Below are 72,089 nucleotides of genomic sequence, written 5' to 3' on the forward strand. Positions count from 1 at the left end.
CCCTTTAAATCGCCCCCGAGCCCCGGGGCTCCCAGCCGCCTCTGCAGCTGGTAGCTCGGGGGTGATTTAAAGGGCCCCAGGCTTCCAGCCGCCACTACTGCAGCTGGATCCCTGGGCCCTTTAAATCAAGGCATGTAGGAATGATATCAGGAGGGCCAAATCGCACCTGGAGCTGCAGCTAGCCAGAGATGTCAAGAGTAACAAGAAGGGTTTCTTCAGGTATGTTGGCAACAAGAAAAAAGCCAAGGAATGTGTGGGCCCCTTACTGAATGAGGGAGGCAACCTAGTGACAGAGGATGTGGAAAAAGCTAATGTACTCAATGCTTTCTTTGCCTCTGTTTTCACTAACAAGGTCAGCTCCCAGACTGCTGCGCTGGGCATCACAAAATGGGGAAGACATGGCCAGCCCTCTGTGGAGATAGAGGTGGTTAGGGACTATTTAGAAAAGCTGGACGTGCACAAGTCCATGGGGCCGGACGAGTTGCATCCGAGAGTGCTGAAGGAATTGGCGGCTGTGATTGCAGAGCCATTGGCCATTATCTTTGAAAACTCGTGGCAAACCGGGGAAGTCCCGGATGACTGGAAAAAGGCTAATGTAGTGCCAATCTTTAAAAAAGGGAAGAAGGAGGATCCTGGGAACTACAGGCCAGTCAGCCTCACCTCAATCCCGGAAAAATCATGGAGCAGGTCCTCAAAGAATCAATCCTGAAGCACTTGCATGAGAGGAAAGTGATCAGGAACAGCCAGCATGGATTCACCAAGAGAAGGTCATGCCTGACTAATCTAATCGCCTTTTATGATGAGATTACTGGTTCTGTGGATGAAGGGAAAGCAGTGGATGTATTGTTTCTTGACTTTAGCAAAGCTTTTGACACGGTCTCCCACAGTATTCTTGTCAGCAAGTTAAGGAAGTATGGGCTGGATGAATGCACTATAAGGTGGGTAGAAAGCTGGCTAGATTGTCAGGCTCAACGGGTAGTGATCAATGGCTCCATGTCTAGTTGGCAGCCGGTATCAAGTGGAGTGCCCCAAGGGTCGGTCCTGGGGCCGGTTTTGTTCAATATCTTCATAAATGATCTGGCGGATGGTGTGGATTGCACTCTCAGCAAATTTGCGGATGATACTAAACTGGGAGGAGTGGTAGATACACTGGAGGGGAGGGATAGGATACAGAAGGACCTAGACAAATTGGAGGATTGGGCCAAAAGAAATCTGATGAGGTTCAATAAGGATAAGTGCAGGGTCCTGCACTTAGGACGGAAGAACCCAATGCACAGCTACAGACTAGGGACCGAATGGCTAGGCAGCAGTTCTGCGGAAAAGGACCTAGGGGTGACAGTGGACGAGAAGCTGGATATGAGTCAGCAGTGTGCCCTTGTTGCCAAAAAGGCCAATGGCATTTTGGGATGTATAAGTAGGGGCATAGCGAGCAGATCGAGGGACGTGATCGTTCCCCTCTATTCGACATTGGTGAGGCCTCATCTGGAGTACTGTGTCCAGTTTTGGGCCCCACACTTCAAGAAGGATGTGGATAAATTGGAGAGAGTCCAGCGAAGGGCAACAAAAATGATTAGGGGTCTGGAACACATGACTTATGAGGAGAGGCTGAGGGAGCTGGGATTGTTTAGCCTGCAGAAGAGAAGAATGAGGGGGGATTTGATAGCTGCTTTCAACTACCTGAAAGGGGGTTCCAAAGAGGATGGCTCTAGACTGTTCTCAATGGTAGCAGATGACAGAACGAGGAGTAATGGTCTCAAGTTGCAGTGGGGGAGGTTTAGATTGGATATTAGGAAAAACTTTTTCACTAAGAGGGTGGTGAAACACTGGAATGCGTTACCTAGGGAGGTGGTAGAATCTCCTTCCTTAGAGGTTTTTAAGGTCAGGCTTGACAAAGCCCTGGCTGGGTTGATTTAACTGGGAATTGGTCCTGCTTCGAGCAGGGGGTTGGACTAGATGACCTTCAGGGGTCCCTTCCAACCCTGATATTCTATGATTCTAAGATTTCAAGGGCCCGGGGATTTAAGGCCCAGCCTCTTCTGGTTAGGGCTATGCCTCCTCCGGTTTAGGCCATGCTCCCTGCTCAGGACTCCGGTGTACCGTTAAGTCCTCTAACTTACTTTCACCCCTGCCTAAGAGCTTATGGCTCTGATTCCAGGTATAGAGCCTTGCTGTTGACCAGATGAGAGGCAACACAACATGTGTAACAGAGGCCAGGTCATCTTTCACCAAGATGGGACAGTCTCTTAGCAAAGAGGAGATGATAGAAAATATTATTCACAGATACTGCTGTATGAGAGGATAGTGTAAGTGAGGAATCCAAGAGCCCTGTTAAACAACAGACTGAATTGGCCAGTTCTGGGTGTGTATGGGTTGAAACTCTGAATTTCCATTCTATAGGAAATTCCAACATTTCAGGTTTCCATTCTGATTGGAACAAAAACTAAAAAAAATTGAAATTTCCTGTGGAATGGAAATTCCAAAAGGTTTTCATTTCAGAAAAAATGACCATTTTGTTTAGATATTTCAGAAATGAAGTGGAGCAGTTACCGCCCTGAACTCTGGGGGACTCAGTCCGGGGCTTCCAGGATCTCCCCTACAGACCTCTGTGGCAGAGAGCCTGGAAGGCCTGGAATCCCTGCCTCTGACCCAGCCCATGTGGTGGGGCTACCCCAAAGCAATGGACTCTGGAAGCTCTGGGGGCTTCCGCAGCCTCCCAGGCACGCTTACAGAAAACCAAGCAGATTTCCGTTGGAACCCTCCCTGTGTTTCCAGGGAAGTTAATTGAAACCAAAGCCAAAACATTTAGATGAATTAGCATTTTCAGATGGAAAGAACAATCCCGACAAGCGCTAGTGTTGTACCTTGAAGCAAAGAAGACTGCACTGTGGCTATAAACTTTTCAAAATGCATTCTTCTGCCCACCAGTGTAACCTTGGTCCCACTTAAATTCAGCTTCAGTGATCTGTTCTTCATCCATAAACTGATCCTGTCCAAGCACTGGACTATCTTGATGGTGTGGAATGGTCATATGTAGTGAAGGGTAAATAGAGCTGTGTGTTATTTGCATACTACTGGCAAATTGGGTCTGTGCTATCAGTTTCCTTAATGGCTGCATGTAGAAAATAAACCTATAGAGAATTGATCTTTGTGGGACACCAAAGCAAAGGGTCTAGTGGTGGATGCACAGTTTACAATTACTACTCCATGGGGGTATCCCTGCAGGAAGGACTTAAACAAGGAATGTGCAAAAGAAAGGGGAAACTATAGCTTATCAACATGCTGCAGATTCTACTCAGTATCATTTTTGATACAACTGGATTCTTTGGAATGGAAAAGTCATCTTTCTTTACCACCCCTACTGTTCTATTGCTGAAAGTGAAGAAGTGCTAAAAATAATTACTTTAGCCTTTAGTTCTGAGCACAGGTTTTTTTTTTCCTCCGGGTTTTAAATGAGCCAAGCAAACAGCAACATAGTAGCTTATGACAGGTTTCAGAGTAGCAGCCGTGTTAGTCTGTATTCGCAAAAAGAAAAGGAGGACTAGTGGCACCTTAGAGACTAACAAATTTATTTGAGCATAAGCTTTTGTGAGCTACAGCTCACTTCATCGGATGCTCAAATAAATTTGTTAGTCTCTAAGGTGCCACAAGTACTCCTTTTCTATAGTAGCTTATGTAAAACTAGACCGAGCCATCTGAAAAGAAGAAAAGAAATTCAATAGAGATAGACATCTTTATTTCTGCCCTGAAATAAAAAAAATATATATATTTGATCCATCTGTGCTAAGATTTTCTTTTCTATTCTTGAAAAATATATTGAAAAAAACCCACCTCTAATCAAAGTTCTTCAGTAGAACTTGATGCTGTTATCCTTCCTTTTTTATTTTGGTTTTTGTTTTCTAACAAAAATTGATACAAAATGTAAGTCTGTGTATTGTTAAAGGCAGAACAACAGACTTCCTATACACCTCATTTTACAGTTTGCCTTGACACAAAGCAAGAAATAACTGTGCACAACCTTTACTACGATAATTGGATTTTTGCCATCAGGTGAAGCTTGTTACAATTGTATCCTCTGAGAAAAAAATACACCTTTTAGGTTTAGTTTTATAGAATCCATTTTCTGTAACCCTAAAGGTCTTAAATTCCATTGAGAAATGTGTTCTATACAGTGGGGTAGATCCTTAGCTGGTACAAATCAATACAGCTCCATTGAAGTCAATAGAGGTATTCCAGTTTACACCAGCGGAGGATTTAGCCCAGTATTTTCAGTCTTATTTATGTCATGGTAGAAAAGTAGCCTAATTTTAAGAATAGTTTTGTCTTCACCTTGTTTTCTTCATTGCTTCAACTCTTGCTGAATGTCAAAGGATTTTGATTCTGCATATAGCTTTCCTGAAGTGAAACTCAACTAAGCTATAAATTATATAAATCAGAGATAAAATTTAGCCTCTAAGACCCAAATGTTTAAAGGTATTGAGGTGCCTAAAGATGCAGATAGATGCCTAGTGTGATTTTCAAATGTGCCTAGATGTCTAATTCCCATTTATGAGCTTTGTTGTCATTCCAGATACTGTGGAAAATCCCACCAAATTCCTAGCTGCATCTTTAGACCTTTAAATACCTTTACAACCTAGCCCTAAAGCCCCAATCCAAAAATGTATTTAAAGCACATGCATAACTTTAAGCATGCAAGGAGATTTGTTGACTTCAGTGGGGTCATGAAATAAACATCTTCAATAAAACTTTAATGCTATTACTCATCATCATAATAGGGCTCTATGATGCTGTTGTAGTTCTCTATTTCATACTTTTTTATTGTTTTACTAAAATTAACACTCTGAAGCTTGATTTATCTTTTTAATTATTATTTAGTTCAAGTTCTAATGATGTTCTGATTTTGATAACCTGACGGTATTGTAAACTTACACTCACCAGTCACACAATAAAGTATCAACACTGGTTCAAGCAAGGGGTTTGATCCTATAAGCCTTACTCACAAGAGTTGGCCTAACTTACACAAATATTCCTATTGAATTTTTGCTGTACCATATTGCAAAAGAACTAAAAGCAGAAGAAGAATAAAGTTATTATGGAGGGAAACAGTTTTTGCCATTATGCATCCCTATATCTCCTATTCAAATCACTGCTCCTCACAAGCTTCCTGGTTGACCTTGGGCAAGCCACTTAAATGATTTCTCTCTCCATTTCCCACCTGTAAAATGGGCATAATATTTCCTTTCTCTGATCATTTGTCTATCTTGTCATCGGATAGAGATTATATTTTACTATGAATACATACACTGAATAGCATAATAGGGCTCCAATTTTGGTTAGGACCTCAAGGTCCTCCAAGTATTTCTCCATCATAAATATCGCTTCTGATCTACATGTGAACAGACTATATTTTCCATCATTTTAGCTATCCTTACATTTTAGAAGGGAACATATAATTGCGATGTTGGTGTCTTTTGGGATTTCAATAACTTACTCAGATCTTAACATACAGATTCCTGCTACATACACCAAATCCTTGAGCTCAAAAACTGTAATTCTGGGGTAAAAGATATTATTTAAAATGTCCTTTTCATTTGAGAGATGGATTTTTAAACATGAGATTCTGGAGGCTTGTGTGGTAGAACATGGGTTATTATTTTTAAATGTAAATCACTAATAACTTCACTTAGAAATACAGCTACTCCATGCAAGGAGTTAACAGAACTAGTGAGCATATGTGAACTGGGGAACAAAAACATCTAACTGCACAGTATCCGTTAACACAATGGGCTATAGTAACGTATGAAAGTGGAGAATGTGAGTGCCTCATTCATTTCCATTATGATCATCATTTCTTTGAGGAAACCATTTTGATCTCAGTGTGATTCCTTCTATTAAGATGTTGACTCCACAGCAGTCCAGGCAATCTCAAAGGGTCTTAAATCATTCTAATAAAACATTGCAGGGTGTAAAGCACCAGTATGATTTCAAATGTACTTCTGGCCACATCACAATGGTACTAGAGAAGAAATATCAACAAATTGTTGAAAGAAGACAAATGTTAGTGTCAAACTCCACCCTCTCCCCCCCCCCCTGCCGCCTTTTATGTTCTCAATAACATTACAAAAGGGAATTAGAACACAAGGAAAAACGGGCATGTCTACCCTGCAATTGGAGGTGTGATTGCAACACATGTAGATACAGCCAAACTAGCTTTAATCTAGCTAGCTCAAGTACCTATAGCAGTGAGTAGCATGGACCTCAACATGGGCTAGCTGCCAAGTAAGAACCTAGGGACTCAAGCAGGCTTCCCAGTGCTGCCTCAGCTTCCCTGCTATAGGTGCTCAAGCTATCTAGACTAGCTTGGATATGTTCACTCATGCTGCAGTCACACCATCCAAATGCAGTAGAGACATACCCAGCTTTAAGTTATTTTGACATTAAGGATTTAACCTCTATCTATAATAAATAAACAGGAAGGCATTCCTTTACACAGAGCTGCTTTGGGCGCTAATCTTGCAAGTAGTTATGCACTCAGTTGGACTGACTATTCACATGTGCAAAGTTACTTACATGTATAAGTCTATGGTGTGCCTAGGTCTAGGTAGTGTCAGACATCTATTGTAGGGCATATTTATATTTACTTGGGACATATTTATATCCCCCAAATTAAAAAGACCCTATTCCTAGAGCTGAACAAATACAGTTCTCTCCCAATTGAACTAATGGAAGATCTCTAGCTATAAAAAGAACCTTTGAATTCTTTCTAAGTTGTAACTGACCATGTAGTGTAGAACCATTGGGATCAGTGGGAGTGGACAGGGCCCAGAACTATCCACAGCAAAAATAATTACAACCTAGGTATTTGATTCTAGCCAATGTGTAAGATGAGAAGTCTGAAGCGGTACTAATGTTCTATATTTGGTGACAGAGAGACAAACAATAGACAAAAATAAAAATTTTGTATCAGGGTAATTTTTTGTAAAGCTTTGTTAACTCAAAATCACTTTGAATTTCCTTCAGACTTTGGAGAAACATTCTCTTGAAGTCTGTCCTAGTGCTGTGATGGACTCTGGAAGACAAATCAAAAACATCCAACATAAGATTATGGATTCCTTAAGCCTCTTCAATAGCAACCCATAACCACTGTGTAAGTTACAGAGTGAATGAGTGAGAGCTTTAAATTTCAATTTCCTTCATTTTATCACCTTAATACCTGTTAAGAATTACATTTTTATGTGGTGAAACATATGTTACAACCCATATTGTTTTGCTATTATTTTACTTTTCACACAATATAGTATGTGTTAAACAAGTAGACACTCATAATGACTATTTCTCACAGATCTACCAATTCTGCTCTTGTACCTTATTAAACATTTTCCTTTTAGTTATACTAGTTTAAAGGGCAGAAAAATCTAAAGTTGTGATTTGGAAGAGTACTTTGTTTAGGGTTAGTCTGGGCATTTAACAATTTCCATATCAGTATGGGGATAGTACTGTCTCCAAAAACAATTCATCCGGGAGGTAGATGGCACATTACATTGGTAACAATGTGGGTATGTTTCCTAGAACTAACATGGCTTTCTGACTCGATACCAACCACAACTTCTCCCAATATATGTTTGAACTACCCACAATTGTGTATTTGGATGCTAACATGGCAACTGGTATTATATCATTTATTTATTTTTCAAATATGAGCCCAAATTTGCCCTCACTTGCACCTGTGTAACTGAGGTAACAATTGGGCATTATCCTTAAATATTGCTTACATTTGTGATATTTCTTGTATGAAGGACAGAGCTGTATTGCAACTTTTGCTGAAACCACTCTTACACCTCACTAAGATAGAGAAAAACTGAGACTTCTTTATAATGATTGTGCACTATGAAACAAATTGCTTCAGATTATGATTCCCTCCACTTTAAATTGTTCCTTTGTTTAGACTGGAGTTTGTTCATTTATCTTCCCTGTGCTAACACTGTTGTGAACATGTTCAAGGCATTAGCCTTGTTCAGATTTGTCAACCTTGACCTTCTCCCACATTAGCTCATGGCAAACCTGACACTCTTCATTTCTCAGCCCTACATTTTTCCCCCAGAGTTCTCTGAGCAAGATGAGGTACTTCTGTTTGTATGAGAGAGATATGAACCGGTATCAAAAGCTGATATACAGTGTTGTATTCCTTACAATGGGATCCCTTATTCAATAACCTGTCCTTTAACTGGACTGCTCATAACATCTTGATTAACCAATATTTTGCTTTTCTTGTGTACATTACATTGTGTACTTTCCATAGCAGGAAAGTGTACCATCATTTATACCAGTTAATCACACTAATGACATTTGATTGCCATCTTAGCAGTAATTTATTTTCTAGGCCTCTGTGCAATTTTTATTATTTATTATTTGGTGGTGCTTATACAATATAACAGCCTATCCTTGGATATGTCCTATTGTAATTAATAATAACTTGATGGCAATTGCTGATTAACTATCAGAACGAGGCTACATTGTATAGCATACTGGTTGTTTTTCTTGAAAAATGGGCTGAAAAGTCATTGTTCAGCTCTATATCCAGACTTAATTTCAGCTGAGATTTAATTTGACAGTGTCAAAATCTCATGAGCTAGTTTCACAAGATTGCAACCAATTACAGTAAAAATGGAGGTTAGCTTGCCTCTAGAAATTGAAAGATTAAGCATTGGATCTCTGATTTTAATCCCAACCAGAACCAAAATCATAGAGGTGACTTCAGCTCAGGAAACTCAAGTATAACACATACCCCCCTTGAAATGTAACCAGTTTCTTGATTCAAGGTTTACATTCTCACTCATCTCTACTTTTCTCATATAACAGGAAAATCCACACTGAAGACATTAGTTTATAACTTTCTAGAGAAAAACCAAAATAAGAGAGAAATTCTTGCATTCCTCTTAGATATCTAGTGTACTGCCTCTAGATGTATAACAGACTGATGTTTAAGTAAGTATGTCAGATATAATCTTATGCTGATGAGAATATCTCATCTTCATTTTTTAGAAAATAAATCTTAAAGGTTGGGGTTTTTCCTGGTTTGGTTGCAAGTAAATCTTTGTGGGTGAACTGGTATGATCTCTGTGGATTTCAAATAGTATTCAGTAATAATTTAAAGTGAAAGTATTTGTTCCTTAAATGAGCAAAAGTCCTATTGAAGTCAATCTGAATTTAGTGTGATTTAAATACCACAGAATGTGGCCCTAAATTAATTAAATTGGGAACATGCTGGAAACTTAAAAATTGTCCCTGAAGGAGTATTTTTCAAGTGGTCAGCACTATGCTCGATATAGTGATGGACATCCAAAATGAAAATCAGGGTAATCTCCTTTAACTTGAACTGCGTTTTCATAAATCATTTCCCTTTATGGTGCATTATTTCTTAGCGTATGCTGATCTGACAAAAGGTAACAAGACATAGCGATAACTTATCTTCACTGACAAAAGCATACAAAGTAGCAAAATCAGCTTTTAATTAACTACTTAAATTTTGATTCACGTGACAGCTCTCTTAACCCACGCCATCTTGCAGATGTTAGTTTTTTCTGAAAGTAAACTTCAAAAGAGGAAAAAACCTTTTTAATGAAGGCTGGTATTGCACAGCCTTGTGTATGTCACCAATATCGGTGCTGCATTCTTTGGGAGGTGGTGATTATTGTTGGGTTTTCTCTTAATTTTGTTTGCAGGGTGTGAAACAGGTGAAAATATATAGGTTGACAATGAGTGAAATTTAAAAGAGTGAGTATGAATAAATATGAAGTTGGCAGGAATACTCAGAAGGGAGCTTGAACATTGTGCTTGACAGCTGATTCTACATTGGGTCAAATATCTGTGAGCTGAAAGTTGTCACTTTCAGGGTATTCTGTCTATAACTGTTATTCTCAGCAATTGCTAAATGCTTAAAACTCATTGCTAAAACCTAGAACTTTAAGTAAAGCAGGGACCACGTCTTTTATCTTCCTAACACAGAATTCACAGTTTCCAAATAATAAAGTAATATTTTCCCAGGAGCATTTGCCAGGAAGGATTTGAAGTTTTGAGTGGAAATCAGAAAAGCGGAAGTTTATTCAAACCCTGAACTCAGACTGAAATTCAGATGGCACAAACTCAATGCAAACCAAAAGCAAGGAATTTCACACATCTCTACAAAAGCCATACAGCTACAAGTTCTCCATGATACTCACCTAAGTTACACAGGGCATCTCCTCCCCCTGTGCAGTCAGATCCCTTCCTCAACACCTATTCTGCTGGAACAGCAACCGTGCAGCTCCATGCATAAGAGGCAGAACTTTCTCAGAAGCTAGCCCACAACTGTGGAACTCTGGAAGAGATTGGAACCACCTCAAATCTAATGGCTTTCTAGTTGAAATTTAAAATCTACTTCCTTCATTTGACTTCCCTCCTTACTAAAAAATAAAAAAAGTCTTTTTTAAAATAAAACAACAGAAGCATGTTGGAGAGAAAAATACAAAGATTCAAGAGGCTGGATTTTCAAGAGGGTTGAGCTACCATCTTGACGCTTAAGGCCAATTTTTTTCTAGTGTACCCAGATGAACTCTTTTGGAAATCTGGCTCTACTATTTAATATCTTTAGAATTCTTAAGATGTTCAGAATGCCTACCTAGACAGACATGCATTCATCACATTTATGAATTCACTTTTGTGTTTTGCTCTTGCTGTCTTTGCCGTTTCCGAGAATTATGTTTTTTTTAAGAGAAAACTATTTTCAAATCTTTTCTTGTTGTTTTATGAGAATATAGAACAGGGGTGGCCAACCTGAGCCTGAGAAGGAGCCAGAATTTTTCAATGTGCATTGCCAAAGAGCCACAGTAATACGTCAGCAGCCCCCATCAGACCCCCACAGCCCTGCTCCCAGCGCCTCCTGCCCACCAGCAGACCTGCAGATCAGCGCCTCCCCCTTTCTTCCCGCACATCCCGATCAGCTGTTTCATGGCATGCAGGAGGCTCAGCGGGAGGGGGAGAAGTGAGGGCATGGCAGGCCCAGGGGAGGGGGCGGGAAGGGGTGGAGTGGGGGCAGAGCCTGCAGCCGAGCCAGGGGTTGAGCAGTGAGCACCCCTTGGCACATTGGAAAGTTGGTGCCTGGAGCTGCAGCCCCAGAGTCGGTGCCTAGGCAAGGAACAGAATATTAACTTCTGAAGAGCCGCACATGGCTCCGGAGCCACAGGTGGGCCATCCCGATATAGAAGGTAATACTGAATTATGTGAAGCCCCATGTGTGGCCCACTTTAATGGCTGCTGGCTTGCCTTTTTACAGTGTGTGACTGTGAGGAGGAGGACTTTTGAAAGCTGCATTACAGAGGAGAATCTTACAAGGAGAGTGAGCTGGAAGCAGAATGTGGTAGAGACCCTCTCCGGAGCTGAACGTAGGGCTCAACATTCCTTTAAACTTCAGAGATTGAAATCAGGACCTCATTGAGGTCAGTAGCAAAACTCCTATTGATTTCAGTGGGGACAGGATTTCACCGTTAGTGCCTCCTGTCAAGTTCTGAGCAACCCTCAATTCCTCATTATATGATGCACATAGTTTTTATTCAGAAACAGCACTGGTAACAGTTCTATTACCACCAGATCATTGCACGCCTACAAAAATTCTGGGAAGGATGAGGACTGCATTAGGGGAACCGCCATGATAATAATTCTGCTACCACCACATCAACTGCAGGGATTCTGGATTGGAAGAGAACAGTATCCTGCATTTTTACTTGGGCAATGTTAACTATTTTTGAGTCGATGTGATTTTGATTCTGACACTGTATCTAATTCCATTTCCTGCAGCAAAACCCAAAATTTAGTGGACGTTATATATTTCACAAACATGGAAAGAACAGCAGTGTTTGTGGCACCTTAGAGACTAACAAATTTATTTGAGTGAAGGGTTAATGTCTAGCTATTCCACCTGGAAGCAGGCGGGGCACACCCTGACTGTTTCCTAGGAGCAATGCACACATTGCTCTATCCAAGGACAAGGGCTAGATATGAACCCTGAGAACTTGATTGTTTGGACAGCAACTGTGGGAGGTTTCTTTAGCCTGGGCTCAAGGCCTGAGAACCAGGATTGTAGTAGATAGAGGATGGTAACTAAGCATATGAATCAACGTCATACATTCCTTTGTGTAGCAGTGTGTAATGCTTAGGGGGAGAAATATAATAAAAGGAGAAGGTGGAAGGCAGGGGGGGCAGAACAGCCCATCTCCGCTGACCAGCCTGTTTGCTTGCATAAAGCTGTGTTCTGTCTCATCACTGAACCGCAACAACTGGCGCCCAAACGTGGGGCCCTCAGCACTCACCTCGCCCGGCAAGGGTTTCAGACGCGTCACTCATCCACTTCGTGGATCCCGGTGAGTATTTTTCATTGTGGTAAGTATGGGAAGCTCCCTCTCTGCTTTGCAAGTGCAACACCGTAATGAGCTGCAGTATTTGCTGCGTAAGGCTCAGCATGACTGCCCGGCTCGAGAACTCACTCTCCTGCTACAGGAGGTGCGTGCCAAGTGCCCGTGGTATCCTGAAGCTGGAAGCCTTAAGCTAGCGGACTGGGAGCGATTGGGCCAGACATTGCACAAAGAGCCTCGGGCACCCGTGCAGGCTTTACATGCCTGGCACCTCTGCCGCGACGTGGTACAGCGTGTCGCCTCGGACAGACCCTCCCTCGCGAGGCTGGTGCTCTCGCCGCCCCCGTCCGCCCCTGCAGCCATCCCCCCTCCTGGCGATGCGACACAGCGTGTCGCCTCGGAAAGGCCCTCTTCAGCACCAACAGAGGAGCTGCCGATCCTGCCACCCCCGTCTGCTCCTGCAGCCATCCCTCCCCCTGCTTCGCCCCCAGTGCCTCTATTACCACCGCCTCCCTGGCCTTCCCCACTGGAGCCGGTGTGTGATCACCCTCCCCCTGTGGGGCCCCCCGGAGGGTCATCTGCATCTGCTCAGAAGCTTTCGCTGGTGCAACAAATGGTTCACGCAGCGAAAGCTCGATCAGATCTTACAGCAGAGGAGCTGGCTGATCTGGTCTCCGTTTGCCCGGTGACCTGGCAGAATGATGACCAGGGCAACCCCGTGGGCACCTGGACCACTCTGCCATACTCGGTGGTTAGAGAGGTAAAGAAAGCAATTCGTGAATTTGGCCTGACTAGCACCTTTGTGCGTGGTCTCATTGAAGGGATGGGTGCTGGGTACTCCCTAATCCCTGAGGATTGGAAAACGCTGCTGCGCATGATGTTGTCACCCAGTCAGTATGTTATTTGGCTTAGTGAGTATCGGCAGATGGCAGAACGCCAAGCCCAGGTATATAGAGAGCAAGGTATCATTTATGAGCATTTGGCAGGGGAGGGCCAGTTTGCTACTATTGAGATGCAGTCTCAACTCCCTCAGGCCGTCTTCCCCATTATTTCCACCTGTGCCCAGCATGCTTTCAAGAAGGTCCCGGATTCAGGCAAGCCTACCAAAAGCTTTGTCAGTATCCGTCAGGGTGCCTTAGAGTCCTTTTTGGATTTTACCAACAGATTGCAGGAGGACACTGACTTTCAGCTGCCAGGGGAGGTCTGTGCCATACCTACACAGGTGATGGGACCTCTCCCTGCCGGCTTTGTAGGTCTTGTTCTCCCTTGCTCACATGCTGGGAAACAGGGCTTTTTTGTCATTCCAGGGGTCATTGATGCTGATTACACTGGCATTATTAAGGTTCAGGTGTGGACTCATCTTCCACAGTCGCTCCCGCGTGGACGGTCAATTGCACAATTGATTTTAGTCCCCTATCAGGTGCCAGCTGCCGAGGATCGAACTCGGGGCAGAAGAGGCTTTGGATCGACGTTGTCTCACTCGCCGTCTCACAGCGCGTCTTCTCCACTTGTTGCTCTGACAATGTCAGTCTGCCCCTCGAAACCTCAGTTAACACTTCTCTTAAATGATGTTCCTTTTACAGGGCTGGTGGACACTGGAGCTGACGTTACAGTGATTCGTGATCTGGAGTGGCCGGTTAGTTGGCCTACGGTTCCTTCTAAAGAGTTGTGGGGGATTGGGGGTAGCAAACCCGGGCGCCAAAGTTTGTCTTGGGTCACGGTCTCTAAACCAGGAGGCCGTGCCCTTGCTACAATCCGCCCTTTTGTGCTCCCTGTCCACCTCAATATTTGGGGCCGTGATTTACTTACAAAGTTAGACACCACCCTCGATATTAACATCTGATGGCTCTCCCCACCGAGGTGTAGTCACTTATCAGTTGGGTGACCCCCCTCGTTGGCATTCTCGTTTTACACTGCCTCAGCGTTCGGCACAGCGTTCAGAATTAGCTGCTGTTATTTTGGCCTTTGTCAAGGTTCCTCCCCCACTCTGAACTCTAGGGTACAGATGTGGGGACCTGCATGAAAAACCTCCTAAGCTTATCTTTACCAGCTTAGGTCAAAACTTCCCCAAGGTACAAAATATTACCCCTTGGACAGGCCGCTACCACCACCAAACTAATACTGGTTACTGGGGAAGAGCTGTTTGGACGCGTCCTTCCCCCCAAAATACTTCCCAAAACCCTGCACCCCACTTCCTGGACAAGGTTTGGTAAAAAGCCTCACCAATTTGCCTAGGTGACTACAGACCCAGACCCTTGGATCTTAAGAACAATGAACAATCCTCCCAACACTTGTACCCCCCCTTTCCTGGGAAATGTTGGATAAAAAGCCTCACCAATTTGCATAGGTGACCACAAACCCAAACCCTTGGATCTGAGAACAATGAAAAAGCATTCAGTGTTTTACAAGAAGACTTTTAATAAAAAATAGAAGTAAATAGAAATAAAGAAATCCCCCCTGTAAAATCAGGATGGTATATATCTTACAGGGTAATTAGATTCAAAAACATAGAGAACCCCTCTAGGCAAAACCTTAAGTTACAAAAAAGATACACAGACAGAAATAGTTATTCTATTCAGCACAATTCTTTTCTCAGCCATTTAAAGAAATCATAATCTAACACATACCTAGCTAGATTACTTACTAAAAGTTCTAAGACTCCATTCCTGTTCTGTCCCCGGCCAAGACGACTACAGACAGACACACAAACCCTTTGTTTCTCTCCCTCCTCCCAGCTTTTGAAAGTATCTTGTCTCCTCATTGGTCATTTTGGTCAGGTGCCAGCGAGGTTACCTTTAGCTTCTTAACCCTTTACAGGTGAGAGGAGCTTCCCCTGGCCAGGAGGGATTTCAAAGGGGTTTACCCTTCCCTTTATATTTATGACAGCCTTTCAATCTTTTGCTGATTGTCCCTTTAATTTAATTGTGGATACCCATTATGTTTATCAGGTAATTGATCATTTACCCCTTGCCCTCATTACCCCTCAGGTTGATGCAGACCTCCTTCACCTGTTTTTGTCTTTACAGCATCTTCTTGCCACTCGTCATTTCCCTTACTTTGTTGCTCATATTCGCAGTCAGACCCCTCTGCCTGGGCCACTCACTGAGGGCAATGCACGCGCCGATCGCGCATTGCGTGGTCAGGTAAATTCCCTTTTTTCTGACCCCATTGAAAGCCATGCCTTTTTTCATCAGTCTGCCTCTGTTTTGGCCCGGCAGTTTCACATTCCTGCTGATCATGCACGTTCCATTGTTCGTTCCTGCTCCCACTGTGCTACTGCTGCTCCTACTTTTTCTTATGCCGTTAACCCCCGAGGTACCGCAGCAAATCAGCTGTGGCAAATGGATGTTACTCATGTACCACAATTCCGCCCCTATTCATTTTTACATGTTTCCGTTGATACTTATTCAGGCTTCCTTTGGGCAACCCCACAACGTGGGGAAGCCACTAACAAAGTTATTCACCATTTGCTGGCCTGCTTTTCTGTTATGGGTCGCCCTTGCCAAATTAAAACAGATAATGCCCCAGCCTACTGCTCTGCAGCCCTCTCCACCTTTTGTGCCCGCTGGGACGTCCGTCTTAAACACGGAATCCCTTATAATTCCACGGGCCAAGCCATTGTTGAACGTGCCAATTGCACACTCAAAACCTTGCTAGATAAACAATTAAAACAAGGGGAGCTGCATCTCCGAACCTTAGGAGACATTCAACAACAGATGTATATTCTCTTGTTTACTTTAAATAATTTAACACTGAATGCAGATCAGCAGACCCCTGCGGATCGGCATTTTCACAAATCTGAGGTACTGGAAAGACCGCGTGTCTTTTACCGTCAGCTGCCCGATCCACAGTGGCTGGGCCCAGCACCTCTAATCACTTGGGGTCGGGGATATGCTGCTGTGTCTCTCCCTGCAGGACCGTTGTGGGTTCCAGCCCGGTGCGTGCGACCAGCACTTAAACAACATGGCATGGCACCAGGGGCTGTCGAATCCCATACCAGAGTTTCAGCTGACCTTGGAGGAGACCGCGTTGCCCCCCGAGTCGACAACGGCGGGACGGAAACGGAGGAGGCGTAACGTCCCAAGCCAGCCCGTGACAGGGGGAGCAGTAAAAGCATTGGTCGCCACGGCTCAACGAAAACTGGCAGCAGATCAGCAGCCAGAAACTCCTAAGACTTTGTTTGTGGCGATTCTCGCCCAAATCACTGCTAATTCTGTGATGATTGTGTGCCTTTTGTGCCTGCTATTTCCTGTAGGGGTTGGCTCGGAAGCGCCTCCCCCGTTACAAGCCCGAAGGAGAATAAGATACTGCTCTTTGCTTATGCTAATCTTTTCTCCCAGTACTTTAGCATGGCTAATTGGGGCCCGGCCAACTATACTTTGCCTCGCACGGCTATATTCCTTCACACACCGTACCCGGCCGGGGCTCACAATGTCACCTGTGCGCGTGTAGTTAACTGCACTAGTACAAAGGTGCCATTGGGCTGTCAAAAAATTTCTCAATCCCTTTTAAATTGTTCCCATGCTGTTAATGTTTCATATAATTATGGCCATATCATCCTACCATCAGGATGGGTTTTTACTTGTGGTTCATGCACCTTTAATTATATTCCTGCAAATTTAAGTGATGGCACCCTTTGCTGTCTTAGTAGAATGATACTTATATTGCCTTTTGCTGGTTACAATTGTAGTAAAAGAAGTGTACCCCTTTTAGATGATTATATTGCAGATGTTAAGCTTTTGGTTATTTTGTGTTTGTAATCATTGGGCTTATTTTTTGTTGTTGCTGTGTACAATGTATTCCTTCCTTGTTAAGACTTTGTGAAATTTTGCCCTGGAAAGCTCCCCAGGTTATGTCCTTGTCTGTCTGGGAGTTAAATAGCATGACAAAACAAATTGGCGGCTACCATGAGATGGCCAACTATCAATAAACAAAAAAGGGGAGATGAAGGGTTAATGTCTAGCTATTCCACCTGGAAGCAGGCGGGGCACACCCTGACTGTTTCCTAGGAGCAATGCACACATTGCTCTATCCAAGGACAAGGGCTAGATATGAACCCTGAGAACTTGATTGTTTGGACAGCAACTGTGGGAGGCTTTTTTAGCCTGGGCTCAAGGCCTGAGAACCAGGATTGTAGTAGATAGAGGATGGTAACTAAGCATATGAATCAACGTCATACATTCCTTTGTGTAGCAGTGTGTAATGCTTAGGGGGAGAAATATAATAAAAGGAGAAGGTGGAAGGCAGGGGGGGCAGAACAGCCCATCTCCGCTGACCAGCCTGTTTGCTTGCATAAAGCTGTGTTCTGTCTCATCACTGAACCGCAACATTTGAGCATAAGCTTTTGTGGGCTCCAGCCCACTACATCGGATGCATAGAATGGAACATATAGTAAGAAGATACATACACGCACACACAGAGAGAACATGAAAAGGTGGAGTAAAAGGCTAATTAATTAAGATGACCTATTATCAACAGGAGAAAAAACTTTTGCAATGATAATCAAGATGGCCCCTTTAGACAGTTGACAAGAAGGTGTGAGGATACTTAACATGGGGAAATAGATTCAATATGTGTAATGACCCAGCCACTCCCAGTCTCTAGTCAAACCTAAGTTAATGGTATCTACTTTGCATATTAATTCAAGCTCAGCCATTTCTCCTTGGAGTCTGTTTTTGAAGCTTTTCTGTTGCAAAATTCCACCTTTAAATCTGTTACTGACTGGCTAAAAATATGGTGTTTATGTTAGTGCTATTCAGTGTTAACAACAATTTATCCGGCTTGATGTTTGAGTCTTGCTGGTACTGGCCACTTATACCATTGTTTTTTTTAGTGATTTTATCTACCTGCGAGTGAGTTGTGGGACTGGTATGCACTCACCAGATTCCACCTATGTACCTCCTCCTGTCATCAGTAAGCGTGAATAACATTCCAATTGTTTATCCCTATGTTATTTCAACTCATACATAGGAAGAAATCACATGACATTAAAACCTCTCATCTACCAAAATGAAAGTTGTTGAGAGTTGTAAATTGCTGGACCACAGGAAATAAAACCCAGTGATAACCCCTTTTTCTAGCACTCTTCATCAGCAGATCTCAAAGGGATTTACAAAGCAAATCAGTATCATTATCCTCATTAGCCAACTGCTCCTTAAATACGTTGTATGAAAGCTAATAACTATAATAAATGCTCATGGTAATGTCAGTTCAGTCTAAAATGATAGCTCATTGGGTTGTCATACATTACATGTGTAGGTGTTCAAATATGTCTAAAATTCATAAAAGATGCTGAACTGTGTGGAAATACCAAGAAGAGGTATTAGTAAGTTGAGTTTTATAAAACAAAAGCAAACAAAGTATTTTTGTACAGCAAGCTCCATAACCACTTTTTCTGATTGCTTAACTCGGAGACGATTGAAATGTCATTACTCTTTTTTCCCCTCAGTATGGAATCAAATTCTAGTACATCACTAGTGGAAACCCTAAAAAAAAAGTTTACTTGATAAAAACCTATTTAAATGGGTGGCATTAAACTGAACTGTTCCAACCAAAATGTATACACCAGGGAAAAGCAAGATCTTGAAAATTCACATTACAGCTCATTGAAAAGGCAATGGGCTATGCAACAAGATTGACAACAAAGGGAAAAATTATGAGGAAAATTGCCTTACTTATCTGCAGGAATGCTCTTGACTGCCAACTGTAATTTTATGGTTCATTATATATATATATATATAAAAATACCATTAATGTTAGTACTTGTGTATCATAATCATACAAAAAAGAAAAAAGTTAGTTGAAATGTGTTCCATTTTTAATCAAGACACTATAATTGTGTGTTTTTCAGGCATCATCAATTTCCATCAATTTTACTGCTGCAAAAGTAACGTGCCGCAATAGTTCTTGTAAAGATCAATTTCTATATGACATGCATCAACTGTAGGAATGTAAACTGTAAATACATAGTGACACGATTTATCATCTACGTTATCTCTTGATGCACCGTGAGCTTTCAGTGAGGAAAATGGAATCACTGTTTTAAAATTCCCATTGTGTCGAATAACTTAAAAATAACAGTAACTTCTGTTATGTGAAATGTGATGACCAATAGTAGCATTATGGTGGAGAAAGGCCTATGTTTATTTCTCAACCTGCCTGTAATATTTTTGTGGTTTCAAAATTCACTAGTCAAAGTGGATAAAATCTACTTAAGTAAAAGGAGGATATCTGTAATAATACTTTGCATGTCAGCTTGACTAAACCATCTGCTGATCTCAAAGCATTTTCATACCTGAATGAATTATGGTTTACAACAACAGATGAGGTAGGGAAGTATCATTATCCCAATTTTTCAGCTGTGGCAGGGAGCTGCTTAGTAATTTGCCTGCAGTCGTATAGGAAGTCTTTGATAGAGCCAGGGTTAGACTAAGATCTCTCAACTTCCACTCCTTTGTGGTACACACAGTGCTGTACGTCCCCGAATAGAAATACGTAATCCTTGGATGATGTATACCTGATGGTTGGATGCTTACATCTTTTTATTTGGTGACTCTACAAAAGGAACTGACTTTAAGGGGTAGTTACACTGGATTACCAGGAGTGCTCCAGCTGCTGAGTCCAGGTGCTCTATGTGCCTTGCCAGTGTGGACGTGTAAGCGCATGGGACTCACCCCTATGGTGCCTACTGCTGGTGTCCTGGGAATTAGCTCTACTTCCAGCCTTGGAGCACCCTCTGCAGGCCGGTGTCCCACTTACACTAGGCCCCTGTGTCCCTTCCAGACCCAGTGCCTCTTGTCCTCTGGGGTGCTGCCCTCTGGCAGTAACCCCTCACTTGCAGGGTCTCCCCACCCAGGGGAACCCCCTATCCCCACCTCACCTCAGTCTTTGGCTACTGCCCAGTCACTAACTAGCCCCCGTTCACTGTGGCTGACTGCAGTATATAAGCCACTCATCACAGGCAAGGGGGGTTTGGACCTGCTGCCTCTGCCTACCCATGGGCTGCCCCCTGCAACCGCAGTACCTAACTGGCCTTCAACTAGGCCACAGCCGGGGTGGGGGGGGGGTTGGTTCCAGGCTGGAGCTCCTCAGTTCCCTTGGCCTTCCCCCAGCCCTGCTCCACTCTGGGCACTTGGTTTAGGCTTCCCAGCAGCCAGGCCCTTCTCTCTCTACAGCCAGAGAGAGTCTGTTTGGACTCCTGGCTCACAGCCTCTTATAGGGTCCAGCTGGGCCTGATTGGGGTGTGGCCCCAGCTGTTGCTGCCTTCCCCAATCAGCCCAGGCTTCTTGTCCCCATCCATAGCCCTCTCTGGGGCTGTTCTAAGCCCCTTAGGGCAGGAGCGGTTGTCTACCCTGCTACAGGACACATTGGGAGTTAGGATGCCTAGAGCTGCTTTCATGAGCTCTAACTTCAAGTGTAGCCAAAGCCTAAGAAACTATTACCATCTTCTGTTGGGAATGTACTCTGAGTTTTCAAGGCATTTTGTTGTCTGAATTTTAAATTGTTTAAGCATGACAATTGACCATACATAGCCTTGTTTTAGTCATTTGATATCTATCCTCCTTCTGTTGGTTTGGAATGCTTAGATATAAGTAATGAATATTATGTGCCTAAAATTCTCACTCAGTCTAATTCCACTGTATTTGGTCCCCTCCCTTTTTAAAGAGGTTTCCCATTCTAAGAACTGGTATGCCCCTTTCTTTTCCTGTCCATTGCTGTAACCTCAGACCAAATTTCTGACAGACACTGGTCTGTGTTTAAATTCCAGGAACTGAGAGTTTAGTTGTTTTGCTGTTACTCTCTACCCACAGCTTAGATGCAGACTTTCAACTGTGGCCACACAGAATATACCAAAGGCAGCAAACCTTGGAACAGGGAGGTATGGAGATAGGATAGTCTGATGAGAATGGCTGATGGTTCCATCATTAGGTGGATCACAAATCAGTTCTCCACTCAGGGATGCAATAGTGGCCTGTAAGGATTCTGCCCTTCTACTGAATCCACCCAAGGATCCCTCCTGCATCAAGCTCAGCTACTTTAGTTCAGGCATCAAGGGAAGGCTCATCAAAGGGAAGACAATTGTCCTCTTCTGAAGCAGTGTATCTTGAGTGGGAGATGGTGAGAAGGGGACTTATTTATTCCTCCTCAAAACAAGGAAGGTGAGGGCTTTGACTAGCCTCAAAATATTTGACTACCCTGCTCTGATAGAACTTAGCAAACTCCCTACCAGTTACAGTATAAACATATTTTCTCTCCTAGGCTTGTCCTAAAAGGATCCACAATATAAATTTCTTTTAAATAAACCTTGAAAGGCACATGCCATGAGAAAGAGTTTCTACTAGCTAGCTCATATTAGTGCAGATATATCAACAAACTGATGTTACTCTGATGATCTATTAGTGCAACAATACTTCATCTCTACTAGTGTAATATACCATCAGACCTGAGTTGCTTTGATGATGTCTTATTTGGTAAAATAAGGGCAGCTGTCAAAAACCCATTCTAATGACTGAGGCTCTGAAAGTTTTGTTGGGGGAGAGGGGAAGAGTCCCTTCTATTCCTAAAGAATACATTTTTCAATATAGCGAAGGGAAGGATGAGACTGATGCTGACAAAGCATACAGGGTCTGGCAAGTCATTTAAAAAACTCATTATAGCCAAAATGGCAGTGCCCAGGGCAGTGGAAGTTAAGTCCAATATTAGCTGTAAGCTGAAATTTCCACTGATGTCAGGCATTAGGCCTTATATAACTAAAATATGTGCAGTATTTATGCCACGTTAAGGTAAATATCACAGTGGCCATGATCCTTTCAAATTAGGACCATCCAGAAAAAAATCCATTGGGTAGGAGATACAGGACACTGCCAAGTTTTTCCACTTAGCATGAATAAACATCTGGAATGATGCTTTGAAAAATCTCATTGTAGAACATGATGAGTCATAGAGTATGATTATTCATCTATGCATCCCTTTTTATAGATCTGTAACAAATGTTACAGTGTAGAATGTGATAATATATTCTAAAGTGATCTTTAACACTGATATTTAAAAATCTGTTCCTAAATACGCAGAGTTGAAATTCCATGTCTGCATGCATCAGACATATTTTTCTGATTTTCAGCATCACACAATATAGATAAAACTGTTTCCCATGTTTTTCTTTAATTTTATTTTTATTGATTATGTGAATCTAAACACTACTTTGGTCAGCGAAGGATAAAATAAAATAGTTCTAAAGCAATATGTGCTAACGCTCTTTTTTTTTTTTTTGTTTTTGGTAAATCCCAACACAAATATTTAGATGAATACATTCTTATTTGTTTTCCACTCAGTACTTTAAGTGACATTTTAGTAAGCAGTCATAATAAAAAAGGATTAGTGAAGGAGCGAATGAAATTATTTCTCAGTTAGACAGCAGCCTGCTGTTATCTCTAATCTAAGACACACTGGATAGAGGTCATCTTTTGATCAATGAGGTGAATTTCATTTTATGATGCTGAAAACAGAGAATGGCACAATGGAGTGCTTTCAAACAGAAAACAAAAGCAGTTGGAAAGTGATGGAGAAGCCGTAACAAAAATAAACAGATGTATTGCTATGTATAGGATGTTTTACAAGGACTTCGGTGCAGAAATAGGATGTTATCCCCAGATATACAGAATAATGCTAAATTTTATTATCGTTTTATCTTCATAGGACAATTTTCTAGGCACAGGATTAACATGGTGCATTGTTACAATCAAAGGTTTTCTCTCATATAAAGGATAAGCAATTTGGTTTGCAAGTTCAAGACCTCTACTTGTTTGCGATATGGGATGATTTACAGATCTCCCCATGTAGAAGAGGTGTGCTGTGCACTTCTGCATGACTGTCAAAATAATCTGATAACATTTGTATTTCACTACTTTCAGAAGTTCTGTCCCAATCATGTTTCGCTGACGTTGATTGGCTCGGTTGTGTAGCCTCTGTGACTGACCTGCGCTGACTCTACCATGTGTTAATACATACCACTCACAAATATGTCTCCTGGAACACCGTCAAAATACATCCCACCTAGTTTCTACCATTTTATTTTAAATAAAGATTTTGAAGAGAGATTCAGAAGAGAACAAGGTATAAGCAGGGTATCACAAAAGTGGTTGGGAAAGTTTTCTGGCACTCCCTCCCGGACACACATAAACATATTACTTATTTTTTTCATTGTATCCTAACAATTATTTTGCCTTCTATCTGACCGAAAAGGATTAACAGCATGTGCCATAGCAATAGGTTAAAAATATTGCAAACAGATGACTTGATTCTAGAGGAGGTGTGTGCATTCGGGTGTGCCATTCTAAGACTTTTCTGTGTAACATTCTTTGTATTCCCGTGGCTTTGGGATAGCAGAGGTGTTGCATGTCAGAAGGCACAGATTTTCTTAAGGTTTGCTTGTGTGTGTTCTGGTTGCTTTACCTTCGCTGGCAGTTAGAGGGGAAAAATGAAGTTTGTAGTAAAGTTACTTTCCACAGAAAAATGTCATAAAATACAAATCTGACTAATTCTACTCAAATGGGTCTGCCATCCAGGTGTGGAATAGTGTAATGAGTCTAAATCAGAGGAAGTCAGGGTGGAAAACCAGACTGAGAAGGCTAAGTGGATGGAACACAATGAAGAAGAGGAAGGATTCGTGAAATGGAGAAGAGGAAGAGATATTATACTTGATTGTCCATAGATATACACACCAGTAAATAAGCAACTATTTATCTGTCACAATGCGTCAGGAAAGCATACATTTATACATGCCTGACCTGCCATCTGTAAAACAAGTGCTGACAAGTAATATTACTTGGCTGAGGTTCTCAGAGCAGCATCAAAACCATACTTCCATCTCATGCAAATGTGTATTACTGGAAGGGTGTTCTCTCAGCCAAAGTGCTGCAAGCCGTACTGTTGTACACCCTTCTTTGTGCTCAGATCCTATGTGCAGACGCAGTATGTCTGTAAAAAGTATCCTGGTATACCAGAAAATCAGATCACCGAGGAGTTTAAGAAAACAGCTTTTCTGCAGTTACACCCTCAAGAGGATGCACACACAAAAAGAATAATTATTTTTTTTCCTTTTCTATTTCTTATCAAATTCTGGGTTAGCTTGAGGCATTTGTCATCAGGGCAGAGTGGGACATCACTGTTCAGCCAAATTGGATAGATATTAGCGGAATAGTGCCTACTTTATAAAAGTACAATAGACGTCAACAAAGAACATTAAAGGTCAGATCCTATTCCTATTGACTACAGTACACTTTACTCTTATTACATTTAGTGCCTGATCCAAAGCTTATTGAACTCAATGGAAGAAGTCAAATGTGGCCTGTGTACTTGAATGTGTTCTCCATGCTACTTCTGGGGGTATAGTGGCAGATCAAAGAACACTGCATTGAGTAGCCAGTATGGAGTGCCTTTGTTTCTTAATATGATTTTCACTTAAACTGAACACATTCCAATAAGGGTTGCAGGTTTAGGTTCATAAACTGTAACATAAAAGAAAAAAAATGGGCTCAGTGCTATCTAAACAAATCAGAGTATGCACAAACAAAAAGGAGCAAGGTCAGGTTAAACAATATTGAAATGTTTATTTAATATGATATTGATGCAAATCACAATCAACTTTCAAATAATTTCCCCAGGATTACTTGAATGTATTTATTAAACACATCGATCAGCTTTGCACTCAGAAGGTCACCCATCAGGAATTGTTCCCATTCTTCTGGATTCTGCATAAATATAAAACAAAAGACATTCCATGACATTCAAGACACAGCTAATATCATGAACTTTCTTCATCATAACATGTAGAAGAGCAAACTTTGTTTTAGAGGGCAAAGCCAAGTTAATTCCAAAAGCAAAATCTGAAGAGCACAATCAATGGGATTCTAAGACCGACCTACCTGTCAGTGTGGATTAACCTGGATACTCTCTGCATCTTTCAGATCTTTGTGTATCAAAACATCAGATGTTCCTGTAATGACTCCAAACATTCAGGAATTCAGCAAATTGCAAGGTCAAATGGACTAACATGTCTCCAACTTACGACTTGCAAACTTCAAAAAGTGTAATTTTGTTGAATGTCTTTGATCTCAGTAGTGTTATTTTATTGGCTCTGATGTCAAATGCCTGAGGTTACTTCAATGATACCTTAAAGTGTCAGACTTCCTATTAATTCCATATATCCATTTTTAAGGTTTGTCATATTACCTACTGACCATTAACTGTTACATGTTATGTGTCGATCGGCAGATATCTTTGTTAGGTACTAACAAACACTAACACAGTAACCCATTACAAACTACTGATTTAGTAGTTTTCAGAAGTACTCTAGTAAATGTTGGTTGATCTGTCAGTGGTTATTAGTTTTATAGGAAAGCAATCATTTTATAATGGTTGAGGATGAGTTTATTCTTTACTTCATTTTTCATTACTATGAATTAGCAAAGCTAATTTATGATAAAATGATATTATATCTGGAGTATAGGAAGAAGACCCTCCTGAAGGGCAAAATGTAAAAAAAAAAAAAAAGTGGAGGATGGAAAAAAAGGTTCTTCGGTAGGGTGTTGGGAATCTGCGGTCTTTGTGATTTATGGAAGGAATCCCTTAGAATGGAGATTTCAAATTTGATTGGGAGTGAGCTTCTCTTTTCTTTTTCTCCCAGCAGGATGTGAAAACCTTGGGAAGGATCTTGTCTGTTTGCCTTATAAGTTAGTTTGAGTACTGCACTTGAAGAAGACTATCCTCAGGAGTGGTGTGTGTGTCCTAGTGAATGGAGTGAGAGGGATAATCTTGAAGCTTGGCAACAGTTGATTAAATAGACTGTTGTGGGGAGTGTCAGTTGGTCTCAACTCATACATTATTAGAATATGGATTGGGAGGAGGGTTGGTCAAATTAGTTAAAAAAATTAGTTCTCACAAAATATTTATCCAAAAGAGGTATGTTTTTTTTGGTGTTGCAGATCATAAGGCAGGTACATAGATAATACTATAGTCCGGAGAAGATTTATGTGGCACACAGGTTAAAAGGATTATGATGTAATGTAAGTGTCATGAACCATGTCCACTACCATAAAATAACAATTAGTTGATGGGAAAACTTACGTTCTCAATGGGAAATCTTTAGCTTTCTAGGTCAAACAAGGTCAGCATTGAGACCATGTAATGGTCAAGTCATTTTACCTGCAACCCAGGGAAGGGGTTGGAATGGGGCAGGGAAGGGGTGGGAAAGGGTGGGGAAGGGGTGGGGCCTCATGGAAGGGGTGGTGTGGGGGCGGGGCCAGGGCAGCAGGGGGGTGGTCAGTGGTGCGGCCCTCGGGTCAATGTACTAGTCCTCATGTGGTCATTTGAGTTTGAGACCCCTGTATCAGAGAGTATATGTGGTGGCCCAAATGGCACTAATGCAAAGTGGTTGCAACTTCATGTACAGGGAACACAAGTGGGCTGCAAAGCCCTATCTTCAGCGGCCTCCCTCAGGAGGTCCTGGTAGCAGAGTACCTGTAGAGGTGAAGCTGCACTCCCTTCCCTCCTCCCCTTGAGGGAACCCAGCGATGAACAGAAATGCAACCTGCTCTTCCCAAGCGGGAATCCTCACTGGGTGCAAAGGGTTTACTCCTCTCCGAGCCTCTTGTATTTCTTCCAGTCTACAACAATCACATGGAAATATTCTCTTGAAATCTTGGAACAAGCATTTTCAGACTGATGATAGTTTAGGGTGTTGATTTAGCCTCCTTTGAATATACTGATGTTTTCTTCTCCTCAAACTGTGAACATGTGGGCAATTATTAAGCGTATAATGCTACTGTAGCCAGCCATGTTTGAGTTATCCCCTTTGTGTCTCTAAATCACAGGTCACATAGAATATTCAGTAGCTATGTGATCCACCGATGGCACCTTTCTGTTGTATCAGCACTCTGAAGTCTAAGGCAAATGGAGAATAGAGAAGAGTTGCTTTCATTATAAAGGGGACTATTTCTGAATATTTACAACCAAGATATAAATCATGCTTAACACATCATTCAGTGCAATGGGTTCCTGTAATTAAATGAGAGCTTTATTGAATAAATTACCAGTGTGGTAATTATATGTGTAATACTATTGCTATATCTATGGCAATTCCTGTGACCTTATTGCAGATAAAACAATGCCCTTGTCTATTTTCATAATGCTTGATCATTTGAAAAGGCTGAAGAAATTTTAATTATGCACTGCCTGTGAAGTCTTTACAAATACTGGTAGTATTAGTATTGATACAGTATGGTGACAATATAATTGTGGGTGTTTTCGGTATTCAGTATCATTGATATCCTATTAGATTCTGATGCTCAAACATCCCAGTGTGATCACTGGAGTTCTGTGTGTGCAAGGAATGCAGGATAAACCTATTAGTGCGTAGAATGATGGCTTGCTGTGCGATGTCGTATTGATTTTTTAGAAAACAGGCTGGAGATTAAAAATCATCAGCAACCAGTCAAAGAGCGACTCCAGAATTTTTTTTGAGGCATTAGAAAAGCTGTGTGTACTTTGATTGGTTATTGGTAACTTGCCTATAACTGATATTTATTTATATTAATCATTACTTACTAAATTCATAGTTTCTCCCTTCCTTTGGCAGCATTTGTTTTTTTACAGCTCTGTCACATATATACACAAACACGCCCCTCAGATGTTTGTGTTAAACTCTTGCTGGGCCTGAAGTTGTTTGTTTTAACTGTTTTCTCCAAATACATACATGTGTCAAATCTTTACAGGTACTGTGCTGATCCCTGTAGGATCACATTCTGTTTAGTGAGAGAAAGTGGTGATTAATAGTCCTCAGTCACTGCAGGAAGACAGACAAGACACCAGGAATATAGTTTAACTAGGTTGCAACTTTATTCTTTTCCCAGATGTAATAAGTTATCTGGAAATGACTTGTCCAGTGCAAGTCATCCCTTCTTCCTTGACCTGTACCACCTCAGGTGGGATGCCTTCAGCCCCACCCTTTCCAATCTTTTCCATATGTCCTAGCCCTGTTGCTAGGACCCCAACACCCTCCCCAACACCCTCTTCTAGAAGGTTTGAGAGTATAGGGAAAAGGGGTTGGCCTCTCACTGTACCAGACATTAGAATCCCCAGCATGGTTCCCACCTTCTTTAAGTGATGTTTTCCCCTAATCCTGATTGCAATTCCATTTTTCAAGGAACCAGTCTCCCTGTTAAACAAGAATGTGCACTGGGCACCTGACTAGCATCACTCCTACCTAGATCCCCAGTCTGTTAATTCCTCTCATAACATAAGACAGAATCCTCCGGTCCACAGACAGGTGTATATCCCATCTCCCTGAATAACTTAGGTATTCATAGAATATCAAGAATATTAAGGTTGGAAGGGACCTCAGGAGGTCATCTAGTCCAACCTGCAGAAAGAAAAGGAGTACTTGTGGCACCTTAGAGACTAAGTGAGCCGTAGCTCACGAAAGCTTATGCTCAAATAAATTGGTTAGTATCTAAGGTGCCACAAGTACTCCTTTTCTTTTTGCGAATACAGACTAACATGGCTGTTACTCTGAAACTAGTCCAACCTGCTGCTCAAAGCAGGACCAATCCCCAATTTTTGCATATTAAATATGCAGTTTCAATATGGGCAATCATCAAGCTTTCCCACTCACATAATTTAGCCACCAACCAATTTACACATCTCCTGAGCAGGTTGGTCCACCTGTGAAGACCTGGAAACTTTCCAGCAAGACCCATCAATGTGGCATTTGAGGGCAGGGAAAAGGACCTGGATTCACCCCTAATCTCTTTCCCCTAATCATGAACTCAACCCTTTTATAAAGTTCCCAAATTGTTTCCGTCCAGGTGCACAGTGATTAATTCAGATGGTCCTTCCCTGGCCAAAAAATGTAAGAGAGGCATCTGCTGACCCCAAAGTGTGCCCTTCCTTACATACCATCTCAGAACTCCCTCATTGCTGAGACCCAGCTATGAACTCCCAGGGGGAACTGTCTACCTGCTAGGGGGCCTAATGCACGGTACTGTTCCCATGCTTCCAAATACAAACTATTATGGCCCATTCTCATGATCCTGAAAGAAGGCATAACAGCAAGAGTTCAGCACATTTATACCATTGAATTATTATCCTTAACATACAGCCTCATACAGACTATGAATTTGAATGCCCCCTCTAATAGCCTATACCCCTTTCGCCCCTGTTCCCAGCTGTGCTGTGGATGTAGTCACCCCAATCCTAATGAAAGGGAACCAAATTTACCTTAACAATGAGCTGAAATTTTGTGAAGCAACTCCCTTCCTAATGAAGAAAAAAGCTGCCTGTCATCAGCAGGTGTCTGCACTAGGCAAGCCTAATATTTTGATTGGGAAAATCCTTGCCTTAGCCTCCCCTTGCCTTAGCCACTTGTAGTTCTCTGACTCACCTCGCCATCCCCTAATCAATTTTTGACATTTAGTCAGGGTGTCTAATCCCCTTTGCAGATTCCTAAACTCCAAAGCCCTAACTCACCACTCCCTTGCTTATCATCTAATAGCCTTCTACTAGCCACATCTCTAAGAGTGTTCTAATTAAACCAGATTCCTCTGTAGGGGTTGCTTTGCCTACCCCCTAATCTCTGGGCAGTAGGAACCAGGGAATCCACCATCCCATCCTGGTCTGGTAGCACAGTTATAGGAGTGCTGGCACCTGAAATCAACACTCCCAGCTGCTAATAGCTCCTGAAGAACCTAGGGGGGAAAGGAAACCCCTCCAGCACCCAATCTTTGTGTGGAGGAGCCTCTAAACCCCTGCCCAAAGAAAACCTTATGGACACCATGCATTTAGGTTTCCCCTTCCCTCCAAAGTTCCTGTGAAAGGACCGTCTGGCCTTCACAGTCAGTGATTTCAGCCCATGGGAAAGTCCCTGAGTCTTCTCCCACTGATCTTCTGAGTTCCAAACCCTGGTCCAGTGAAATTATAGGGGGGAAAGAGTTGAGCCAAGGCATTCAACTGCCCTTAGCCAAGAAGGAGGGAGGGGAGAAAGGAGAGCCACACTTATTACTGTCTTCCTGCTTCTCCCTGTGGCAAGCAGGTTTTGGATCATCCACTTCCAGGAAATAAAGCTCTGGGTTCTGCAGTGGATAAGGAGCCTATCCACTGCGATTTTCATCCTTCTGCACATGCTCTCTGCTGTTGCCTCTGCTGGGACCCTCTGGATGATTTCTAGCCAGTCCTTCCTGGGACTCCCACTGGTCATCTTGATGTTACTGGGATCTCCTAACTCCAAAGGGGTGGCCACAGCTGCAACTGGAACTATGGTATGCTCCTCCTCTGCTGCCTTGCTTCCTTGAAGCCGCTGTTGCCCCAGGGGACAGAATGGCCCTCTACACAAGGCAAAGGGCACATAAACTAGAGCAGGGTGGAGAACAAACTGGTGAATAGTTTATTCTCCAAACAAATGCTGTTTCAGTTTGACCAAAACTGTTCATGAATTCGGGTGCAATTTGGTGAATAATTTTGGCCAAAACGAAAGGGAGAAACATTTCCCAAGAAGTCAAAACATTTCATGGTGACATTTTCTAAATGAAACATTTTTCTTTTTATTTTGAAATAATTTTTGTTTTGAAATCTAGCTAGATTTAACTTGAAAAAGGTAAACCCAAAGCAAATGATTGGTTTTGTAGAGATAAAGCTGAAACGTTTTACATCTGAGTTGACCCAGAGCTATTCTGGTTTTTTTTGTTTATTTTTCAGTTCAGCCTCTGAACCAGAAAAAGTCAATTATTCACTGTGCTGTATTATAAATGCTCCTCTTGAATCTGCAAGAGACAATGGGCTTCCACTACATTTTTCTATACACACAACCAGTCTAAGAACCCCCCTCCTCCCATCTCAAAACCCACTGGAGGCTGAACACGCATAATGAGGAGTGTAAAAATAAGGGAATTAAAGGAGCCAAAGAGTTTTCTCCCCTTGCTGGCCCAGACAAAGCCTCCCTACATCTAAGGTTGTGAGGGAATTTCATGGAATAAGAAGAAAGGTACTGCTGTGGCTAAGGCTTTGGAGAAATAGGAGATTTCTGAATAGATTCTGATCTTAGATATGCTGGTGTAAATCCACTGACATAATGTATTTACTCCAGACTTACACCAATGTTACTGACATCAGAATCTGGCCTAGAGAGACATGTTAAGAGTTTGAAAAACATCTTCAGTGATTACATTTCAGTCTATTAAAAATAAAATATGCAAATGTCTCCAATTAATAGCATATCATTTTTAAAATTAATTTGGAGTCCTTACTCATTATGGCATATGAGAGGATTACTGAGATTTTTGACTTTGTGCTTTGAAAAGTCATAGCAATCATCACTTCAGTAAAAAGAAGAACATAATAATAGCTTTCTTATAGAAATTCGCACTATCTCTCAATGTTCAATGGAACATGAAAATACATGAGCTTTGTATGAATATAGGAATGAAGAAAATTTATCTAGCAAACATACTGGTAGTTCTTCAAGAATTTGTATTGCTTTGGAAATATTATTATTTTTCAGAGATAGCTGTAGTGATCTGTTGGCTGAGGGATAGATGAAAGAATACAAATAACATTATGTTTCTTCTTTTTATGATTAAAAAAAGAGAGAAGAAAGGAAAGAGCAAACATTCCTAAACATTAAGGCATCAACATGTGTTTTATCTGCTTCAATCCTGATAGGTATGGACTAAGTGCAGAATTTTTCACCCACTATGCCAATTGTCGCTTTGCTTTTTTCCCCTTGCTAGGGTTTACTACATTTTCACCCAGTGAAATAAATATTTCGGTGTGTTAATTCCCACAGGTGAGCAAAGCATATGAACTCTGTCAAAAGAATGATACATTATACAGTAACCAATATAAACTGAAATGAACCCCTAAGTATATCAAGTGTGTAGTGGACTCTGGCCCAGATTTTTAAAGGTATTTAGGCACCTAAAGATGTAGATAGGCACCTATTGGGATTTTTAAAAGTTCCCAGGTGCTTAAGTACCACTGAAATTGATCATCTCCTCCAAACTTTGTTGTTGTTGATGTGGCCTACCCATGATATTTTAAGAGTTCTTCTATAATACCATATTTTGAAGGATTGTAGGTTTTTTATCCATTGTTTAAACATCATCCATGTTCCACAGCCACTTTAATGCAGTCCAAATGTAAGTTTTTAAGAATTGGAATTTTGTCTTGATATTTGTCTCTCTTCTCAGCAGTTGTTTATTTTTCCAGAATGTCTCTTTGGCTACTCTTGTCGGCGTGCTGGTCCCAGGATACTGGAGAGACAAGTGGGTCAGGCAATATTTTACTGGACCAGCTCCCGTTGGTGAGAGACAAGTTTTCAGGACCTGAGGAAGGGCTCTGTGTAAGCTCAAAAGTGTCTCTCAACAACAGAAGTAGGTTCAATACAAAGATATTGCCTCACCTACCTTGTCTCTCTTTGCTTCTTGCTATTCTGATACTAACTTCAGTATCTGATCTTCCATCTTCTGTAATTATGCTTCCTAAGTAGTAGTAATTTTTTCACTTGCTGTACGGCTGCAACATTTGCTGGAATCTGGATGAATGTTTTCCCAGGGTCCTTGCATACCCCCATAGTTTTTGTCTTGTCTACATTCTACTCTAGACTACATTCTTTGCCGTACTCACATATAATCTCCACTAACTTCAACAGACCTTCTAAATGAGTCAATATCACTTTCATCTGCATGCTAAAGGTTATTTACCCATTTTTCCAATCATCTTAATACCTTTTTTTTGTTTCTTCAGTTAATTTAATCAAATAATCCTCTATCAATGTTGAATAAAGTTAGTGGCATTATACAACCTTGTTTCATTCTTCTCTTGATCATTAAATAAATAAAATCTGCTTCTTAGGCAACTACATACCATTAAAATTGGGCCCTAGGTTTCTACTGGCATACAAAGTGAAAATTTTGAAATCACTTCAAAGTATGTGCCTTAGACACATATCTGAGAAGGTGTAGATGTCGTGGTCACAGTTAAGGGCAACTGTACCTATATTACCTCTCTGTGATTGAGCAAGGGCACCCACTGTTAGGCTTCAGGATCCATGGTTGTCACCTCTCTTGGGAACAAGACATGTGTCTCTCTCCTTGCTGACCAGAGTATTTCTAGGCTGCCCTGATTACAGTGTGAATTCTCCAGCAAGTTGAACTGCCTCAGCACTCTGGCTTTGCTTTCCCTCCTCAGGGGTTATAAACAGCAAAATCACACATAGTTAAGCTGTCACATAGCCCTTTCTAAACAAGCATATTTATTCTTATGGTACAAGCATTACAGAGAAAACATATGAAAATTTACACACATGTTAATAAGCTTATCAGAGATCACCAGTGTGTATGGTAACGCCCATTGTTTCATGTTTTATTGTTACGCCCTCTCTCCCAATCTTAGCTGAAAGAAAATAAATAAATAAATAAATAAATAAATAAAAGAGTAATGGGTTCCATTTAACTTCCTGTTTTCCTGCCAAACATGTTGCAATTGGCTAGAAATTCTGCTTTTAAACTCTGGCAAAGGTGCACTGTTTTTGTTTCATTTTATACACTGGCCTGAGTGCAATGCTGAGGATAAGAGATGGGACTACTGCCAAATTTAAATTTTCTTTGTATACTTTGAGAAGGGTGCTGTCCAGATGGGCTGAGCAGTGGGACAAATCCTGTTTCTTTCACTCATACAAGTAATCACAGTGAAGTCCCTTTTGAGCAATAGGAATTATTTGTGTGAGTAAAGTAAGCAGGATTTGGCTCTGGGGTGAGACAGATTTCAGTTACTTCCAAACTTTGCAGTCCCTAGTGGGGTTTTGTTGGGTGAATATCTAATTATTAGCAGATGAATTTGCGCCTTATGGGAGCTGGTTCCATCCTGAAACTCCTGCCCCCCCTCCCAAAGTCACTTGTTTTCCATTACATTAGAGAACTTGAACTAAAAGGAAAGGAGTACTTGTGGCACCTTAGAGACTAACAAATTTATTTGAGCATAAGCCTTCGTGAGCTACAGCTCACTTCATCGGATGCATACAGTGGAAAATACCTTGGGGAGATTTTATGTAAAAGAATAAATGGACACAAATCAGACGTCAAGAATTATAACATTCAAAAACCAGTCTCAGAACACTTCAATCTCTTTGGTCACTCAATTACAGACCTAAAAGTGGCAATTCTTCAACAAAAAACCTTCAAAAACAGACTCCAACGAGAGATTGCTGAATTGGAATTAATTTGCAAACTGGATACAATTGACTTAGACTTGAATAAAGACTGGGAATGGATGTGTCATTACACAAAGTAAAACTATTTCCCCTTGTTTATTTCCCCGCCTACTGTTCTTGTCAACTGCTGGAAATAGCCCACCTTGATTATCACTACAAAAGGTCGTCCCTCTGCCCCGCTCTCCTGCTGGTAATAGCTCACCTTTCCTTATCACTTTTGTTACAATCTGTATGGTAACACCCATTGTTTCATGTTCTCATTGTATATAAAATCTCCCCACTGTATTTTCCACTGAATGCATCCGATGAAGTGAGCTGTAGCTCACGAAAGCTTATGCTCAAATAAATGTGTTAGTTTCTAAGGTGCCACAAGTCCTCCTTTTCCTTTTGTGGATACAGACTAACACGGCTGCTACTCTGAAACTCTGCCAAGGACTCTGCCAAGTGAATAGCCCTTCAAAGCCATCACGGGTGGGGTTTCAGGGGGTGGTTATGTGGTAACAATATCACAACAGCTTTTACTCAGAAGAAGAACGTTTATGAAAAATGTAGTCTCCCTTTTACAGAGCCTGGGTCTTTGATTTGTGAATAGGCAATTCATAGACAACGGATTTCTCCTCAGGGCATAGCTTCAAAAGATTGAGTATGGAGATGAATATTTGCAGTCCCCTCCTCCCAAGTATTTTCTAGGAAACACCCTCAAATTTCCTTTTTAATACAATGAATGCCTAAGATACTCAAAGTAATTCAGTAAGGTTTAACTTATTTCAATAAGGCTTGTCCAGGATATTGCATGAAATTGCCATATCTGTCACAGTGGCTTCATCATAAACCTGTGAATGCTAGATAATCAAAAACATCATTTCAGAGTGTTATGACAGAATTTCTTTTGGGGAGCTGAGTGCCCTAACTTTTGGTAGCTCTAATGGAATTTGAAGACATGTTGAAAGATAAGGCCCTTAACAACAAACTCGATCTTAAGATAGAACAGAACATTAACCATCCACTTACTACAGTGGCCTCCATAACTTCATTTTAATAGTAAAGCCAATGAGAGGTGAGGGCATTCAGAATCTTTCATGACTGAGCCTTGATTAATATTACTCTGATTAATAATAAATATTATTTAATGTTTATATTGTTGAGCAAGGTGCTCTACAAACTCAGAGGAAAACACAGCATTGGTTCAAAGAGCTTACAAAACTGGCTGAATGGTTGGGTGGATGAATCCAAACCCAGACTATGTAATAAAATTTGTTATTTCTGTTTGGAATATTAGAGTCCACTTTGACAGACCCAAGTTTTTCATGAGTTTAGTTTGGCAGCTTGGAGGAAAATATGAGCAGGCTGTGTGTGAGAAATGAGGTAGGCTGTTCCCTTAAGAAGGACTAGCGTGATGCAGGTAAGGAAAAAAAGATTACATATATATTGTGACAGACCCAGACCAGTGGGGTACAGGAGTCTGGTCTTATTGGGATCCAGGAAGTGGGCGGGCGAGCTCACCCACTGCTAAAGGATCCCCCCCCCAGCCTAAGGGGGGGATCCACAGGACCTGGGAAGCCAAATAATTACGGGGGACAACTAATGAAGAACAGGGATGGGAGTGTGGTCAAAGGGTCAAACGAAGGGAACCGGACGGGGACACCGAGCAGAGAACCCCGGACAGCGCCCACTGCTCCTCAAAGGCATCAAGGGAGTCAGTGGACGCCGCCCAGAGGAACTCTGCCCAGAGGTGTAAACGGACAGAGGATCGGAAATAGGCCCCGCAGTCGCAGGAGACTCCATCGGCCAACCTCCTCACCCTGGTTTTATAGATGGCCACTTTAGCCAGGGCCAGGAGGAGGGTGACCAGGGAGGTCCCGCGACTTAGTGGGGCCACGGACAGGGAGTGCATAGATAAGAACGTGAGGAGAAAAGTGCAACCAAAACCTTAACAAAATATTTGTGAGGAGCCGGAATAGGGGCTGCAACCTGGCGCACTCCAGATAGACGTGCGCCACGGTTTCCCTCACACCGCAAAAGGGGCAGGTGTCCAGGATTGGGGTGAACCGCGCCAAGTACACGCCCGTGCTCACAGACCCGTGAAGGAGCCGCCAACTGATATCCCCGGCAGGCCTCGGGACTAAGGTGGAATAGAGGCTGGCCCACCGGGGCTCCTCACCCTCTAGAGGTGGCAGGAGGTCCCGCCACTTTGTGTCAGGGCGGGACGTGAGGGTGAGGACATGAAGGGTGTGGAGCACGAGCGTGTAGAGATGTTGTTTTGGCGTGGTCTGGAACCGGACCGGCTGCAGCTCGTGCAGCCGGCTCACGGTGAAGGTAAGGGGGGGGGTCGGTCGGGTCCACGGGGCAGGGGCCCGATGAAAAGGTCCGGAGGGCCTGGGGTGGAGGGTGGGCGGGGCATGCCCTCTCGCAGGACCCGGTCGAGGTAAACCCAAGCAGCGGGCGGCAAAGCGGCCCTCACCTCCTGAAGTACGCACAGGGCAGTACGAGGTCTGGAGAGCCCCATGCGCTGAGCGAGCATCAGGGGATCCAGCCAGTCTCCCCGGTCGTAGTCCAGGAGGTCTCCGACTTTGGTGACTTCTGCCAGGACCAACCTCTGGCGCACCGAGGGGGACTCCGCCGCCTGCACATGGAGCTGAGGGTTGTGTAGCAGGGGCTCCACGAGGAGATCTTCCCCCACGGAGGCCGCCACGGACCTGGTCGCTGCAAACAGTTTCCAGGTCCGGAGGAGGTCCTGGTAGAAGACCGGCAGCCCAGAGAGGTCTCGGGGAAGACCCCTCGGATGGAGATAAAGGAGCTGCCGGTCATATCGGAGCCCTTGGAAGCGGCGCAGGAAGGCGTGCGCCAATATGTTCCACGCCGGACTACCTGTACCATAAAGGAGCCTCTGCAGGGCCTGGAGACGGAAGACATGGACCTGAGTGTTGAGATACTTCAGGCCTTGCCCTCCCTCCTCCAGGGGGCAGATGGAGAACCCCTGCAGAGACCCAGTGCAGTCCTGACCAGAAGAACTCCTGAATCAATTTCCGGAGGTTGGCCAGGAAATCCGGGGCTGGAACCAGGGTGTTGAGCTGGTACCAGAGCATGGACAGGACTAGTTGATTGAGCACCAGTGCCCGCCCTCGAAAGGACAGACACCGGAGCAGTCCTGTCCATCTCCGGAGCAGCTCTACCACCCTGCCCTCTAAACCGTGCCAGTTCTCCGGCGGAGACGGATGCGTGGCAGAAAGGTAAACGCCGAGATAGAGCAGTGGACCCGCGCTCCACCTGATGGCTTGAAGCGCGGGTGGGAGGGAGCTCGCCTGCCGCCAGTCCCCTACCACCAAGCCAGAGCTCTTGACCCAGTTGACCCGGGCAGAGGAGGCTGCCGAGTACACAGCCTGGCAAGCTTCCACCTGCGCCAAGTCGCCCGGGTCCCGGACCACGAGGAGTACATCGTCGGCATATGCCGACAGGACCAGCCGCAGCTCCGGCTCCCATAGCGCCGACCCCGTCAATCTCCTGCGGAGGAGACAGAGGAAGGGCTCGATCGCCAGAGCGTACAGCTGGCCCTAGAGGGGGCACCCCTGCCATACTCCTCACCTGAAGCTGACTGGTTCGGTCAGGGTCCAGTTGAGCCTGACCAGACGCTCTGCGGAGGCGTACAGCACCTGGAGAAAACCCACAAACTGGGGACCCAAGCCAAACGCTCGCAGAGTGCCCAGGAGATACCCATGATCCACCCTGTTGAATGCCTTCTCCTGATCCAGGGACAGGAGGGCGAACAACAGACCGTCCCTACACCCGAGTTCCAAATGGTCCCGGACCAGATATAGGTTGTCAAAGATGGTGCGGCCCGGGACGGTGTAGGTCTGGTCTGGGTGGATCACGTCCGCCAGCACGGACCCTAGCCACAGCAAGATGGCTTTCGCTACGACCTTGTAGTCCGTGCTGAGGAGTGAGACGGGACGCCAATTTCGTAAATCGCGGAGGTCCCCCTTCTTTGGCAATAAGGCGAGCATGGCTCACCTGCACGAAAGAGGGAGGACCCCGCTCTGCAAAGACTCGGCCCAGACAGTAACTAAGTCTGGGCCGAGGACGTCCCAGAACGCACGGTAGAGCTCCACAGTCAGCCCATCCATGCCCAGAGATGTATTGGCGGGCATGCGGCTGAGGGCTTCCGAGAACTCGGCCAGAGTGAAAGGCAGCTCTAGCCGGTCTTGGTCACCCACGCTGACCGTCGGGAGTTCGTCCCAGAGCACTCTGCAAGCGTTAGGATCGGTCGGATCCGGGGAGAAAAGGCCTGCGTAGAAGGCCCTGGCCCTCCCGCACATCTCCACCGGATCCGTGAGGGGGGTGCCGTCCTCTGGGAGGAGGCAGATGACATGCTTCTTGGCCCCCCTCTTTTTCTCCAGGGCGTAGAAGAAGTGGGTGCCGCGATCCATTTCCCGAAGGAGGCAGATGCGTGATCGAACAAAAGCACCCCAGGCCCGATGGTCCTCGAGGGCCCGGAGCTCCTCCCGCTTCTCCCGGCACGCCCCGCAGAGGGATGGATCCTTGGGGCTGGTGGCCAGACGCCTCTCCAGCTCTAAGACCTCCCATTCCAACTGCCCTATCACCGCATCCCTTCTTCGGCTGGCGCCCCGGGTGTAGTCACGGCAGAAAAGCTGGGCGCGCACCTTCCCTAGATCCCACCACCGCCGCGCCGAGGGAAAGGCATGCCGCTGCCCTCGCCAGGCCAACCAGGACTCCCGGAAGGATGCCACGAAGCCCACATCCTCCAACAAGCTGTTATTAAAATGCCAATAGGCCGGCCCCGGCCTCTCTGCACAGAGAGAGACCGTCACGGTGGCCAGGTGATGATTGGAGAATGGGGCCGGCTGGATGCTGGAGGAGTGAGCCTGTGAAAGATGGAAACGTGATAAATAGATGCAGTCCAACCGGGAATAGCGCGACGAGGTGAACGCCAGACGTCCACCAGGGAGTGATGGTCGACTATCTCCCGGAGGACGTCCGCGGCGGCCGGGCACTGCTCGGTCCCCGAGCGGTCCCGCTCCTCGAGGGTCGTGTTAAAGTCCCCGCCCAGGACCAGGCACTTGTGAGGATCCAAAGTGCCGAGGAAGGCGAACACTTGCTGAAAGAAACGTAGCCGCTCTAGGCCCGATGTCGGGGCACAGATGTTGACAAGATTGACCACAAGCCCCTCCAAACAGACCCGGAGGTGGAGCAGGCGGCCCGGCACAGCCTCGGCGACCCCCAGCACCTCAGGCCATAGGTCGGGGGAGAACAGGGTCACCACTCCAGCCGTACGAATTGTGAGATGGCTAAAGTAGACCCTGTCCCCCCATTCCAGCCGCCAGCTAGCTTCAGCAGCCAGATCCATATGGTTCTCCTGCAGGAAAATCACAGAGTACCCCCCCTCCCGAAGGAAGGGGAGCACCTGGCACCTGCGGAAACCCATCCTGCAGCCCTGGGTGTTTAACGTGATGATGGTAAGAGGTGCCATGAAGAGGGCTGGGGGGGATTCTCACCAGCAGGGATGCTCGCGGTTCCCAACGGGCCGCACAACAATCTGTGACCTACCCCGTAGGTAATTAGGGAGTCATGGAAGAGGCGGACCCGTTGGTAAGTCGTGGCAGCCTACTTCCCAGTCCTTTTACCCTCCCCCATGAGGGCCCTCAAGGCCCGGAGGATGAGATGGATATCCCCCCATCGCTGCAGGGTGAGCTGCACCTTATTACGGGAGCCCCGGACGTCCTCAAGGAACTCCCGCAGCTCCTCCCGCAGCGCATGGGGGGCCGGGGCCACTAGCCCCCGGCTGTCCTCTAGAGGGACTACTGACACAGCCCCGTGGCCCACCGAAATGGGCAGGCAAGGGGCAGACCCCTGACGTGGCGCCCGATGGGCTGGCGCCACGCGGCCCCCCTCAAACCCTGGCTCGAATGGGGGCGGCGGAGGGAAGGTAGCAGCCCCTAGTGAGTCGGGACTGTGGAATACAGAAGCCACTCCCTGGGGGTCATCCTCTAGGAGCGAGGAGATGACGGCCCCAGGGGCAGCAGTGACAGCATGGAAGGTGGGGGGAACAGGGGTGGGGTTGACATCAGGGGCAGGGCAGGGATTCAGAATAAGGGCAAAGCAGGGGTTGGGTGAAGAGCCAGGGAGAGGGGCATAGGTAGGCTCCTGGGCCCCAGGAGCCAAGCCGTTGGAAGATGGCCCCTCTCGATCAGGCTCTGGGGGGGGGCAGGGGGCCCTCCATGATGCCGGGCTCTGGCACCACGGCGGGCATAGTTGCCACAGCACCGTCAGTGGGGTCCCCACCCGGGAAGGAGGTCAGTCGCCCCACACCCTCGAGGGGCAACCTGTGGGGCTCGGGTCCCAGGCGCAGTGCACCAGCGGTCGCCTCGATGGGCTCAGCGGCTAACTGCAGGGTGCCACCCACGGCCGGGCGGATGGAGGAGCCCTGGGAACCCTCGGAGGCGGGAGCAAAGGTGGCAGTTAGGGAAAGGGGACATGGGGAAGGCGGGGCCGGGGTGAGGTCACTCAGATCGAGGCCCGCTAGCAGAGGGTCGTCCTCCCCCTGGGTGACTGGGGTCAGACCCAGGGCCTCGATCTCCTCGTATATGGAGGGGAGCTCTCCTTCCGCCACCCCAGAGGTCTCCCCACTAGTGCCCGGAGTGACACTCGCCCCGAGGCTCACAGGGGTTGTGGATGGTAACGGGGCAGGTGGGGCTCCATCGGGGTCCTTCAAGGGAAGGGACTCTAAGGGAGGGACGGCACTGCCCTCCTGTGCTGCCACGTTTTCCCCAGCCGGCACCAGGGGATGGTGTGCACCCGCAGGCAAGGCAGAGGGCTCGGCATCGGCGCCCCCCCTTCTGGTCTTCCGGGGGGCTTCCGCATCGGTGGAAAGGAGAGGAGCTTGAGCCTTCCGCTTGTCCCACTTCCCCTGGACTAGGGCCCAGCCCTCCATGGCATCATCTGGGGGCTGGCTAACAGGGGTCGGGTCAGGGGGCAAGGATGATGGCTCAGGTACTGTGGGAGGCAGCGGTGGGGCGGAATAAAGGAGGGAAGAATTCCCCTGGGGCGGGCCCTCTCCCATGCTTGGCGGTATCCCTGCCGCACCCTCCTCTGGGGGTCCCGCCGAATTGCAGGCAGCAGAGGCGGGGCTCTCCTGCTCCTCTGGGCGTGCTGGGGGGAGCACCCCTTGGGCCCGAGCGGGAGCAGTGATGGACTGAGGGGGAGGAGGGGTGGCTTCGGGCGCCGGGCAGCCAGGGGCGCCGGCGATGATGGGGCCAGCGCCCTGCCGGGGCTCGGGGGTCCCAGATGCCTCTCCTTGCCGGGCCAAGGGGCAGTCCCTCCGGACGTGCCCCATCGCCCTGCAGAGGTAGCACCGGGCCTCCCCTGTGGAATAATGCACCCGGTAGTGGGCCCCCTGGTAGGGGATCAAAAAGGACCCCTCAAGCGCCTCTCCGTCACACGCCGCCGGCAGCAGTTGCAGCTGCACTTGCCGGCGGAACGAGAGGACGTGACGGAGGGCGGGGTCCTTGCAGCCCAAGGGGAGAGGGCTCAAAACAGAGATGGGCTTCCCCAGGGTAGAGAGGGCAGGTAAGAGGGCGGCATTAGGAAGGAAGGGAGGGACGGAGGTCAGGACCAGGTGGATGCCCAGGTCGTCCAGCGGCTCTAGGGGGACGAACACGCCCCCCACCGCCAGGCCCTTCTCCACCGCCTCCTGGGCGGCGGCCTCCGATGCCAGGAAGAAGACCACCTTCCCGTACATTTTGGAGGCTGCCACAATGGCCGTGGGCCCCACCGCCCTCGCCAACGCCCGCACGTAGGTCTCCACGTGGGGTGAGGCGGGCACCAGGAGGCAACGGACGCCGTGCTTCCTGGTCATGGTGGAAAAGGGGCCCCGGCCGCTATAGCTGGTAGCGGAGGCAGCGGGCGGGAGAGATGACGTAATGGTAGGCGGAGGGGCTGTTGCCACCTGGTCGTAGGCCCTGTGGGCTGGGGGAGGGACACCCGCAGAGCTGGTGGAAGGAGCAGCAGGGTGGGAGGCCGCGGCCGGTGGCGGGGTCGCGGCAGTGAGGGCAGTCCCTGCCATGGAGGGCCTGGACTTTTTAGCAGGGCCCTTCCCCTTCTTCCTACCCTGGCCCTTCCTGCTGGCTGGGGGGGACTCCCCCAGAATCTAACGGGGGGAGGAACGTGGCAGCAACGGAGGTCACCCCGGTGCCTGCCGCTGCCGGCGCCCCGGCGGGGGCGGTAACAGGTGGTTTGGCAGCGGCGGCTGAGGTAGAGGCTTGGGGGGGTGACTGAGGAGCGGGGGGGGAGGGGTAACTAGGACTGTTGGAGGGGCTCCACCCGTCATATCCCCCGCCATAATGAGCAGGGAGGGAGGGAAGGACACCAGAAAGAGAAGGGGGAGGGGGAGGCAGGTCAACCACTCCTTCCCGCTAGGCTGCCGGCAGGGGAGGAGGGCGCCAAAGGGGATGGGCTGGACAGGGGGGCTTTTGAGGGACAGTCACCGACTCAGAGTAGAAAACTGGCTCCTCTAGTTGCACTAGGGGAGGGGGGTCATAACAACATTTGGGGAGTGCAGTGAGATTGGGGCAAACTCAAACGGGGGAAGGGCACAAGCGCATGGGAGGGGGCATGGGCGCACTGAATAAGGGGCCAATCGGGGCAGGGCTATCACATGGGGAGGGGGGGGAACCAGGCTGGAGGCAGGACAGGGAACCTAGGGGCTGACTTCAGAGGCAAGGGCGGGGCAGGGCAAACAAGCAAGGGCTGCAGAGGGGGAAGGGCGGGGCAGGCAAACAGACTGAAGCCAGCAAGGTGCTGGGGTAAAGGGGAGGGCAGAAAGGCTGCAAGGGGAAAATGGGGCAGGGAGCCAGGGACAAAGCTGGGGGCTGTTAAAGGGGGTCAGTCCAGGATGTGGCGGGGGGCACGTGCGCTTGCGAAAGAGTCAGTGCGGGCTGGCTGCTGCTGCAGGCCCCAAAGGTGGGGGAAGGGGGCAGCAGGCCAAGCAAGCAGCGGAGTCCCAGAAGCAGGAGCTTGAGGCAGATGGTGAGTGTCCACTGGGGGTGGTGGAGGGGGCAGCGCTGACGGTGGTGGGGGGGGCACACTGATGGACTGGGGGCAGGCTCCACGCCACACCCCCTGTGTCCCCGCAAACACGGTCAAAACCCCCACCACAAGAGCACAGTCCGAAAGTTACTCAGCTTTCTGGCCCCCTCCACAGTGGTGTACAGAGTCCGTGTGTGCTCCCCCAGCAGCAGATGGCCTCATCGCCTCCTCCTTCGGGGTCCGGCAGCTCTCAGGCAGCAGCCCGGTGGCCAGGCAGGCAGAGAGGACCCCTCACAGGTGGTGTTGATGATGGTGGTGGTGGTATTATTCACAGCAGTGGTAGCGGCAACGGCTGGGGTAGGGGTCCCTCACTCCCCCCCCTCTGGGGAGCGGGCCAGCAGCCCCCCTCACCCCAAGGGGCTGTAGTTGGAACGTAGCAACAGCACCCAAGGGTGGGTCCAGCAGCTGGCCAGCAACCACATAGGGGAGATGGCGCCCGGCCAGGGGAGCAGCTGGGGCAGGGGCAGGGGCAGGGGCAGTGGCGGCATCAGCAAGGGCCCAAGGCCCCGCAGCAGCAGTCTCCCTCCAGGCCAGTTGGGTACAGCAGAGGAGTTGAAGGGAGATCTACTGGCCACTGGATGAACAAGTTTCTGTTCCCTGAGTGACCAGGGCAGGGGCTGCACTAGAGCAATCAGGAACCTGCTAGAACCAATTAAGACAGGCAAACTAATTAAGACACCTGGAGCCAATTAAGAACATACCGGAATCCATCATGGCAGATAGACTAATCAGGACACCTGGTTTAGAAAGGACCTCCCATCAGTTTGCGGGGGGAGGAGGGAGCACGCAAGGAGCAGGGAGTGAGAAGGTGTGCTGCTGGAGGACTGAAGAGTTCAAGTGTGATCAGGCTTCAGGAGGAAGATCCTGCAGTGAGGACAAAGAAGGTGCTGGGGGGAGGCCATGGGGAAGTAGCCCAGGGAGTTGTAACTGTCACTCAGCTGATACCAAAAAAAAAAAAAAAAGAAAAGAAAAGGAGGACTTGTGGCACCTTAGAGACTAACAAATTTATTTGAACATAAGCTTTCGTGAGCTACAGCTCACTTCATTGGATGCATAAAGTGGAAAATACAGTGGGGAGATTTATATACATAGAGAACATGAAACAATGGGTGTTACCATACACACTGTAACAAGAGAGTGATCACTTAAGGTGAGCGGGGGTGGAAAAAACCTTTTGTAGTGATAATCAAGGTGGGCCATTGCCAGCAGTTAACAGGAATGTCTGAGGAACAGAGGGGGTGGGGGGAATAAACATGGGGAAATAGTTTTACTTTGTGTAATGACACATCCACTCCCAGTCTTTTTTCAAGCCTATGTTAATGGTATCCAGTTTTCAAATTAATTCCAATTCAGCAGTCTCTCATTGGAGTCTGTTTTTGAAGGTTTTTTGTTGAAGTATTGCCACTTTTAGATCTGTAATCGAGTGACCAAAGAGATTGAAGTGTTCTGAGACTGGTTTTTGAATGTTATAATTCTTGATGTCTGATTTGTGTCCATTGATTCTTTTACGTAGAGACTGTCCAGTTTGACTAATGTACATGGCAGAGGGGCATTGCTGGCACATGATGGCATAGATCACATTGGTAGATGTGCAGGTGAACGAACCTCTGATAGTGTGGCTGATGTGATTAGGCCCTATGATGGTGTCCCCTGAATAGATATGTGGACACAGCTGGCAACGGGCTTTGTTGCAAGGGTAGGTTCCTGGGTTAGTGGTTCTGTTGTGTGGTGTGTGGTTGCTGGTGAGTATTTGCTTCTGGTTGGGGGGCTGTCTGTAAGCAGGGACTGGCCGGTCTCCCAAGATCTGTGAGAGTGATGGGTCATCCTTGAGGATAGGTTGCAGATCCTTGATAATGCGTTGGAGAGGTTTTAGTTGGGGGCTGAAGGTGATGGCTAGTGGCGTTCTGTTATTTTCTTTGTTGGGCTTGTCCTGTAGTAGGTGACTTCTGGGTACTCTTCTGGCTCTGTCAATGTGTTTCTTCACTTCAGCAGGTAGGTACTGTAGTTGTAAGAATGCTTGATAGAGATCTTGTAGGTGTTTGCCTCTGTCTGAGGAGTTGGAGCAAATGTGGTTGTATCGTAGAGGTTGGCTGTAGACAATGGATTGTGTGGTGAGGTCTGGATGAAAGCTGGAGGCATGTAGGTAGGAATAGCGGTCAGTAGGTTTCCGGTATAGGGTGATGTTTATGTGACCATCACTTATTAGCATCATAATGTCCAGGAAGTGGATCTCTTGTGTGGACTGGTCCAGGCTGAGAGCGATGGTGGGATGGAAATTATTGAAATCATGGTGGAATTCCTGAAGGGCTTCTTTTCCATGGGTCCAGATGATGATGTCATCAATATAGTGCAAGTAGAATAGGGGCATTAGGGGACAAGAGCTGAGGAAGCGTTGTTCTAAGTCAGCCATAAAAATGTTGACATACTGTGGGGCCATGCGGGTACCCATAGTAGTGCCGCTGATTTGAAGGTATACATTGTCCCCAAATGTGAAATAGTTATGGGTGAGGACAAAGTCAGAAAATTGAGCCACCAGGTTTGCCATGACATCATTGGGGATAGTGTTCCTGACGGCTTGTAATCCATCTTTGTGTGGAATTTTGGTGTAGAGCGCTTCTACATCCATAGTAGCCAGGATAGTGTTTTCAGGAAGATCAACGATGGATTGTAGCTTCCTCAGGAAGTCAGTGGTGTCTCGAAGATAGCTGGGAGTGCTGGTAGCGTAGGGCCTAAGAAGGGAGTCTACATAGCCAGACAATCCTGCTGTCAGGGTTCCAATGCCTGAGATGATGGGGCGCCCAGGATTTCTAGGTTTATGGATCTTGGGTAGCAGATAGAATATCCCAGGTCAGGGTTCCAGGGGTGTGTCTGTGCGGATTTGTTCTTGTGCTTTTTCAGGGAGTTGCTTGAGCAAATGCTGTAGTTTCTTTTAGTAACCCTCAGTGGGATCAGAGGGTAATGGCTTGTAGAAAGTGGTGTTGGAGAGCGGCCGAGCAGCCTCTTGTTCACCTATTCATGATGACGACAGCACCTCCTTTGTCAGCCTTTTTGATTATGATGTCAGTTGTTTGAGGCTATGGATGGCATTTTGTTCTGCATAGCTGAGGTTAGGGGGCAAGTGATGCCGCTTTTTCACAATATCAGCCCATGCACATCAGCGGAAGCACTCTATGTAGAAGTCCAGTCTGTTGCTTTGACCTTCAGGAGGAGTCCACTCAGAATCCTACTTTTTGTAGTCTTGGTAGGAAGCTCTCTGTGGATTAATAAGTTGTTCAGACGTGTGTTGGAAATATTCCTTGAGTCAGAGACGTCAAAAATAGGATTCTAGGTCACCACAGAACTGTATCATGTTTGTGGGGGTGGAGGGGCAGAAGGAGAGGCCCCGAGATAGGACAGATTCTTCTGTTGGGTTAAGAGTATAGTTGGATAGATTAACAATATTGCTGGGTGGGGTAAGGGAACCACTGTTGTGGCCCCTTGTGGCATGTAGTAGTTTAGTGTCCTTTTTCTTTTGTAGAGAAGCAAAGTGTATGTTGTAAATGGCTTGTCTAGTTTTTGTAAAGTCCAGCCACGAGGAAGTTTGTGTGGAAGTTTGTTTTTTTATGAGAGTATCCAGTTTTGAGAGCTTATTCTTAATCTTTCCCTGTTTGCTGTGGAGGATGTTGATCAGGTGGTTCTGCAGTTTCTTTGAGAGTGTGTGGCACAAGCTGTCAGCATAGTCTGTGTGGTATGTAGATATTGTAGCCAGCTGCTATCCACAGGGCCCTGGGCTAGAACCCGTTGTAGAGGGTGTGCCCGGATTCCCCCCATTCCCCCAACTCCTGATCGGACACAGGAGGAGTTGACCTGGTCTGTGAGCAACACCAGAAGGGCAGGCCTAATTTGGAAAGGGATCTGGCCTGTCCCCAACCCACAAGGTGGGACAACAGAGACTGCAGAGATTGTTCTCCGTTCCCTCCCCTGCTGACCAGTGATGAGGTTTGCTGAGTGAATGGCAGGCTTGAGCCTCTAGCAGAAGCAGCCAAACTGAGGGCTGCCGTGAACCTCTGAGGTGAGCAAATCCACCAAAAAGCACAGGACCCACCAACGCAGAGGAGGAACTTTGTCACTCTCTCTCTCTTTCTCTCTCTCTATGTATATATATATGCACACCCCTCATGAGATAGAATGAAATCCTGGCCCCACTGACGTCAATAGGAGTTTTGCTTTTGACTTCACTGGGGTCAGGATTTCATTCAAAGATTTAGCATAGCTTATAGAGTCTGATTTCTACAGTGACAGATAACAAAAATTATGATACTATAAATATTAATCAGTTCAGTTGCAATTATTTTTCTTGTCGTCTCTTTGGCTTGGGAAAAGCATATTTCTTGCTTAGCATCTCTCCAGCTTCTGATCCAAAGGGATATGAAGCCTGGGCTACCATTTTAATGAAGTATCTTGAATGAAATAAACCCAGCTGTCTTCAATGATCTCAGCATACCAATTATACCAGTGTTGGGTAAATCTGCTGTTGTTGCCATGTACTTGTATTGTGTGTACATAAACGATACAAGAGGATACTTCAAAGATGCGGTATTGGGGTAGTCTGTTGTTGTCGTGTTTATACAACAAGCACACCAGAAAGATAATAAGAACTGTGACAATAGTTGGGCTGTTCTATCAGGGATATGTGTACCTTTTATTCTGTAATAAATCTGTGATCAACAAGGCCTTCGTAATTGTCATTGTGTTGAACACAATGGCTAATTGGAACTTCAGCTGATAAGATGCAACAACACTGTTAGCCATAATGGGTCTATGACAAAGATGAGCTGTTCTGTTCTCTCCAATAAAGGGCAGGGGGACACTATACAAGCTAACAATTTTATTATGGTTGGAGCTAGCTGAAAATACAAGGATGGGATGGCTTTGAAAAACTTCCAATATTTATGTCAATATTTGAATAAAAAATGAAATTTCAAAATGTTAACATCGCCTTATACACGTGGTTACAAGGTACCATAAAAAGGTCACAAATGTACTTCAGAAACACTTTTTTTTTTCAACATTCGAAGTGCATGTTTAGATAGCAACTGTGTCCCTGCAAGAAGTATCTGCTCCCTTAATGCAATAGGAGTAACTCAAATATTTTTAAACATGTTACATATGGTCTCAGCCAATTGCCTTGATTAAATTTGAAACCCATCAGAGCAAACTCATAGGATTATAGGATCACCCATGAAACAAACAGAGGTGTCCAGACCATTTTGCCACTGACAGTGTTTGCAATAAATACTTGACAAAGTCCAGATTCTCAGCTGCTATTGAGGATTGTAAAGGAGAGATTATCAAGCCAAAAGGGTCCATTCTGATAATCTAGTCTGACCTCTTGTATAACAGAGGCCATAGGACTTCTCTGAATTAATTTGGTTGAACTAGAGCATATCCTTAAAAACCTTTAAGGAAGGAGATTCCACCACTTGCCTAGGTAACTCATTCCAGTGCTTCACGACCCTCCTAGTGAAAAAGTTTTTCCTAATATCCAACCTAAATCTCCCCCACTGCATCTTGAGACTATTACTCCTTGTTCAGTCATCTGGTACCACTGAGAACAGTCTAGATCCATCCTTTTTGGAACCCCCTTTCAGGTAGTTGAAAGCAGCTATCAAATCCCCTCTCATTCTTCTCTTCTGCAGACTAAATAATCCTAGTTCCCTCAGCCTCTCCTCATAAGTAATGTGCTCCAGCCTCCTCATAATTTTTGTTGCCCTCTGCTGGACTCTTTCAAATTTTTCCATGTCCTTCTTGTAGTGCAGGGCCTCAAACTGGACACGGTACTCCAGATGAGGCCTCACCAATGCCGAATAGAGGGGAATGATCACATCCCTCGATCTGCTGGCAGTGCTCCTACTTATACAGCCCAAAATGCTGTTAGCCTTCTTGGCAACAAGGACACACTGTTGACTCATATCCAGCTTCTCGTCCACTGTAACCGCTAGGTCCTTTTCTGCAGAACTACTTCCTAACTGCTTGGTCCCTAGTCTGTAGCAGTGCATGGGATTCTTCCATCCTAAGTGCAGGACTCTGCACTTGTCCTTGTTGAACCTCATCAGATTTCTTTTGGCCCAATCCTCTAATTTGTCCAGGGCCCTCTGTATCCTATCCCTACCCTCCAGCGTATCTACCGCTCCTCCCAGTTTAGTGTCATCTGCAAACTTGCTGAGGGTGCAATCCACACAATCCTCCACCACATTAATGAAGATATTGAACAAAATCGGCCCAGGACCGACCCCTTGGGCACTCCGCTTGATTCCGGCTGCCAACTAGACATGGAGCCATTGATCACTACCTGTTGATCCTGATGATCTATCCAGCTTTCTATCCACTTTATAGTCCATTCATTCAGCCCATATTTCTTTAACTTGCTGGAAAGAATACTGTGGGAGACTGTGTCAAAAGCTTTGACAAAGAAGTGCAGGGATCTTCCTGCTCCTCTTTCCTCCCACCCACCACCCTCCCACACACACAGTCCCAGTCACAGGCCATCACCCAGAGTAAATTAGAGCAGCCTCTAATTTGTGTAGACTACCAGCAGCCCAAAGAGGCTAACACTGCAGCTGGGATCAGCATAAGGAAGTCCTGCTATGGCATGTTGACTTATTAATGGGATACAAAACATCCCCATGGCTGTTGATGATCTGGTTCTGAGACTTTATTATATTTTATTTTAGATTGGAACATTCCATTTGATTAACAGCCCAATTAGATTAACACAGGGTCATTTGATTTGCAATATAGTACCAGACTCATCTAGGATGGTAGTCTTGTCCAGTATCATCAAGCCTCTGGCAGTGACCCAAAAGCAATACTTCAAAGGAAGGTGAACCAGATCCATCACACTAAACCTAACCAATTATACATTATTGTACATTGGGCCTTCAGCTGATGAATTTATACCTTGAAGCATGAGATTCAATATTAGCTTATTTTACATACAGTCCTTACAACTCTGGGGTCATGAAATTATTTAGCCAGAGTGTTTGACTTTATGTCTAGCTGTTGTATTGAATTCCATAAGCTGATAATGTGCCATACAATGTATGCATGACATGTGCTATCTACTGCCTGATTCTCATTTACTCTCCTACCCCTTTACCCTTGGGAGTTTAAAGGGGCCTGTGAAAGAGTGGACTAACCACTGGACTACCTCCTTGTGGCTGGGTATGACATAGTGACTCTCTCCCTAGCTGGCACCCCCTGATAGCTACGGTAGCCCTCTGGTCTGCCTGTTCCCATGAGCTGCCCCTCCAACTTGGTCACAATTTAAGTCTTCTGGGGTACTAAAGTCCAAAAAAGAGGATACTATGAATTCAAAACCAGGGTCATTTGAGAAGTCTTTGACAGGACCCTGCCTGTCTATTCAGGGCTTCTCGTAGCCAGTCCTTTTAGATTGCCTTCCAAGGTCTGGTCATACCATCCACCAAGAGGCTCATCCAGTAAGTTGTCTCAGACTTTTGGCTGAAACCAGGCTTCCCTCACCAAAAGAAAATCAGAGTTCTGCTTTCCTCCCTGACCCCAACCTGAGCTGAATCTCCTCTTTTAACTCCCCTCTATACGCCTGACATCTGTTACAGGTGTAGCAGGCCCAGACCAGTTGGGTCCACAAGCCCTCATTAACCACTTCTTGCAAGCATGGGTCCACACACAGACCTTAAAATGGGTCTAAATTACATTTATGCTCACCTTATGGCCTATTTAGACTTCCAGAGTGTTGCAAAAAAAGCTTTCATGTAAATGAAAATCAGGGGTGAAAGCCTGGCCCCATTGAAATGACAATTTTTTGTGGGTGGTAGCTTGTCCTTCTGCTGAACTGAATTAGAGTTGAGCTGAAACGATGTAGTGAAAATGAAAGTCATGTCACCTCTTGTTCCTTTTCCTAACCTGTCTGTATTGAAAACAGGAGAAAAAGTTTCAGGATGAGGCCACAAGTGCCTTCTGGGTACTCAGATATTATAGCAGGCTTCAGAAGTATCACAGTTCCATCGCATTCTTTAATAAAGCCTGGCATATAACTTTACCATAATCTGACTTTGCTCAAGAGAAGTAATACTGTGGGTTACATCAATAAGGCCTGAATGGTTCTTGTCACTGTAAAGATTCTTTCTCTGACACATATACCACTATTAACACTCATTGGGAAGTCACACTGACTGACACCGAGATTTATTTCTTGGGCTATTAGATGGTATTAGGAAGAACAATACATTTTATGGACCTATTAGTGCAGACTGGAATGATTTTAGAAATAATAATAAGATACATCTCTAGATGAGAGAGGGAGTTCTTCAGACTGTCTTGATGGTGGATGACCCTGGTAGTCCAGGGGTTTAAAGGGGACGTTATGGTTGCACATATTGACCACAAACTCCCTTCCCCGAGCTGGTCATAAAAAATCAATACTACCTAAAAAGTTGATGGAATTCTGAAGGGTGATGGTTCACATGGAAATGGACCCACTGATCTAGAGCATCACATGTACAGGTTCTCTTGAAGAGTCCTCCACGCTACCTAGGCTACATTTCAATGTTGCCCTCTCCTGCAGAAGCTTTAGGACTATACTTCCTGACCCACCTCAGGGAGAATTCCTCATTCCACGGTACAGCAGTTACAATTGGTTCAGGTAGGTGAAATTTCACAATCCCACATTCTCAAGTCCTGTATATCTGAATCTAAATGAAAATCTTTATCATGTTGTCTTCACTATGAAGAGCATTGCTTAGTAAGCAAAGGAAAAGTTCATGTATTCTTGTAAATATTTCTCCACTGACAAATTCCTTTCAGCATTTATCTCTTGCTAAACCTCAATATATATGCATGCATTCGTATTTCTAGATCCTGTTTATTTGTTCTCTTCACTGTATTCAAACACATATCAAAATAATGTATTATTTTTCTCTAGTGGCACAGCAGGCTGTATGCAAACAAGATTTCCTAAACTCAGTAGTAGAAACCTTCCTCCCCAGTGCACCAAGAAAACCATCTGCTTCTCTTATATCCTGATCCTGCAGCCTCTAAGCAGGCAAAACTCAAATTGACTTCAGTGGGAGCTTTGTTCATAAGACAGTGATAAACTCACATAATTCCTGCATTTCCCAGGTATGCTGTGGTCAATCTAGGGCCAGGGGGGCAAAGCAGAGTATATCACAGGCTGGGGCCCCCAGAGAACGTGGTTAGGCAGTTGTATCCGTCTCCCCACAGGGTGCTGCTCTATGCCTGGAGGGTAGGGAGCTCATAACCTCTTTCACCCAGTTCCACCTTCTGTGGCCTGAATTGCACAGGCCATATGAATGATTACCTTCCTGGAAAGGCAAATGTTAATTTCAGGCCAAATAGATGAAAATTTGGAGGCATCCCAGAGTTGACCAAGAAACAAACAGGATAGGAGATAAACTGCATGGGAATGTCTCAGAAATGTTGGTTGTGCTTTTTAAGACCTAACCTTAAAAAAGAAGGCTTGGGGACTGACAAATCCTACATTATGAGTACACATCAGTGCATGCAGGTCTTGGACTATGTCTTTTCTTGTCAATCTGTAGTATGACAGGGCACTGCTATGAAGTTCTCTAGTATGATTTTTTTTCCCCCCTGTGTACGACAATTGGCAGAAAGCGGTTGGTGATAGATAGTAAAGAAATATTGGACTGTGTGACAAAACAGTGCTATTTCAGGTGGCTGCCTCTAATAAATGTAAGAGCCTGTGATTATTATTTCAGGCAATTGCCTCTAATAAATTTGAATGTGAATGAACAGTGCACATACACACCTATTACAGGATCTCATCCAATTGTCTTTATTAAATTTGAATATCAATAGCGAACACCCGCAGGATTACAGGATTTCAGAATTTGTAATAAATAGAAAAATGAATTAAACGGGGATTACAGGATCTAGGGCATTTAAAATTTACAATTAAGTTGTGATTATGTTCTCCACCCCTTACTTGCCCCCCCCAAAATAACCCAAAAAATCTTGAGCAAGACTCCCTTTCTCTGAGGGGTGAATTGGGGGATGCCATTTAAGCAGCATAACTGGAATGGAATTCAGCCAAGAATCTAGGCCAAAAACCGTTCAATATGTGAGCACACAGAAATGTCTGTATTGTTTTATGATGTTCCTTTTAGAAAATATGATTTCATGGCCAAAGCTTTAGCTATCCTCAGCTCTAGCCTCTGATTTTGTGACCACAGAAATGTACACACACGTGTTATCTGGAAAATTTCTCTGTGGTTCTCTCTTATTTGTTCAACTTCTCATCTTATTGATATAGCTTTTTGGTTCCTTTACAATCCTCACAACACTTGTGATGACAGTGGATTATCTATTTCACATAAAAAGAATGTTTGCTTATTCACTTTTGGAGGACGGAAAATTACAGTGTGTCAAAATATGCTTAGATACACTGAGGCTCAAAAGTGCAATAAAGAACAGATTTTGGCCCAGTTCAGTCCTGAAGCTTTATATTTTCAATAAGTGTATAAGAAGGAAATTAATTTTATTTTTAAAGGTACTCACTGTTATCAAATGAAATTCACTCTACAGCAATTCATCAAAGAGAGGTGGAATTGTAAAGCCCACAGTTCAAATTAGACCAACCTCACAGCAGCAGAAGTTTGCACTAAGTGGCAATGAACCCCAAAGGCTGTTTGGGAAACTGATGATTACATGAGTGCAATGGTACTTCAGCCACATGCCTTTCTCCTGGCTACAACCCTGAGATGAACTGAGAGATGGGCACTATGCTGTTGAAGGATTCCCTATCCTAGTGAGATCCTCAGCTGCACATTTAAGACAGTTTTAAGTACTGCAGCACAAAGCAGACACAACAGGGTCAAGAGACTAATCCTCCGCCTTTTTGCATGTGATAGCAATATCTCCAGCTGAAATATATGGAGCTGAAACAATGCAGTGAAAATGAAGGTCACTTCATCTCTTGTTCCTTTCTCTTAACCACATTCCAGTGGTACTGAAAACAGACTAAGATCTTTTCGACGCAGTGGGGCAATGCACACTGTGGGGCTGTGATTACTAAAGTGTACTAGCACAGTGCAAGTTAATTTGTTCATGTAGACTGTGCTGGTACACACTCAGGTTCCCTAGTGAGCTTTCACATCGTTCTCTTTGAAACAGTACGACGTTAAAGAGCACTAACGAACCTTTAGTGCACACCAGCAGGGTCTACACAGATCAAGCCATGTGAAACTTTTTAGTGCTCTTTAGAAATCACATCCCCTTAGGGTGCATTTCTCCCTGGTGTAGACAAATCTTCTGAATTTCAGACTATTATAGCAGACTTTGAAATTTGACAATTCCCATTGCCCTTTTTAATAAAGCCTGGCATGTAACTTCAAAAGCAATCTGTCTTTGCTTTAGGGTGGTAATATCATGGGTTACATCAATAAGGCCTGCATGGTTCTTGTCACTGTAAAGATTATCTGCCTGACATCTGCACGGCTGTAAATGTTCAGTAGGAATTCACACTGACTGATATTGAGATTTACTTCCTGTGAGAATAGACAGCAGATCTGATTATGATCCTTATCTATTCATGAAGATATGAATGTAAATTTTTGTTATGGGGATTTAAATAAAAATACGCTGCTTGGTTCCCTAAATGGGTGTTTCTGTAGACCGGCATGTCTGGCTTCACTGGAACAAGGTGGAGCTGTTTGCCGCAAAACATTTTGCTCTGCAAGGATGGCCACAATACATGTCAGTGGTGACCACTGCTCAGAGAATCCCCAGGTTTGACGGCTTGACTGCAAACACTGCCCAGCCTCTCCCTAGCATGAATTCCCTACTCCAGGGGACAGCAGCCCTTGTTGAATCAGGGAGGTGCAGCCGGCACGTCCTCACTCTGTCAGAGATGAACCAAGCTCAGGCTATCTAAATCTATATTTAAGCTTTTCCTTTGCTTATTAAACAACATTCACCATGGTACAGCTAACAAGGTGCAGTTAATATATTCTTGTAAATACACAAGAATATAGAAGCTGAAATATTTATCCACTGACATATTCCTTTCAGCACTTGTCTGTTGCTAAAACTCAATATATATTCATGCATTCATGTTTCCAGATCCTGTTTTTATTTGTGCTCTTCACTGTTCTCAGAATACATATTATTATAACAATATTATTATAATTATAACAATACATTATTTATCTCTATTGCCATAGCAGGGTGTAGGCAAACTGGGTTTCCTAAGCTCAGCAATAGCACATTCCTCCCCAGTGTACCAACAAAAGGCTCTGCCTCTCGAATATCCTGATCCCACAGCTTCTAAGCAGGCAACACTCATATTGCCATCAGTGGGCACTTTGTGGTGGAATGGAAGGATGAGTCCCTAAGTGTAATCATATAGAAATTTGGGAAAGCATTTCTATGGGAAAAGGCTTTGAAGGAAATGTTGCTCCCTTTTACACATTCATAGCTTAGGATGAACTTGACTTTTCTTGCTGATTCGATGGTATTGTGGCATCATGGCATGAGATATTGTCTATTGGATATGTAAGACTAGATTGTGCCTTTAACATACACCCCTGTGTTCGGGGCGCAGTGGAGCATGAAGGAGGTGATGCTTCTGGGGTAGTTCCAGGAGGAATTGTTTCTGACTTGGAATTTGGGCAACCTGTAATGAGAATTCTGCTGTGATTTTCAGTGATGCAGCAAGGGCTCACCCTGCTCTTTATGGTCAGGCTAGAAGTGGTGCTAAAGTCATAATTGGTCCATAGCCCGGGCTGCAAAGAATGGGAGGGCACTGTACATGTTCTGGTCCCAGTCATTACACACTCATACAGGACCAGTGACCATCTGATATTTAACCGTGTCTATTAAACAATCAATAACAAAAATGAATAGAACTGTTTCATTAGTCCTGGAATTACGTGCATCAGTAAAAAAAGGTAGAAAGTTAGCATCTGACTGACTGAGGAAAATTTAGGGGATTTGGCTGGCCATTCATTACTTTGGCTCTAGCTATTAAATTATCACTGAAACATTGAAAGGCCAAATGGTGCATTCTTACATTATGTATATTTGATCATATTTTTATAGTGAAACATATACAAACAATATGTGTATTGAATATTCCTAAACTATGCAGGTGTATACATGTGCATAAAACTACTAGATTGGCTTGATCCTGCAAGAGGCCGGGTGCCTCCAGTGTGTGTGTGTGGTGGGGGGGTTAGTGTCCTCTATTTCAATAGGATTCATTGGGACTCCAGCCCCTCTCTGGGTGCTCCAGGATGGGTCCTACTGGTAAGATAGAGCAGAAGTATCACTTTGCTGTTGCAATAAAAATCTATATAGAAAAATTATGAGAACATTTAGCATAGAAAGAAGAGACAGAGAAGAGGGGAGAATGATACCAAGATAAAGAAGATGCAGTCTAAGTTTAAATAGCACATACACAGTGCTCTTGTTTCTATTACTTCTCCAGCACTTTTCTGCATTGCATATGGTCTATCCAATAAGAATGCTACACACAGTAACAGTGAAGTTTCTAGAAGGCGAGTATATGTATGTCACTAGAAAAAATAACACACATTGATGGATGATTTAAGATTATTCTTTCCCACTTTTGTGAGAGATTAAATCTATTGTAACCTTCCTTAACCTTTGGTACCTTTGTAATTTAAACTGACGGGTTAAACGCTAATGCAATTGATAGGGGTGAACAACTGGTCAAGGAACAACCTGATCTGACTGTATAATGCATCTGAGAATTGCAAAAATATGCAGGTCAGATGTAATTTTGACAGAAAATGGCTCACTGCATGGGTTTATGTTTCCCTGGATAGCCTTAAAAGGATCTGGACTATAGTAAGTACCACATTGCTTGAAAAAAATGTCAAGTTAAATTTAATAGAAAAAAATCCAGGTTCTCAGTATCCTCAGATTTCATAATCAGTTTTTAGTGGAGCTAGGATAATAAGATTATAGAATTAAAAGAAAAGTTTTAACCATTTTCTTCAGCCCAGTAGGTTGGATGTGCAAAAAAGAAAGCAGCACTCATTTCTCACTATAAATAGCCTGTGAAAACTACCCTAAAAGGAAGTGTGTAGTTACTGTTGGCCTGTCTAGCCATATTGGGTCTGATTTAATGCCCACTGAAAAAGAACTGCCATTGACTTCAGTGGGCATTGATTCAGGTTCATTATTGGCAATTGCCTTATTTCCAGAGAAAATACCCTCATATCAAGTTCATAAGACTCTCAGATTCCAAAGTGATGAGTAGGGTACATATACCTAAGTAGTTCAACAGAATTTGCTGTATGAAAGCACAATGTCTTGAAGATGCAAGAAACTTGTGTTGTTCAGTAACATAGCTGTTAAACCTCTGTATTGTACACTTCACCTGCTGCCATGGCCAATACTAATGCAAGCAGAGTTGATCTGGACATAGAAAACTAATTGCCAGAATTTGGAGATATGGAAATTACAGTTAGTTGCCTAACTCCCTGCGTGAATCTGAGCTTAGTACCTAATCTAGGTGTCTCACACTGAAATCCCTAAGTACCTTTAAAAAAGAAGATTCCTCAGATTCCTAAAGTTTTGCCACAAGTACGTAAGGATATGTAAGATAGGTCTCTACTTCCCTGCATCTTGTGTAGTGATTTACAACTGTGTAGAGTGACTATATAATGTTGACATTCTGATTTGCAATCATGTCACATTTTGCTCAGGTGTAAATGATTATACAAGGTGCAAGGCAGTGGAGAATCAGACTCCATATTCTTTTTCCACTCCTTAACATTGCATATTGTATTTTTAAATAGCAAGTCTATATCCAAAGCAAGAATCGCAGCAAGGGCTTTCAGAGAATAATGTGGGAGGAGGTGGATAGTGGACATAAATACTCCTACTAAGACTTGGAGGTTAAGCATAGTCTCTAACTGGAATAGTCTCAGTGAAGAAATAGAATCTAAGGGTTTGAGTCACAGCTGGGGTGTCTTCATCAGTGGAACGCACAAGTATCCATTGAGGAAGTTGTGCCAATTTATTCCAGCTGAGATTTGGCTTGTAACAGGGTTGTTGTTTTTAAGCCCTGACATAAAAAGGAAAAAAAAAAATCAACCAGACTGTGTGATATGTGCAAACAGGCTGAGAGGAACACAGTCTCACGAGAAACAATATGTACCAGATGGACCAATAAAAAGAAAGCCAATAAACATAAAAATAGCCCATAATATCAAGCGGTGTCCTCTGGCTAATTATCACTGTCAACTGATCAACTATCCCCAGAGCAAATTCTGTAAATAAAAATCAATACGAGGGCCAATTAAAAGGTGAAAATGTGGAAAAAAGTTACTAATCTCATGAAAGCAAATCTTGTCACCAAAACAAAGTGGAGAAAGCATGTTAAATAGCTGTATTAGAAATATGGCAAGTATGACCTTAATATTTCCATTTCAGAGGACATTACAAGATTGAATTGGTCCTCTTGTCAATGCAAGATTCTTCCTTATAGTCTCCATCCATGTAAATATTCCTAAAAATAAAATACAAATGAAAATTGCCTCCGTGCTCCTTTAAAATCTCAAATGCACAAATAAAATAAAGAGACCAGTGCCATCTATATGACATGAAACTGCCCTCACTACTTTAACCTGCAGAGTAGGTTAGCATAACCTGAAGTCAATTATTGTACAGGACATAAAAGGTGTCAGGTTTAATACTTAACTGCAGTATCTCCCTTGAATGTTTGATTTCAGATCATCTGTGTGAAGTTCCAGCAATACCGAGGGAGCAGGCAGATTTAGGGGGAAAAGTATGTATCTGGCAATTCTACTGTACAAGACTGAACTTTCGGATGAATAATGCACCCCATGTGCATGGTGCCTTTTTAATCAAAAATTTCCTATTCCCCTAAAGTAAAGCAGAGCACGAACTCAAGAACAAACGTTGAATTTCCATTCTGCATTGTCAGAATTGTGACACCACCTCATTTTCTCTCTCTCTCGCCTAGGTTCAGTGGTGTTTTCTTCTTTAGAAGGTAACACCTCTTACATGTATTTATTTATTTATACTGGGGAAGGATCTGAGCAGCCCGACCCCTTGATGCCCACATCCTCAGAGCTGGACCATTTTCTTCTAAAATAAACCTAAAGCTTTTTGGTTTTTTTTAGTTTTTTCTCCAGGTGTATGCATGATAGTTCTTCTTATTATGGGCTAGATTGTAACCTTACAGTCTGCCTTGAGTGGGGGCAGAGCATAGCTGACTCTGCAGCTACGTCTATATTTGGAGCTGCGGGTGTGATTCCCAGCTCCAATGGACATATTTGCACTAGCTCTCATCGAGCTAGTGTGTTTAAAAATATAGTGTAGCCAGAGTGGCATGGGCTGCTGCGAGTGCAATCATGGGTTAGCTGCTCCAAATATGGACCCTCCAGGCAGGTTTGTACTCAAGGCAGCTAGCTTGTTCCATGGCTCACGGCTGATAACTACAAGGCATAAATCTCCTCTAATCTCTCAGTCAAAGTTGACATTACATTGTGCTGAAGTATGAACTTCTTTCTGATAATGAGGAAAATGGTTTATTAGAGGGGCAGTGATTGCGATGTTCTGGCTTTTAGGTGCATGGGTTTTGTTAATATTGGGATAGATAAATGCAATGCTGTAAGCTTAACTGATCTTTGAAATATTTTTGTGGGTTTGGGTCTGATAAGAAAAGGAACAGAAGAAATATTGTGGAGTCCCAAACCAGTGGAACATGATAGTATAAATCTCTGACTGGTGGTCATATCTAGTATATGCCATCATTTGTTTTGTCATTGCTAATTAAAAGTTACCTTTTCTTGAGTTAGCACGAACTGGTTCCTATGACTGAGCTAAACTTTGCCAATATTCAAGAATTTCTTCTTTCTGAGAGGGCTTTTTTAGACAGACCAGGTGTGTGATAATATGAGGAACTTGTGGAGATGCACAGGAAATGAGATAACAGCTCAGAAACACTTCACAGAAAATTATTTGAGGAAAGCTAACAATCTATGATTATTCAGTGTAAATACCACTAAAGGCAGGTGGGATTGGGCAAGTGATATTTTTATCTTGGCACATATCAAGGCTAGAAATGACAATTCCAAACCTATTCATTCTACAGAAGAGAAACTTTATGTTTGGTCTTTCTTCTTCTTTTTTAACTGAGATAATATTGATTGATCCAGAGGGTCTACTTTCATTTTCTTTTGAAGATAGTGTTCTTGATACCATGTAATCATCATGTGCCGTAAAAATCATGGCAAGATCCTGCATCATATTTTAACCTTCAGGAAACATATTAGTGCCTTGATAAAATCTGCTTTCTCTCATCTGAGGAATATTCTCAGACCAGAATTGATTGCTGTTATTCTTTGAATTTCAAGACTACAATATTCATCAGTTTCTCAACATCTGTAATCCCAATATCATTCCAAGGAGCAGTAGGGTTCCTTTACATATTATTCTATTGTAACCTTTAATAATTAGCTGCATTAATAAGAATCTTTGAAGCACTTTATATGGGAATTTGGAATAATTCATTCCATTTACTCATTATTGCACAGTGCACTTTGCTGGGACCAGTTTAGAACAAATACCTAAATCCATTCTGCATACTACAGAAGTACCTAATTCTTCTTTACCATTCTGTGATTTTGGAATGACCTCCAGGTGTCACGTAATAAGATGAACTGATACTTCTAGCAAATTTATAGTTCACTCTTAAAATCTAAAAAGATCCTTTTAGTTATATCACCATAATAAAATTTTATTGTTCACTTGGGTTTTTTTGTTTGTATTTAGCTAGCATTCTCATGTCCTGTGTGAAAGCTGTCATGTAAATAGTCCATTGGTTCATTATAAAAACGTGTTTGTGATATATATTTTCAGTGAGCTCTGTGTTCTTTCATGGAGTGTTTATTCCTGTTATATCAAGTAAGTGCTAATGCATAATACTTGCACTACACATATACTGTCTTGATAAATAATCATGTATATGCTCCAACAGTTTTGTGCTCAAAAGATCCAGTGTCTAAGTTATTACAGCCCTCGTCCCTGGATGGATCAAATCTTTTAAATACAAGGCTATATTTCTTTCCTCTATTGAAATGTATTGTGATAGCAGCATTAGTGTTTATCTCAACTCTTCTGATATTGAAGTTCCCAACCACACAGGCAATGCATACTGTGTTATGAAGCTATGTAGTAAACTGTTTGAAATATTACTAGAGATATAGGAACTTGGAAAACCTCACATGAGACCTGAGTCCAGAAAGACTCTCATTGCCTTCTTTGGGCTTTGGGTGAATACAGCATTTCAAATAGCATGCTTAGAGCAAGCCAAACTGACATTACTTGTGGTTATGCTTCCTTACCAGTGGAAGGACCTTAAAACTGGATACTTTGAATTAATAAAAGATTGCATAGAAAGGAAGTGTTTGCTTTGTTGTTGTTGTTTATTTTAATTTTTTACGACAGTCTGAGGAGATATATTTGAAATAGAAAATGGCTTAACATTGCACAAAGGTGCACCATATAATTTGCATGGACATGGGAGAAGCTATGCAAAGTGATAGAGGAGCTGATTGTTTGGCACAGTAGGGCAGCTTTGTGTTGCTTATGTAGGGGATGTGACCAGGGTGACCCTGCATCCAGAATGACTTAGAGGCCACTTTCAGTTGGTATAATTTGCTCCAGGGGGAATGATTCTAAAGTTAGGAGGAAATAAAGGTGTCTTAATGCCATCTATTCCCCACACCTCCGTATTTGTGCCAAACACAGCTTAGCTGATGTGGAGAATATAGCCACAGAAAATGTAGGAGTATAGGAATATCCTTGAACCAAGTTACGTTAAGTGAAGTTTACCAATATATAGGCGCAATATTATTTTGAAAATTAGTCTTGTGCTTTTGACATTGAACAAGGAGCCAAATTATCTAGGTCTCTGTCCCAACTCTGCCAAAGACATCTTGTGTGACCTTTGCATATCACACAGGCCAGTGAAGCAATGAAATCACTCCCATTGACTTCAGTGGGCATTCAATAAGGCTCCTAATATCTCTGTGCTTATGTTTTCTCATTGGTAAATTATATAATTATATCTCACCGGAGTGTTCAAGCTTAATGTTTGCAAAGCTCTTTGATACCCTGGAAATTGCTATTGGAATGCCAACTCCCTTATTGCTGTCATTAGCACTGAGTATTTGAATACTGATATTACAGTGATGATGATAGTGCTGTACTATCTATATCTACTGCTGCTGTGCCTCCCAGAAAGAGAAAAGGGCACTGGGGGGAGATTCAAAGAAGAATAACAGTAAAGTTGAAGGGGAATCTGATCTCTCACTATATATTATAGTTCAGGGCAAGTGCACCTGTATTTCCTCTTAGTGGCTCAGCAAGTGCATCCACTCAGGCTTGCAGCTCCCCAGCCATTATCTTCCTTGGGTGGAGACCCACCTCTCTCTTCCTCCTGATCGGGGTATTCCCTGGCTGCACGGTTTCCTGCTTTCACTGTTATTCCCAGCAGAGACAGGCTGCTTTCTCTTCAGACACAGCTAAGTGTCCTTGCCCATAGTTATAGATACCACACAGCTCTTTTTGTGCAAGCATATTTTATTCTTAAGGTAAAAGCACCACACAAAAAAACATAATAAAAACAATTAAAGAACCTGCACACATGCTAATAAGCTTACCAGAGATCACTCCTACCCTAACATAGAAGCTGTCCTTCAAAACCCCACCCAAGGGTTTTCCTTGTGGTTTCAAGCTCATCACAGCTTCTGCTTAGAACAAACATCCAGTCTTTTGGAGCCTCAGTAGAGCACATTCTTCCAAACCTTCCCTAGGAATCAGGTCTTTCCATGGACCAGGGTCCAGTCTGTTTGCTGGATCACATAGAAGGCTCTGAGCCAGGCTATTTATCCACAAAGCTTTTGTTTGTCAGTTGGTCCTTAGAGAATCCAGTTTGAACTAGTATATGGACACCTCTCCAGGGGTTAGCTTCAAAGGGCTAATAAAGGAAGAATTACATTAGCATCTGCCTTCTGCTAGAGGAGTTACAATAACACATACACAATTGCATTATTAATACAATGGACCCCAAAGGTATTAAATCTAATTTAATAAGGGTTAACTTAATTCAGTAAAGTTTATCCTATTCCATAAGGCTTGTCCAGGATATGGCAGAGTATTTTTAGTGTGTCACACCATGCAATTCTATTGTTTATGCTATGGCCCTAGACAATATGCCATGTGCTTTTATTATAGTGCTTACTAAGGCCTGGTCTACACTGGGGGCGGGGGGGATCGATCTAAGATATGCAACTTCAGCTACGAGAATAGCGTAGCTGAAGTCGACACATCTTAGATTGATTTAGAATCACTTTGCATCCTCGCAGCGCGGGATCGACGGCCGCTGCTCCCCCATTGACTACGCTTCCGCCTCTCGCCCTGGTGGAGTTCTGGAGTCAACGGCAGAGCGATCAGGGATCAATTTATCGCATCTACACTAGATGCGATAAATCGATCCCCGATAGATCGATCACTACCTGCCGATCCGGCGGGTAGTGTAGACGTGGCCTAAACCACTGATTTCAGTTCACACAGTTAATCGGTAAGTTAATTTTACCTGGGTTTGCAAACTCGGGGGTTGCTTTTCAGCTGTTACAGAGCTCTGGGACTTATAATGTTCATGTAGCATCTTGAATTCAAAGCACGATAATAGGGAACAGTTGCTCACATTATAAATATAAATGTTTGAAAGGAAAAGGTGAAAATTTCAAAGTAACCTTCAGCAGAGGCCCCCAAAAGGACAAAATTGCCAATAGTATTTCACAGAAGGCCAGTTCTGAACATTAAAAAGGACCCAGCAGGAAATCATTAACTCTGAATGATCAAATGGGTTTAATTTAATTTGGTACCTAAAATGTTCATTAACAATTAATGGATTCTGGAAAATATCAGCCTATAGCTTGCAGCATGACTTAGATAATAACTGAATTAACCTACTGAAGTAGCTTCTGACACTCTTTCTACCCTCAGATTTTCTACTGGACTAGATGTTTCAATGTGCTATTTAGAGACAAGAATTTGAGTCATAGGGGAAAATTTTAAGAGTCAAAGTCCCATTTTTATTGTGATTTAGGCACTTAGATTCAGAACTTCAAAAATACGTAGGTGCCTAATTCCCACTGAAAACCTAAGGGCCTCCTAAGTCACTGTTTTTTAAATGGAACATAGGGTCCTAAGTCACTTGGGTCCTTCTGAAACTGTAACTATATATTTTTCTCCATCTTTAAATACGTAAGCTATATCCATATTCGTCTTATTTTCCTTCGGTCCAATTATGCCTCAAAGGGCTAGCTCTGAGCTGGATTTGGTGCAGTGCTGTTTCTTCCCAGGGAAGAACGAAGAAAGAGATTGCGCTATCTGCCTGGAGCACACAGAGAGGCATTGTGCATACTAATTCATTGCTTAGGCTGGTGCATCATGTCCTCCTTTCTATGCCCTGCCAGCTTTGGTAACCAGTGTGGGTAGAGGAAAGGTGGATGGAGTTGTGTGTGCTAGGAGACAGCAGGCTCTGTGCTCCCAGAAGACCACAGACTCCAAGTGTCACTATCTCTTGTGTGTTAGGAAGGATACAAAGAGAAAAGACTCCCTGTGACCACCTCTCATCAGATTGTATAAGGGCCTGGGACAGTGTAGCCTTTTATATAAAAATATATAATAAGAGCCACTTGTGGATAAGAAATAGCTAAAGTGACCTGGAGCCATTTAACTTCATCGATTTAAAAAAACAAAAAAAACAGGCCAGTGAATGAGAGACAAAGTGAGTGAGGTAACATCTGTTTTTGGACCAACTTTTGGTGGTGAGAGAGACAAGCTTTTAGAGTTTACCTAGAGCTTGTCTTCAGGTCTGGAAACCTTACTCAGAGTGTCACAGCTAAATACAGTAAATGATATTACCTCACCCACCTTGTCTCTCATTCACTGGAACCGATATGTTGACAACACTGTAAAGGCCAGTGAATGTTTGTTTCCTCCTTGACTTAGTCAATGTCAAGTGAAGATGAATCATCCTAAAGAACTGAAAGGAAAAGCCTCGATGGAAGAAGATTTCGGCAACCACAGCCAAAAAGATCATCCTAGCTGAATGTGAGGGCTGATGGCTCACAATCACTATAATATTTTTTCTCATTGCTATGACTTGTCAGTCAACCAACCGTGAGGCATTTGATAAATGTAGTCAGCCTTTGTTATTAACTGCTATGTTTTTCAGTCCTGTGTGAACTAATTATAACAAGCAAAAGAAAAGCGTAAAACTAGTGAAGGGCTCAGGGCACATAGGGAATAGGAATAGTGGGTCACGATAAAGTTCGGTCATCAAAAAATACAGCAATGAATCTTCCATGAAGGCCTAAAATAGACCCACGCCTAGCAATTCAAAATCAATAAAAATGCCTGGTTTAATGCAAACTGCTATGGCAAGTTCGAGGGGAAATTCAACCCTGTGACATAACAAGCATTTTAATTGTATAGGTCCAATGATACAGTAGAAGAAAACTATATTCCTAACATGTTGTAACTTAGGAAGCAGAAAAATTGAGCAGAGTAGATGCCTCCAGGCACAAAGCTGGGGTTTGCAAAAGAAAACATACTTGATAAGAAAAAGGCATCGGTTACCTGAGTATGATAATGTTTCCTATAACTTTGAATAGGGTAGAAATAGCATTGTTAAAACTGGTTTCAGAGTAACAGCCGTGTTAGTCTGTATTTGCAAAAAGAAAAGGAGTACTTGTGGCACCTTAGAGACTAACCAATTTATTTGAGCATAAGCTTTCGTGAGCTACAGCTCACTTCATCGGATGCATACTGTGGAAAGTGTAGAAGATCTTTTTATATACACACAAAGCATGAAAAAATACCTCCTCCCACCCCACTCTCCTGCTGGTAATAGCTTATCTAAAGTGATCACTCTCCTTACAATGTGTATGATAATCAAGTTGGGCCATTTCCAGCACAAATCCAGGGTTTAACAAGAACGTCTGAGGAGGGGCGGGGGGTAGGAAAAAACAAGGGGAAATAGGCTACCTTGCATAATGACTTAGCCCCCCAACCTGAAGCAAATACTCACCAGCAACCACATACCACACAACAGAACCATTAACCCAGGAACCTATCCTTGCAACAAAGCCCGTTGCCAACTGTGCCCACATATCTATTCAGGGGACACCATCACAGGGCCTGATCACATCAGCCACACTATCAGAGGCTCGTTCACCTGCACATCCACCAATGTGATATATGCCATCATGTGCCAGCAATGCCCCTCTGCCATGTACATTGGTCAAACTGGACAGTCTCTATGTAAAAGAATAAATGGACACAAATCAGATGTCAAGAATTATAACATTCATAAACCAGTCGGAGAACACTTCAATCTCTCTGGTCACGCGATTACAGACATGAAAGTTGCAATATTACAACAAAAAAACTTCAAATCCAGACTCCAGGGAGAAACTGTTGAATTGGAATTCATTTGCAAATTGGATACAATTAACTTACGCTTGAATAGAGACTGGGAGTGGCTAAGTCATTATGCAAGGTAACCTATTTCCCCTTGTTTTTCCTACCCCCTCCCCCCGCCCTTCCTCAGACGTTCTTGTTAAACCCTGGATTTGTGCTGGAAATGGCCCAACTTGATTATCATACACATTGTAAGGAGAGTGGTCACTTTAGATAAGCTATTACCAGCAGGAGAGTGTGGTGGGAGGAGGTATTTTTTCATGCTTTGTGTGTATATAAAAAGATCTTCTACACTTTCCACAGTATGCATCCGATGAAGTGAGCTGTAGCTCACGAAAGCTTATGCTCAAATAAATTGGTTAGTCTCTAAGGTGCCACAAGTACTCCTTTTCTTTTTACTGTTAAAACTGTTATAGATTATAAGTAAAATACCCCCCCCTTAGATATTTTGCATTAGCTAAACTCAACGGGGAATTGCTTATAACCCCAGCTGTTGAGAGCACATGTTTAGAATGTTTCTATATATTACAGTGTGAGTAATTCATTTTTGATACTGAATTAAAGGCTGTAAAAATCGTGGATCAAAATTTATATTGCAGCCGTGTCCTACCTTGTCTATATAATTTCAGGACCACAGAGTGAACAGGAAAACAAATCTAATCACTTGTTGTATCATTTTATTGGAATAGAATTACTCATATTTTTACCTTCTGGAATTTGAAAAAAAGTAGCTGGAGTGCATTGTTTTGAAAAGACAAATGGTGCTGGGAACTGGCTGCATGTATAGGGTTAGTAAGACATAGGCATGTTTATAAATCAAGACAACAGCTACAGTACAGATGGAAAAAGAAGAGAAGGACTTGTGGCACCTTAGAGACCCTCAAATATATTTGAGCATAAGCTTTCGTGAGCTACAGCTCACTTCATCGGGTGCATGCAGTGGAAAATACAGTGGGGAGATTTTATATACACAGAGAACATGAAACAATGGGTGTTGCAATACAGACTGTAAGGAGTGATCAGGTAAGGTGAGCTATTACCAGCAGGAGAGCGGGGGGACGGGGGGGGAACTTTTGTAGTGATAATCAAGATGGGCCATTTCCAGCAGTTGACAAGAACGTGTGAGGAACAGTGGTGGGGTGGGGGGGGAATAAACAAGACTGCTGAATTGGAATTAATTTGCAAACTGGATACAATTAACCTAGGCTTGAATAAAGACTGGGAGTGGATGTGTCATTACACAAAGTAAAACTATTTCCCCTTGTTTATTCCCCCCATACTGTTCCTCACACATTCTTGTCAACTGCCGGAAATGACCCACCTTGATTATCACTACAAAAGGTTCCCTGCCCCTGCTCACCTGCTGGTAATAGCTCACCTTTCCTGATCACTCTTGTTACAATCTCTATGGTAACACCCGCTGTTTCATGTTCTCGGTGTATATAAATCTCCCCACTCTATTTTCCACTGCATGCATCCGATGAAGTAACTTTTATGCATTTTAAAGGAAAACATTATTTATTGTCAAGTGTTTCTTTTCTGCAATGTTTTCATAATTAAAAAAAATAAGATGCTGATTCTACATTCAAGGCTCAGCTTTAAGAAATTCATGTAATGAGTTTAAAATCTGAGGAAATAACTATATGTCTGGGGAGGGGGAAAAGGATTTCTAAAGTACTTTTCTCAGATATTCTAGCTTATGCTCAAATATATTTGAGGGTCTCCAAGGTGCCACAAGTCCTCCTCTTCTTTTTGCGGATACAGACTAACACGGCTGCTACTCTGAGCACAGATGGATTAACAGGTGGTGAAACAACAGATGACATATAGAACTTTAATAGGGAAGAAATATGACCAGGTTCAATAGGTTGGACAAGCTCTAACTTAACATAGCACACTTTGGAAGTTGATGGCATATAAAATATGCCAGGGACATTTCTCTTCCACCCAGGTTACTTATTAACCACAAAGAATAAAGAGAGTAATTGTTAGGATAATAATAAAGTCGATCAATTGCTTATATTCAGTCACATCCATTTGAAATAGTTATCATTATCAATTACCTTGCTTATGGCTGAAAATTGGTGGGCACTGTTCAAATTGCAATCATAATATTACCACAGCTCTTGATGTAGCTTCTGTTCAGAAATTAGAATGTTACCATATTGTAAGGCAACATCATTGTTTTTTGCAAAGGATCCCACTATTTAAGTGGAAGGAGAGAGTTGGGGAGGGAGAATATTCATGAATTCCTTATGGACAAGGCCAAAAAACTTTTTTAGTCTTGGAGTAGAGTAAAGGGAAGCAAACAGAGCATCTGAAATCAAGGTAAAAGTAGATGGCTTTTCCATCTTGGTAACCTTCATCAAACAAATGCAGGGTGAGATCATTTGAGCACAGACTACAAAAATTAAGGAATGAAAAAAAGTTGAGGAAATGAACAAGAATGCCAGGTGATACTCAAAGATGGAGGTTCCTTTTTTAATGTACTGGAAAGGCATTTCTATTCTCTTAGGGATAAAGCTATAAGGACTTGTTGCCAAGTAACAGTACTGCATGCACATGCATGTGTTCACACACAAATTATTTGTTTCCGTGGCAGAAAGAGTTTTGTTTTATTCATTATGACACTTTTGGAGCACACAGATGTGTGTGTGTGTCTTTTATGGACAAATGGGAATGTTTCTATCATGGTAGGTAGATTAAATCATTAATGTGAGCAATGGAATTGTCATTTTGGCTATGCAGGGTTACTGTCTGTGCATCTTCCTGAAAGAAAGTTGCTTGCCTGCCCCGTAGACCATTGAAAGGGAGCTATGAGTAGCTGTGGGCAGATCAAGAATGTGTGTTTTCTGGAAGATGAGATTCGAGCACTAATAGTAGCACCTTTAACGTTAGGCAAGGAAATAACCTTTCAAGGTAGAAGGGTTGCAATATAAATAAAATATCCTGATTTCCATAAAAAGCTTTAGTGTAAAATTCTACTTAATATAGTCCCATTGACTTCAGTAACACTTCTGATGGGCCTTAATGAAAATCCAGTGAAGTCAACAAAAAGAAGCTTTGAATCAGGTCTTACAAAAGTAAGGTGAGAAGGATAAGGCCCATATTATTAAGTCATGTGAATTATTAGTATATCGGGCTCTACTCAGGAAATTGTTGCTCATGCACATTGAGAAGTCCAAAACACAGTTTAGCATTATTTTCCCAATGTCTAAAACAATAATCATTGAAATTTTAAAGCTATAACATAATTTATAATAATATTTGGTTTCTTTCTTCTGAAGTGAAACAATAGATTTAGGAGATATACAGAAAATTATAATTTTATCATAATGTTTGTTTTATAACAGGTTGACCTGTGTACATCTGTTTCAAGAATGTAGGAGTCTAATAATACTTAACTTCTGTATTTACACAACTATTCTAATTGATTTGTGTTCATATGTGGCCCTCCTCACCATGGTATCAGAGAGCCTTCCAGAAGTGCATTAAGCAACCTAACCAGTATGTATAACATGTGGTTCTCTCTTTTACTCTTAGAAATGTCTCTCATATTTGTCTTTAGATGTGACTTGTGTTTGATCTAAGCTGTGTTCCTTAGTAGCTGGCTCTGTTATATTAAACTGAATGTAATGGTGTGGCTTTTCACACGAGGGCTCAATTTTCAAAAGTGCACACAAGAAAATGTGATGCCCTTTCACTCTGCCTGTCCCTCCCTCCCCACCTCAAAAACCTTGTACATCAGGGTGTGCACACTCATATACTGGTTTTGTATGTGTTCAAGACCTCAAATTAGTTTTGTAAATCAAAATTCAGGATGCTTTGGATTAGGGTTCAACACAGTCAAAACAGTCAATATATTTGCGAAGAGACCAGTGAGGGTAACACTCTACTAGGAAAATGTGGATGACTAAGATTCCTAACTAGGATTAGTCATTAACATCAGTAAATGTGCTTAATATTGTTATTTTAATCAAGTGAAAAGATTTTTATATTGTGAAAACACAATGCATGTGGATAAAGTATACCAATCAATTCAAGCAGGCTTTGGTTCCAATTCATTACTCTACAATCTAGGCAGTATCAAGGGTAATGAATGATTTACTCAGATGAAACATGTACATTTATGGCTGATTTTTATTCCATAAATTACTAATTTTATCTCAATAGTCTCAACATGTTTTCATTATTTCTAGAAAAGGCAAACAATTTAGAGCTGATGGATCACAGAATCCACTAACCTTTATTCATAATATGTTTCATGTGTTGGAGAAGAGCAACACTTTGTTATCTACTTATCTTCATTTCAAAAGAACAATAAATAACACTTACATAAGAGAAGATGGATGCAATGATCTAACAGCTGCCCTTCTGCTTCCATGTGTAACTGGGATTGGAGAATCCCAATGATAGATACATTTTGAAACCACATGTGCTAGCTGGCCGGTGGTCTGGTCAAACCCTCTAAATCATAGACTGAGCACTCTGGGGTATGTGATGCACAGATAGGAATGAATTTCATCCATATGCAGAGGAGTTGCATAAAACCTAAGCCCCACTCAAGTCTCACTAAGCCCTCCAAAAAGGACTTAAATAAAATGCAAAAGGTACATAGGTCTTGAGGCAACCGCTACATAGGGGTGAATTTTCCTCATAAATGCTTGACCTATATCTTAGCTGCACAGTGGTGCTGTCCTTTTCAACCATTGCCCTTGCACAGGATTTAGTTCTGTAGCATAAGGTTGTTTATTTAAATGAAAATGGTTTATTTTGTGCTGTATGTTTGTGCTGGCAGT

At 43.7% G+C, this 72,089-nt stretch overlaps 1 protein-coding gene across 1 annotated transcript; it reads left to right on the forward strand.

Moving 5' to 3' along the window:
• Positions 1-12,302: 12,302 nt before the first annotated feature.
• Positions 12,303-17,680, forward strand: LOC311523809 (uncharacterized protein). The gene is made up of 4 exons (XM_084634203.1): positions 12,303-12,392; positions 13,967-14,019; positions 15,410-15,526; positions 16,299-17,680. Exon 4 carries the CDS (start codon positions 16,347-16,349, stop codon positions 16,833-16,835), a length of 489 nt encoding a protein of 162 aa, XP_084490329.1. The 5' UTR covers positions 12,303-12,392; positions 13,967-14,019; positions 15,410-15,526; positions 16,299-16,346; the 3' UTR covers positions 16,836-17,680.
• The last annotated feature ends 54,409 nt before the right edge of the window (positions 17,681-72,089 follow it).

This window comes from Lepidochelys olivacea (genome assembly GCF_965140295.1).
Source record: "Lepidochelys olivacea isolate rLepOli2 genome assembly, chromosome: 7".
Taxonomy (NCBI): domain Eukaryota; kingdom Metazoa; phylum Chordata; order Testudines; family Cheloniidae; genus Lepidochelys; species Lepidochelys olivacea.

Bases quoted from the DNA above. Each gene is read 5' to 3' on its own strand.
- LOC311523809 (XM_084634203.1), top strand. From the start codon at position 16,347: ATGGCATGGCACCAGGGGCTGTCGAATCCCATACCAGAGTTTCAGCTG.